Genomic DNA, 72,089 nt, shown 5'->3' with positions numbered 1-72,089 from the left:
GGATGAATGGCACGACAATGGGCCTCCAGTAGCTCGTCATCGATATATTGCAATTGTATTCATTGTCTGTAGCTTATGCCTGGCCATACCATAACTCCACCGCCACCGTGGGGCACTCTGTTCAAAATGTTAACGTCAGCAAACCACTCACCACGCAAGACGCCATACACGTGGCCTGCGGTTGTGAGGCCAGTTGGACATAATGGAATATTTTCTGAAACGACATTGGAGGTGGCTTATGGTAGCGAAATTAACATGACATTTTCTGGCAACAGCTCCGGTGGACATGACTGCAGTCAGCATGCTAATTGCACGCTCCCTCAACTTGAGACCTCTGTGGCATTGTGTTGTGACACAACTGCATGTTTTAGTGGCCTTTTTATAGGGGTTTTCCTAATGTTTGGTGTCTGTTGAGCTCTACTAGGTTTCAAGCCAATGAAGTGTTTGTAGATTTAGCCTGGAGTATCTTATCTAGCTACTATTATTTCACCAGGAGATTTGGAAATTATTTTGGATTGTGAAGGTGATATTCACACCCCAAATGTTTCCATCGCTGCTGAAGTTTGGAACAACCAAAACTCTTCCTAGAGCTGGCCACCCGGACAAACTGAGCAATCAGGGGAGAAGGGCCTTGGTCAGGGAGGTGACCAAGAACCCAATGGTCACTCTGACAGCACTCCAGAGTTCCTCTGTGGAGATGGGAGAATCTTCCAGAAGGACAACCATCTCTGCAGCACTCCACCAATCAGGTCTTTATGGTAGAGTGGCCAGACAGAAGTCACTCTTCAGTAAAAGGCATATGACAGCCCGCTTGGAGTTTGCCAAAAGACACAAAAAGACTGACCATGAGAAACAAGATTCTCTGGTCTGATGAACCAAGATTCAACCCTTTGGTCTGTATGCCAAGCATTCTGTCTGGGAGGAAACTTGGCACCATCTCTATGGTGAAGCATGGTGGTGGCAGCATCATGCTGTGGGGGTGGTTTTCAGCGACTGGGAGACTAGTCAGGATCAAGGGAAAGATGAATGGAGCAAAGTACAGAGAGATCCTTGATGAAAACCTGCTCCAGAGCACACAGGACCTCCTACTGGGGTGAAGGTTCACCTTCCAACAGGACAATGACCCTAAGCACACAGCCAAGACAATGCAGCAGTGGCTTCGGGACAAGTCTCTGAATGTCCTTGAGTGGCCCAGTCAGAGCCCGGACTTGAACCTGATCAAACATCTCTGGAGAGACCTGAAAATTGCTGTGCAGCAATGCTCCCCATCCAACCTGACAGAGCTTGAGAGGATCCTCAGAGAAGAATGGGAGAAACTCCCCAAACACAGGTGTGCCAAGCTTGTAGAGTCATACCCAAGAAGACTCTTGGCTGTAATCACCGCCAAAGGTGCTTCAACAAAGTACTGAGTAAAGGATCTGAATACTTTTGTAAATGTGATATTTCTGTTTATTTTTTATAAATTAGCGATTTCGACAAACCTTTTTGCTTTGTCATTATGGTGTGTAGATAGATAGTGTGGGGGGGGGGGCAATTTAATCAATTTTAGAATAAGGCTGTAACTTAACAAAATGTGGAAAAAGTCAAGGGGTCTAAATACTTTCTGAAGGCACTGTATATATCTATATATATCCCGTTGTTACTCTGCAGGAGGCTATATTGCCTACCGTGTTCTGCAGGCCCACTCACTCATGTGCCGGTGAAATGTAAGATAAAAATTATATGTTCAACTAGTCTTTCCCTTTAATGCAGTCGTTTTTGCTTCCTATTCAATACACAGCTAAGCTATTAGGCCTAGTCATGGTGCTAAACAAAAGTATAACTATTATTACCAGGATAGTTTGTTTTAGCTTAATGGGAATTTTATTTTTACTGAACAATCTGTACTGGAATTCAGCCCTGTTTCCTCTTTTTGTGAGACAGAGTCAATGGAGGTGGTAAAGTGACCTCGGAGAGTGCCTGGACGGCTGCTCCGCTTACAGGGATATTGTAAATGGCTTGGTTGCTAAGCAATTTCTCCCGTGCATCCATATTAATCACCTTTTATCTCCTAAGGATATAGTGTTTAAATATGGGCAAGCTGCCATCTTTTTATATCTGCTTAATTGGACTTCTTTATTTTTATATGGTGACTGGGCAGAGAGACTGGGTATTTAGATTAGGGCCGGGACGATAGCAGTATCGCAATGTTTTATCAATGGCAAAAATAATAACACAAAGCATATCTAACTCTTTGGTCCTTTTAATAACCGTCTGCATGTAAAATATTGTGTGCTGTTGCTTGGAAAATACATGTGAATCGGGATGACACATTTTCGTTCCTAACATTAGTGCTGTTTTCTTAAAGAAGTTTAATCCGCTTCCATTTTTGTTTCTTTGCCAATGATACTAACGAGTATCGTGATACTGTTATTGTCCTGGCCCTAGCTTAGAGGATCTAGCCATTGGGGAGGGGGAATTATGGGGGTCGTTGCTCTGTTTGCAATTTCAAACAGCCTGTTATTTTGTGTACAATAAGGTGCAGAATACACATGCTGCCTGATTGCACTCGGAGTAATGTTATCTGCCCTTTACCGGGAAGGCAGCAGGCAGAGGTCATTTTGGATTAGTCCAGGGACCAAAGTCCTGTTTCTCCCAGAACAGTTTGGTTTTTCCATGCCGCTCTGTGAGGACTGGAGCGTATCATTAAGCATGGAAAAGGAGTTCTCTCCCGTATGAGTACCCTGCGGGGGGCATTTTGCCAGTCTTTTCTCATGACTTCTCTGTTTTATTAACATATTTTTAATGACTTGAAGGATTCGGTGACCCTTAACCGCATAATGAACAGCCTTGCCTACTCTGACGGGAAAGGAGGGGAGGGCTTGGTGGGTGGGTAGGGAGGAGTTTGGCAGTGAAAGACACTGTAGCCAAAGCTATACTGTAGGAACATTTTTCCTTTGTGGACAAAATCTTACCAGGCAGGCATAACAGCCACTTTGTCTCTGGAGGGTATGCAAGCAAAACAAACAGTTACAATTATGATTGAAAAGGGATTATTAAACCCTAAGGAGATACAAAGGCTTGTTTAAAGGATTTGTTTTTGACCAGATTGAAAGCATAAACTCCAACGTACTTGTAGAGCACCGTAACAAATGATTGGTTGAGATGGGTCTAACTCTTTACTTTTGACAAGTCTGCCCTTTCTGTCGTATAGTCTGGTTCTGTAGATTCTTCACCCACCATGTTAATCTATAAAGTGAGACAGAAGAACATCTGTCACTGTGTTTTGACAAGAAACAGATGGGCCTTTTGATTATTGCCTGCGTTGATCTGTCTGGGTTTCCACTCCCAGCAGGTGAGACTGGCAGTCAGTGGGCGGATCATAGACGCAAAGCATCTGTAGATCAAATCAGATAGTTGTTGCTCTTAGTGTGTGTGTTCACCCTAGCTAGATTTTCTTTTAGGCTATAGTGACTGGGGATTTACTTTGTTTGTCAAAGCTTCTTCTGTCAGAAAGCTTGAGCACCCGCTGCATAATATGAATGTATTTGTAAGGCATGGACCGTTTCTCAAGTTGATTCATATTGTAAACCCATCTGTTGCGGCTCTAGTTGTTGGGCTATGGTCTGATAGCCTAAGGGTTTTTTATTCTTCTATTAGATCCAGGCATCTAAGTTTGCAGTCCTCTCTCTGTCTTCCCATTCTTCAGCCCATCCAGACCCATTAAAACCTATCAGAAATTGTCCAGGGTGAAAGAGCAGGCTTTATGGGAAGCACAAATCCTCAGCTTTAATACAGAGGAACTGTATTTTGTACCTAGAGGTAAATTAACAGCAACACATCTAAGATATTAATGGTAAGAGGAAAATATAAAATAAGTAGATGTAAATGGAAATCCGTTTTGTTTCCCAACAATGTCAACACGAAGGATATGGGTGGAGGAAAGAGAAACCCAGAAACTTAAAACCATCCAATTCAAACCCAGCATAGGCGGTAGTCCATCCAATTCAAACCCAGCATAGGCGGTAGTCCATCCAATTCAAACCCAGCATAGGCGGTAGTCCATCCAATTCAAACCCAGCATAGGCGGTAGTCCATCCAATTCAAACCCAGCATAGGCGGTAGTCCATCCAATTCAAACCCAGCATAGGCGGTAGTCCATCCAATTCAAACCCATTATAGGCGGTAGTCCACAATGAATAATTATTATTATTTTAAAAAATATTATGATGACATAAGAGCAGAGCACACAGCGGGCGTATTGTCATAAAGAGTATTGTTGGCTAAATGATCTTCTCTGAGGCAGCCAATACAAAGCTTCAGTGATGTGGGATGGAAAGCCCAGGATGGGGCATTTTAATAGGTCTGTATGACAACGCAGAGATTTGTCTGTGCACTGTACCTCACTAACTGCATTAGGCCTATATACTACAAGTCAATGTTTTCCAAAGGTAAGCCAGCATGCCCATGGGTTATCCACAGCCAGTGTGGGATGAGGATGGAGAAGGTGCTGTTTACTGGTTATGCTCCCTCTGCTATTGCCAGGCTCCATGCCCAAAGCAAAAGCTGTGATTTTTACCTTTGCACCTGTGAGCTGCGCAAGGACAGGGTTGAGTGAACCCAAGGCTCTGTACCAGATAACTATTAATGATGCCCTGACAGCACTGGATGTGTTCATGGGCTTTACCATTGGCCTTCATGGACTGTGTGTTCAGGTTACCTACTTCCCCCAAGCTGTCAATGTGTCTATGTCAAGAACAAAATCCCCCCAAACTAGTAGAGAATTGTATTTTTGGTTTTGCATATAGGCCTAGGTGTAAAGAAATGTTTTTAAAAGAATATGAATAGTTCACGGAGTCCAGGCTGCTCATTCTCTCCTGCTCACAAATGTGTTATGGTTCTCTCAAAAAGCATCAGCCAGCAGTCTCTCCAGGGATGTTCCTATATCCACCCATTGTATTTATTTTCCATACATTTCTGAGCAAGTGCATCCATTGTATAGAAATAACAATCTGCCAAACCCTGCTTAACACTGTTGTAATACCTTTTGTACAGGAGCTGATCTCAATGGAAAGGAGGCTCATTGTTGTCTGCTCTCCACAGTGAGCCTGGGTTGTTTGAATGTCCTGCTCTGCTCTACACAGTGAGCCTGGGTTGTTTGAATGTCCTGCTCTGCTCTACACAGTGAGCCTGGGTTGTTTGAATGTCTTGATCTGCTCTACACAGTGAGCCTGGGTTGTTTGAATGTCCTGCTCTGCTCTACACAGTGAGCCAGGGTTGTTTGAATGTCCTGCTCTGCTCTACACAGTGAGCCTGGGTTGTTTGAATCTCCTGATCTGCTCTACACAGTGAGCCTGGGTTGTTTGAATGTCCTGATCTGCTCTACACAGTGAGCCTGGGTTGTTTGAATGTCCTGCAGTTCAAACTCTTGTATTTTTTTTGTGGAAAATAGACAATCTGGGTCTCATATCGTGCTCTGATTCCAATTATGCTAACTTGAAACAGGATGGCTCTTATTGGCTGATCCGGGAGTAATAAATCCCATAAATGTATGAGGTGCATAGATGAACCGTCAGCTTCTGTAGCTGTCTGTCTGTTTCAGACTGACTAGACTGCTTGCCCTGTCTCCTTGGCTCAATCATTCAGACAGGACCCAGCGTTCATTTAGAGGAGCCCTTTGAGATTCTGTATGTGTGTGTGTGTGTGTGTGTGTGTGTGTGTTATGGCAAGATGAGAGATGGCGACCGGTCAGCCATGCCCCAATACCCATAGCCCTGTTCTATGGTGAATGCCTACATTCAAGTCTTCCTACTGTTTGAGCAGTGAATAGTCTAGGTTTGACTGCAAGCTGTCAGTAAGGCATTGAAGGTCATTGATGGAAATTGCTTTAAAAGCGAGACCAAAATAGTAATTTCATACCCATTTTACTCTCCTCCCCATACAGAACCTGTGGTTTTGCATCTCTTTGTGACCGCATCACTGATGTTGAGTCTTATCCAATGTTACTGTTCTGTAGAACTGTAGACACAGGGTGTATTTCAGGCTGTGAAGAGCCTGGGGGGGGGGGGGGCTGGCTGCTCTTTGAAAGGTTAGAGCTCTGTTATTCAGAGTGATGACTCTGTAAGGAGGCCACACACAGTCTATAGACCTAAATAATGTTAAACAAAGTTCAAGTACCCTTAGCCTAATTGTTTTTCTGTAAATCAACCTTACTGTATGAAGTTTGTTCTGTTCCTCCTGTGTCAGTGTTTGCTTTTTGGCCTGCCAGGGATTTGACAGTGGGTAGGGAAGGACATTAGCATACTAATCCAACTAGAGAGTGAAAAGGGTGCTCACACCGCTCAGCCTAAACCTTTTTTCATTATCTAATTATTAACTGCGGATTCTGAGAACTGCAAAGATGAGCTGAGAGGGTTGGGGGGGTGTATGCGAAGCGAGTGTCTTTTTGTCTGTGTGTTTTTGTGTTTATTGAAAGGAAGGGTCTCAGGGCAGTGTTACTCTGCTCCAGTCAAGGCCCTGGAGGCTGCTCAGAGAGGAGCGGAGAGACTGGAAGGTCAGGCAGAGCACAGCCTCATCTATGTGCTGTAAAGCTACTATCTGCCAGAAGGATGGCCTTTCTCACTTTCAGCCTGAACAAAACGATTCAGTAAATGGAAGGCACACTTTCTAGATGAGATAGCAGGTTGATGTCGTATCAATTGCTCTCTCAAGGGTATCCTACTCTTTTTGAAGGATAGACTGCATGTCCCTGGGGTTGCCATTTGGATGCAGTAAGAATTTAAGAGGATCATGTCATACCTCTGTCCATTTAAACTATAACAGCCATCATCATCTAGCTCCGCCATCACTGCCCTTCTCCCTTCCAAATGACCTCGTTATCTTCCCACACACAATCCCATTCCTCAAGAGCCCAGGGAAAAGACAATAGTTTGTACAATTAGACATTTTATTTTCCAATGCCATTCCCTCAGGCCCCCTACAAATTTTGCCCTCAGTCCATCATTGTTGGAGCGGACATTTTGTCTGCCAAAACATCCTTATCAGGGAAACCTTGGGAGACAAAAGATGGAGTGCAGAGCCAGAGGTCCTTATCTCTGTGGCAGACCCTCAGCGGACCGCATCACGCCTGATAACGCCTCTTATCAGAGCCACTGATGTCACCCCAAAGTGGCAAGGATTTACCGTCCTTGCCACTCTCCTTCTCTCATTATCCATCGCCGTGGAGACCTTGTAGACTAGAGCACAAAGCTCGCAATTGGTTGGGAGAAGAAGAGGAGGAGCTGAGTAGATCTAAGTGAGGTTTAAGTCGAGTCAGGAGCTGGGGTACATATTAGCTGGTGTTCATTTGAGGGAAAACTGGTCAGCAGTAGTTTGTTGGAGGCCTTTTGAATTAAGCATTAGGGGCTGAGGAGGTGTGGTATATGGCCAATATACTACGGCTAAGGGCTGTTTTTATGCGCAACACAGTGCCTGGATACAGACCTTTTTAGCTGTGGTATATTGGCCATATGCCACAAACCCCCGAGGTGCCTTATTGCTATTATAAACTGGTTACCAACGTAATTAGAGCAGTAAAAAGAAATGTTTTGTCATACCCGTGGTATACGGTCTAATATACCACGGCTGTCAGCCAATCAGCATTCAGGGCTCAAACCACTCCGTTTATAATAAGTAAGCACTATGGCTTAGCAGGTGGGGAATTGGATACATGACCATGATGTTTCTGCTTTAAATCCCTATTGGGTCACAGCTGTAATAAGGCTGGAGTAGAGATGTGTTGTTGTTATCTTGCTGACAGGTGCTTGACTGGATGATGAACACAAGATATATTGGGTTTAAACGATGCCTTGAATTGTAAAATGTGCTGCATGTGTTTGTAATGAAACATTTACTTTGTCATGCATTAACTTTGTCAGCTAAAGTTAGGAGAACCTTTATCACTGAGCAAGTAAGAGACAGAGAAAATGTCTGACAGGCAATAGAATGAGCCCTTTAGCTCAGATGCTGTCAACAGAACTGGTGCTCCCTGAACTCACTTTGATCTGTGCACTCTGTCCTTTTAGAGGCAGTCTAATGGAGAATGCAAAAGCACTTTTACTCGAAGGGCTCACAACCACTTTATTTTACTTTTCGATTTTGATGGGATGAAAGAAACGTTGTCAGTTATGCATGACCGTTTCCTTTTCTCGCTTCCTTTTTTCCCCTCTAAGTATATTTTTCTGCTTAAATAAAGCAGTGGTCTCTGAATGATAATGCCTTTCTTGATGCATTTTTATCCAGGAGAAAATTTGGGGAGTAGCCTAATGGAAGGTATTCTGATACTCGTCTCTTAGTTTCCGCCGGTAAAGCAGTGACGGCATTTCCCCCGAGATTCCTTTTGGTCCGCTCTGTGCCTTTTCTCCCCTGCCCTCCTTTGACATGCGTGGTAATGAAGGGTTGTTGTGAAATTGGTATTCTTTTCAAAATGAAGTCCGACCATCGAGAGAGGCTTTTAGCTTTTCAGCTGTGTGTGATCACATGAGAGGCTGTGCTGGGTGGTTTTGAAGTGGGGCTGTCAAAGTATGAGAGGAGAGGCAGACCGGGGAGGAGAGGGGTGAGAGGTGGGGTGGATCTCTTCAAGCACCTGACTAGAATGAAAGCCACGTTGTTCCTCCCTTTTGAGCTGGAGGTAATTCTGTTTCTGCAGCCAGTCACTGCGCTCTGTCTCCTGCATCTGACTCACTTAAGCTGGCCTGTGGCCCTTGAGGCAGAACTGAAAACAATAAGCCAAAGAACTGTAGAAGAAAAGTGGAAGAGAGGGAGGATAAAGAAATGAAGCCTCTGAGACAGCTGTGTGCAAGGCATTCACTTCAATTGAAATTTCAGTGGCGCAGTTTATTTTGGCCGGGAATATAAAGTAGTATTTTGATTTGCTGACACAAAGATGATCGTTCCGTACTATCGGATGTTGCAGGTAGGCCTATGCACCTATAGTATCTATAGGGGCTAGAATATAGTACCCCACTTAGGCCTAGTGTTCAGAATGATAACTACGATCAAAGATACTGGGGGAAACACTTCATACACAAACACACCTTTATGTGTGTGTGCCAAAGCCATTTGGGAGAACTAGCTACTTTTGGATTTTCACTCATGATCAATACCACCATCAATTCATAGAGCAATTCTAGAGTCTCTGAGGACCGGGCTATTGACTGGGTACAGGATGCAGCTGGCAGCAACAGCAGACCGTGTAAATGGACTGTGTTATTGCAACAGACAGGGCAATATGGAGAACAGCGAAGAGCCATCCTAGCGTCTAAAGCGGAGTGGGGAAGTTGGTTTGATGTTAAGTGATTTTACATTCTTAGATATGTAGTGTCCGCAGTTCAAAGGGGTTGCTGAGTTTGACTATGGTAATACGGGCCTGAGGTGGGAACAGTTTTTAAAACATTTTTTTATTTAGGCTTTAAAAAGGAAAGTAGAGAGCATGCATGCATTGGAGGGAGAGCACAGGGAAACTCCTGAGGGGGAGACCTCCATCAGCGTGGTAAGAGTTTGCTTACAGGGCTTTGACTTCAGTTTTGGGTTTTGCATTCAGTTCAACAGCCAGCAGCTTGTAATTTAATACATGATCAAAAGCTAACGGATGTGTTTTTCTCTCCCTGTCCCTCTCAGGTTCCCCCGAGGTCCAAGCGGCTGTAGAACCCCCAGAAAGCTGCAGCCATGTTAGCCTGCCTACAGAGACGGCAGCAGAACCTCTCATCTCAGCACCTGGTCTGCACCCCCAAGATCCTGGATGCTCCCCCACAGCAGCCGCAGCCCAGCACGAGAAAAAGTGAGTCCACATGTCTCTGCTCTCAGCAGCACAGGAGAACAGCCACTAACTCTACATTTCACAACAGAGACCCAACTTTGTCTCACTTGTGGTGCTGTGTTTGTATCTCGGTGTGGTGAGTGACTGGTGGAATTCAAAAGAGAAAGAAATATATTCAATTTTTAGGGGGAAAGCACTTTTCACTTATACACACACAACTGTAGTTAGGGTATAGAATGCCCTTGTTACAAAGTTCCGAGATGTACAATGTTAAACCAGCCTCTCCTGTCGCAACCGTTAGTTCCACCGAGCCTCCATCTGATGAAGTTGATTATCTTTAATTATGCCCCTCATCTCTGTGCTGTCTCAGTAGAGGTGTGGACCTCTGCCTGCAGGGTTATGGAGCAGGAGAGACTAGAGCTGTGGTGAGGGAGGGTGAGTTCACCTTGGCCTATTTATCTACCTCTGGCTGGCTGGCTGGCTGACTGGCTGGCTGGCTGGGTGACTGGCTAGCTGGCTGGATGACTGGCTGGATGACTGGCTGGATGACTGGCCTGCTGAAGAGAACCATACAGGGTTGGTATCTCCCCCTCAGATCTGTGTGGATCCTGCGGGTCTTATCACAGGTAGTCATCTGGCACTCTAATTTAATTCATGAGGGCATTGATCAACGATGGAATGCTGTTACGTGGGCTGGTCCGGGCCGGTCTGTGCTGATAATGATGATGATTGTCCTGCAAAGGGCATACTACCATGCAACCACCCCACAACTTCTCCTAGTGAGCCCAGAACTTTTCTCTGTAAAACTATTTTACAATCTGTACCTTTTATTATATGCTGCCTCCTTTCACACATTGTTGCTCGCTCAGCCATTTGCCCACATAAATACCCGAAACACACGGTGCTTATTATTCAGGTTTTCTCTGTTTCTGCTGCTTTTTGATATGGGTGGGACGATGCGTACATGGTCAAATAAAACCATGTTGTCACGGCCACTGTCGGAGAACTCTATGTAACTTCATACGCTAGAGAGGACCTTCCTTTTGAACTTGGATCACAGAAAAGGCTCGCTCAAGCATGTGCTGTGTTAATCAGAAGATAAGTGATTACAAGCCATGTTATCCATGTCATAAACAGAGATTTAAAAATACGTGTTTATTATCCTCATTGCCAGTGCACGTTTATTATCACATTTAATGAGAGGTTATGTTGTGGCAGTTGTGGGCTGATGAAACCAGCGTGGGGCTTTCTGAGTTTAGTTATCATATTTCCATGATTAAATCCAGAGAATGTTTCATCTCTGTTTTATGTTTATTGCTCTGTCAGATTTCTGTGGAAGTTTATGACATGAATTTATGGGAAACCGCATATCAGCCAAGCCTATCCCCACATAGATAGCATAATAACATGATATTAGCATTTTCTTTTGTGATATACAGTAAGTCAGGTATAGAAAATGCAGAAATTGCCTGAGTGATTAACCCCAAGGCCGATGAGTAATTGTGTGGAGACATTCTGACTAAATGCAAGCTGATGGATTTGTAATGTATTTCTCTAGCTTCACTGGCCATGAAAACAAATCCTGTGTATCCCCAGCTTTCCTTCACATTGAAACCTTTCACTAATGCTCTCTGGGAGACTAGGATCCTCTGTTCCCTACCCCCATGTCCCTCATCTCACCATCTCTCTCCTGGGGTGAAACACCCCTTTGTCTCTCCATTATTAATTGCTAATCAGTAGAGCACTTGTCTGCTAAATGCTGGAACAGAAGGGTCTAGTTTGCCTCAGGCAGAACCACGAGCGCCTTCGTCATCCTGTTTACCTGCAGGACCCATTACACCCTCCCGGAGCTTTGTGTGTGTGTGTGCCGCATCATTCCCTCCAGCACTAGCCTGACATTTCAAACACAACCACATGAAACAAACTGCTCTACTGATTGGCGCATGCTGGTTAGACAAGACCCAGAAGACTTCTCTAGAATGTTTTTGTGTTTTTTCCCATTGGGATTCTCAGTTGAAAGATTTGTGGTTCTCATACAGATTTTTGTTGAATAGCTTTCAGAGGATTCAGAGTTTACAGATAGACTGTTCCAATGGATGTCTGTGGTTCGGCTTTACAGAGGAATCCCTGACTATGCCAACCCATCTTTTAAATATGAGAAAGTGTGTGTGTGGAACTAAGTGCGAGGGTTTATGTGATGAGAGCTAATGAGTACTCTGCACTTGGCCTGAACAGCAGACCGGAGCCGGGAATGCGTTATCCCATGCTGCCGGCCTGTGCTTCCGGAGGGTTCTTTTAGAGCGCTGCGCTGCTTTCTCCGGTGCTGCCGAGCTGAGACAAATGGGGAGTGACACTCTCTCGTAAAGAGGTATCCGCCTGAGTCTCTTCAAGCACAAATAACTAAGTATTCACCCCCAAGGTTCTTCTGTTCCACAAACGAACACCTCTCATGAAGAGATTAGAGAGAGGGGAAGCAAGGGAGGACGTAAATGGGTACAATGTGTTTCTGTTTGTTATGTGTGATGGAGAGGTAGAGGTGTGTGTGTGCGCGCACATCAGTGCTTCAGCTTGGTCTTTATTTATATCTCATTCCGTGTATTTCACTCATTCTAAGTTCAGGAATAGTATCCTCAGAGGGCTGGAACACAGAGGGCTGGAACACAGAGGGCTGGAACACAGAGGGCTGGAACACAGAGGGCTGGAACACAGAGGGCTGGAACACAGAGGGCTGGAACACAGAGGGCTGGAACACAGAGGGCTGGAACACAGAGGGCTGGAACACCGGCTCTGTCCACTCTCTAACTTCTCCCTCCCCCCTTGTGTGTAGCTCGCTTGCTCTCTTCACTCCAGATCTGTGTGAGGAGGCCTCAGTCCAGAGACCCAGCTGACCTCCTCAGACTCCATTAATATTAATGCGTGTTCATATGGATACAGAGATGAAGAGAGCTGCAGGCTCTGCATCTCAATGGCTCTGCTTTATAAGGGCACCGACCTGTGCACAGCTAGAGACACCATGCAAATGCTTTACCACAATATTCAAACTGAGCCCTAGATCTCTACTCATGGATGTTGAATACATGCAGGAGGGTTCTGACTTAATTTTCATTCACAGCAGTTACTGTATGCCTTGGTCACATCCAAGGGGAAGTAAAGGCTCCATGTGGAGCTGTGTTGTGGTGGACGTGAGGCAGGTCCAGATAGTCGATACAAGGCGAGGTGTCTTGCTCTGCCTGAGCAACGGGGGCAGTCAATTACAGAGACTTGCCACTAGCAGCTGAATGGAGGCGTGGTCAATTAATTACATTGGTTCTAACAAGTGGGTCTATTAGGGCCAACTGTGCTCATACAAGAGGTTGTCATGGTGATGCTGTGGCCTAGGTTTTTAATGTTGTTAATTAGCCTAGTTGTCAAGGACAGTCTGGTTGTGTAGGCGGCAGGTTGATACGGTTACTGTATAGTGGTGTTGATATAAATGTTTGGATCGCCATAGTGAAACATGGGTGTGTAATGTGATGTTTAGCAGTGCATGTTTGTGTTTGCTTGTGGTCCTGAGAACAGCACTAATGAATGTCCGTGACTGAATGCCTTGGTGTGGCGTGTCTCCAGTGAGGAGTAGCTAGTCAGCATGTTTATCCACCAAACATTTATCAGAAAACCATTTAACACCAAAGACTTTTCTTACAACCTAGACTTTGGGCTTCTTGCCCTGTTTTTCTCATTTTGTCGATGGTTAATTTAAGAATATTTTTGTGATCGTTGCACAAGGATTAACCACCACCAAGCACAGGCCTATATTAGTGGTTATTGTAATAGCAGGAGGGGTAATGGTAATTCTGTTTGGTTCCTTCTGTTGGGTGTTTTGTGTGAGAACCAGAAGAGCAGCAGAGGGACTCTGTTTTTAGCCCTGGCTCAGGGGCTTGTTTCGCCAGTTAATCAGTGATTAACTCAAACAGTTCTGAAACAATGAGGTCTCCACTCTGATCTGCGGGGTATTGCTTTAAGCGTGACCATGGGGGGATTAGCTAGTTTACCACGACTGAAAGCATCTTGTGGGCTTGTATGGGGGTGGATTCGGTGCAGGGTTCCCGAAAGACTGTGGCATGGTGAAGAATACTCAACGCTGTACATCACCTCACCTATCTGTTTCTCATTTGACAGTTTTTATGGTTGAGACATATTTTAAACTTCAAAAATATTAGGCCTACACATACACACACTCGCTCTTTCTCCCCGTGTGTGTCAGATACTCGTTATCAGGCTGCTGAAAATAGTTCATTAGATTTCAAGAATGTGCCTGTGGTTAATTAGCCACACTGTTAATTGAGATTTTAGGATTGCCCCTCAGCCTCCACCCACCCATCTCACCAAGGACGGCCCCCGCCCCATGTGGAAGAAAGGAAGTCAGGATTAGGCACTTCCTGTGAAAGCGTGCCAGTGTTACCCAGCATGTTGCCGTGACAGTTAAGGCGTCCGCATACATAGGTTCGGTTGGCTCCAAGCAGAACTCGGCTAGGCGACGAGGACGTCTGTTCTCTCATACTCCCTAAAGACCTTCGCTTGAAAAACGAGAAAAAAGCGGCAAGGTTACTGTTTGTCCCTATTGAACACTTCCTCAAAATAGATCAATCAATACATCTGAAATAAATGTACTTTTTTAGGGAGGCGGTCTAGTCGTGAAATTTTACATCTAGCTAAGATGTTTGGTGCAGTACTTCTCAAGTGAACAAAATGTCCGTGAAAACTAGTAGTGCACTGCAGACAGTAGGGCCTAGCTGCTGCTGGCCCTCTCGTCTCTCTCGTTGAATGACAGAAAACACTTGACGAATCCCGCCACGCTAACTGTTTCGACTGGGAAGCATGCGACAGGCAGGGTTTCTGTTCCTAGCCCCAACACCCACCACACAGCTAGTGCATTCAAGGCTAACCATGGTGGAGCATCACGGACATTTGAATCCCAATCATCCCGGTAAAGGTGAGAGGGGAAATTAGCTTAATGGAGTCGCCAGCTAAGGAAGTGATGTTCTATTTAGTGAGGGCTTTAACTTCTGCCTCTGCTCCTCTCTTTCTTTCTCTCTCGCTCATATTCTCTCTCTCTCGGCTGAGAAAGAGTGGGCTGGGAGACTATGTGCAGTTTGCGTGTTCTGGGTGATTAAGTGCTTAAGGTCAGACTGCTAAATACCTCATTCTGTCACTCCATACCGAACGACACAAAGGTGTGTGTCGCTTTTCTATTCTGGGGGGGTGTGAGCTGGCATTTTATTTGCAGACTTAAGAGGCCCAATATTTTGTTATTCACAGCTTTCATTCCCCCAGATTTCCATAAATGTTAATGCTGTAAGGAAAGGTCAGACTGCTGTGCACTCACTTTGTAAACCAGGCCCTCTCAAAGAGCGAGTCATTTAAAGAGACATATACATTTGTTTTGTCTAAATTGTCCTTGTGCTTTAAATTACATTTTTTTCCTTTACTGTTGCCTTGGTTATAGTTGCAGGTTAGTGCCCACCTTTTGGATGGAGAGGGATAGACTGACTTAGGGCTGTCCTCTCTAAACACTGAGTGGATACTGAGGCAGTTCTGCTGCATAGCTAACCACTTCAGTCCAAGTTTGACCTAGCAGCCCTCTGCTCATTGGTTCATTTGAACCACCATAACTATGCCATTCGTGCCACTGCCAATGGTATTGAAATGATAGATGAGGGAATATTTGAGCGTGGTGGGTTTGAAACCAGCAGAGGCCTGTGTGTTGACATGTGAGCCTGTCACTGTGGGTGGCATGTCTTTGTGTTGCTGACAGGGCTGTAATCTGTGGATTTAAGGAGTGAGACGTTCTTTGAAGATGAGTTAGCATTCTGTGTTTGTAGTGTTTATGGAACGCCTAGCCATTCTTGAGGGCTCAGGGCAAAACATTGACACTGTACCAAACAAGGGATGAGACCAATGGCACTCCGTGATTGGTTTTACAATATTTATCTCTCTGGTAATTGGACGAGAGATGATTTGGGGCAGAATAAATTACTCTGTGTGGTACTGTACTTCTGATTTGATGCTGGTGCGTTGATGAAAGATGCTGATGATGCCTTGAAGAGATTTCTATAATTAAGCAAGAAGGCCCGAGGGGGTGTGGTATATGGCCAATATATACCACGGCTAAGGGCTGCTGTTATGCACAACGCAAAGCGGAGTGCCTGGACACAGCCCTTAGCCATGGTATATTGGCCATATACCACAAACCCACGAGGTGCCTTATTGCTATTATAAACTGGTTACCAATGTAATTAGAGCAGTAAAAATATTTTTTTTGTCATACCCGTGGTATACTGATATACCACGGCTGTCAACCAATCAGCATTCAGGGTTCAAACCACCCAGTTTATAATTAGAAATTGAACGAGATCTTAAGAACTTACAAATTCATAACGTGGTACATATTGGAATTCGTAACGTATCATACGAATTGCAGAATTTGTTTTGTTGCAGGATGTAACACATCATAAAAAATGTATGAAGTTGTACACAATTGTGCGGAATTTTTGGGGACCAGATTTGGCTCATGAGCACTACTTTCAAAACTACTGGCTGGAATTATACAAAACCTTGAATGCATCTTTAATGTAGAGCACTTTAGTGTTTTCAGTTGAAACAGAGTTTATAACTGTCGAATGGTCATTCTTTTGCCTTGTTTGACTCATTCCAGGCAGGGTCCTGAGCTGCAAAATAATCTGTATTTAATATTGGACAAGTTCAGGCAGTAACTTCTCATTTCAAAATGTTTTCTCCTTACTGAGATACTTGATAGTCATGCAGGATCACAGGGTTGTCTAGAGGTTGCGTAGACATCGGTTTAACACTCCCAGATGTCCTTGTTTTCTATACCACTGGTGTATAGTGATACATAAATAACTAGTGTTTTGCTGTATTGTAGTTCTCTGTGGAATTCACTCTGGCTGCTGCTGGCACTGCTACGGTGCAGTTCTGTTCCCTTGGCTCCACTGGAAGATGCTTGGATGGATAAAACACTCCACCTCTCCCCCTCCCTCCATTTTAAACACCCAATTTATTTTCTTTATGAGATTTTGTAGATTGAATCATTTTGACAGTTGGAGGCTCGTTGTGGGCCTGAAATGAAATGAACTACCAAATCAATTCCGAACGGGAACAACAATTGAGCGCTCCCCATATTTCACAATATTAACTGTGATGGTGTGTTGCTTGTACGGCTGAAGTGTCTCTTCAAATTGGTTTTGAAGTGTTTTTTGTTTCGATTTTTGTATATACAGTGGGGAGAACAAGTATTTGATACACTGCCGATTTTGCAGGTTTTCCTACTTACAAAGCATGTAGAGGTCTGTCATTTTTATCATAGGTACACTTCAACTGTGAGAGACGGAATCTAAAACAAAAATCCAGAAAATCACATTGTATGATTTTTAAATAATTAATTTGCATTTTATTGCATGACATAAGTATTTGATCACCTACCAACCAGTAAGAATTCCGGCTCTCACAGACCTGTTAGTTTTTCTTTAAGAAGCCCTCCTGTTCTCCACTCATTACCTGTATTAACTGCACCTGTTTGAACTCGTTACCTGTATAAAAGACACCTGTCCACACACTCAATCAAACAGATTCCAACCTCTCCACAATGGCCAAGACCAGAGAGCTGTGTAAGGACATCAGGGATAAAATTGTAGACCTGCACAAGGCTGGGATGGGCTACAGGACAATAGGCAAGCAGCTTGGTGAGAAGGAAACAACTGTTGGCGCAATTATTAGAAAATGGAAGAAGTTCAAGATGACGGTCAATCACCCTCGGTCTGGGGCTCCATGCAAGATTTCACCTCGTGGGGCATCAATGATCATGAGGAAGGTGAGGGATCAGCCCAGAACTACACGGCAGGACCTGGTCAATGACCTGAAGAGAGCTGGGACCACAGTCTCAAAGAAAACCATTAGTAACACACTACGCCGTCATGGATTAAAATCCTGCAGCACACGCAAGGTCCCCCTGCTTAAGCCAGTGCATGTCCAGGCCTGTCTGAAGTTTGCCAATGACCATCTGGATGATCCAGAGGAGGAATGGGAGAAGGTCATGTGGTCTGATGAGACAAAAATAGAGCTTTTTGGTCTAACTCCACTCGCCGTGTTTGGAGGAAGAAGAAGTATGAGTACAACCCCAAGAACACCATCCCAACCGTGAAGCATGGAGGTGGAAACATCATTCTTTGGGGATGCTTTTCTGCAAAGGGGACAGGACGACTGCACCGTATTGAGGGGAGGATGGATGGGGCCATGTATCGCGAGATCTTGGCCAACAACCTCCTTCCCTCAGTAAGAGCATTGAAGATGGGTCATGGCTGGGTCTTCCAGCATGACAACGACACGAAGTACACAGCCATGGCAACTAAGGAGTGGCTCCGTAAGAAGCATCTCAAGGTCCTGGAGTGGCCTAGCCAGTCTCCAGACCTGAACCCAATAGAAAATCTTTGGAGGGAGCTGAAACTCCGTATTGCCCAGCGACAGCCCCGAAACCTGAAGGATCTGGAGAAGATCTGTAGGGAGGAGTGGGCCAAAATCCCTGCTGCAGTGTGTGCAAACCTAGTCAAGAACTACAGGAAACGTATGATCTCTGTAATTGCAAACAAAGGTTTCTGTACCAAATATTAAGTTCTGCTTTTCTGATGTATCAAATACTTATGTCATGCAATAAAATGCAAATTAATTACTTAAAAATCATACAATGTGATTTTCTGGATTTTTGTTTTAGATTCCGTCTCTCATAGTTGAAGTGTACCTATGATAAAAATTACAGACCTCTACATGCTTTGTAAGTAGGAAAACCTGCAAAATCGGCAGTGTATCAAATACTTGTTCTCCCCACTGTATATATATATTTTTTCTGCTCCCTTTGTCGCCACTCGCCTCCTTATGTGTGCTGTGGAAGTGATTGTCACTGACTACAGAGTAATCTAGGTTAATTTCAGCACTTTTGCTTTTCATGTCAGGAATTCCATAAAAGTGTCGTTCTGAGGGGTGGTGGTAATTTCTGCCAGGTGATTTATTGCTTTTAAATGGAGCGCCTTTTCCGCCTCTCCTTTGTTGCTGTGAGCTAAGCAGCCATGAAATTGCATGAATAATCGTGTTTAAATCCAATCTTGGTTTGTCCCCTCAGCTTTCCCGTACACCATTCAATAGCGCACCCTGTGGAGTGTGCCCTGACTTCTCCTCACAGTTTAAGCTCCAGGCTTTTATATTACAGTCAATACAGGTCCGTAAGAGGTTTTAGAGCAGCTGAATTTCTTACTTTACAGGTAGGTAGCCTTGGATGATTTGAAAGCTACACTCGTGGCCAAAAATATTGGCACCCTTCTACTTTTTTCAAATAATGCACCATTTCGTCCAGAAAACTGTTGAAATTAAAGTATTTTGGTGTCCACGTATGCATGTCTTTGGTTTGCAGTTGACCCAAAAAATAAATAATCTGAATTATTTACTAAATGTTAGTTTATTCCACAAAGAAATCCTAAAATGGCCCGGACAATATTATTTAATCTATAATTAATATATTTATATGATTTGAAGCAGCTGATTCTCCTTTACTGATGTCTCTTATGACTGAAAAATAACTTCTGTACATCAGAACTGGATTACTCACCACGAACTGGAAGAAGCTTTTTCCTTTAACGAGTACGACGAGAAAGATATACTGCTCTCCCGGGAACAGGCCCACATCCCCGTCATTTGTGTGAAGAAAAGACGGAGGAAAAGAGGACGCAGATCAGGCTGCCTTTTGAGAATCCGTAGGCAAGCGAGTAAACTCCCACTGCCATCAATTCTACTTGCTAACATGCAATCATTGGAAAATGAAAGTGATGACGTACGATTATCCTACCAACGGGACATATAAGATATTACAGTTCTTAGTTTCACCGAGTTGTGGCTGAACGACGACACAGATAATATAGAGCTGGAGGGATTTTAAATGCACCGGCAGAACAGAGAAGCTATGTCTGGTAAGACAAGGGGTGGGGGTATGTATCTTTTTGTCAATAACAGCTGGTGCGCGATGTCTAATTTTAAAGAAGTCTTGAGGTATTGCTCTACCAAGGGATCTCATCTACATTATTCGTAGCCGTCTATTTACCACCACAGACCGATGCTGGCACTAAGACCGCACTCAACCAACTCTATAAGGCCATAAGCAAACAGGCAAATGCTCACCCAGAAGCGGCGCTCCTAGTGGCCGGGGACTTTAATGCAGGCAAACTTAAATCAGTTTTACCACATTTTTACCAGCATGTCACATGTGCAACCAGAAGAAAAAAAAACTCTAGACCACCTATTCTCCACACAGATGCATTCAAAGCTCTCCCCCGCCCTCTATTTGGCAAATCTGACCATAATTATATCCTCCTGATTCCTGCTTACAAGCAAAAACTAAAGCAGGAAGTACCAGTGACTCGCTCAATGTGGAAGTGGTCAGATGACGCGGATGCTACGCTACAGGACTGTTTTGCTAGCACAGACTGGAATATGTTCCGGGATTCATCCAATGGCATTGAGGAGTATACCGCCTCAGTCATTGGCTTCATCAATAAGTGCATCGACGACGATGTCGTCCCCACAGTGACCGTACATACATGTCCCAACCAGAAGGATTCCAGGCAACATCCGCATCGAGCTAAAAGCTAGAGCTGCCGCTTTCAAGGAGCGGGACACTAATCCGGATGCCTATAAGAAATCCCGCTATGCCCTCAGACGAACCATCAAACAAGCAGAGGGTCAATACAGAATTACGATTGAATCCTACTACACCGGCTCTGACACTCATCGAATGTGGCAGGGCTTGAAAACTATTACAGACTACAAAGGGAAACCCAGATGCGAGCTGCCCAGTGACGAGAGCCTACCAGACGAGCTAAATGCCTTTTATGCTCGCTTCGAGGCAAGCAACACTGACGCATGCATGAGAAAATCAGCTTTTCTGGATAACTGTGATAACGCTCTCGGTAGCCGATGTGAGCAAGACCTTTAAAACAGGTCAACATTCACAAAGCCACGGGGCCAGGTGGATTAAAGGACGTGTACTCAAAGCATGCATCGACCAACTGGCAAGTGTCTTCACTGACATTTTCAACCTCTCCCGAACTGAGTCTGTAATACCTACATGTTTCAAGCAGTCCACCATCGTCCCTGTGCCCAAGGAAGCAAAGGTAACTTGCCTCCATGATTACCGCCCCGTAGCACTCACGTCGGTAGTCATAAAGTGCTTTGAAAGGCTGGTCATGGCATCCTCCCGGATACCCTAGACCCACTCCAATTCGCATACCGCCCCAACAGATCCACAGATGACGCAATCTCAATCGCACTCCACACTGCTCTTTCCTACCTGGACAAAAGGAGAAATCCCGCTATGCCCTCAGACGAACCATCAAACAAGCAGAGGGTCAATACAGAATTAAGATTGAGAGCATGCTGTTCATTGACTACAGCTCAGCGTTCAACACCATAGTGCCCACGAAGCTCTTTACTAAGCCAAGGACCCTGGGACTAAACACCTCTCTCTGCAACTGGATCGTGGACTTCCTGACGGGCTGCCCCAGTTGGTAAGGGTAGGCAACAACACGTCTGCCACGCTGATCCTCAACACTGGGGCCCCTCAGGGGTGTGTACTTAGTCCCCTCATGTACTCCCTGTTCACCCTGACTGTGTGGTCAAACACGACTCCAACACCATTAAGTTTGCTGATGACACAACAGTGGTAGGCCTGATAACCGACAACGATGAGACAGCCTATAGGGAGGTGGTCAGAGAACTGGCAGTGTGGTGCCAGGACAACAACCTATCCCTCAATGTGAGCAAGACAAAGAAGCTGATCGTAGAATACAGGAAAAAGCGGGCCGAACAGGCCCCCATTAACATCGACGGGGCTGTAGTGCAGCGGGTCGAGAGTTTCAAGTTCCTTGGTGTCCACATCACCAACAAACTTCCAAGCTTCCTGCAATCCAGTCAGAGGAAAGCCCATAAAATTGTCAGACTCCAGTCACCCAAGTTATAGATCTGTTTTCTCTTCTACCGCACGGCAAGCGGTACCAGAGCGCCAAGTCTAGGACCAAAAGGCTCCTTAACCTCTCTAGGGGGTGTGGGACGCTACCGTCCCACCTGGCCAACATCCAGTGAAATTGCAGAGCACCAAATTCAAAAACAAAAATACTCATTATAAAAATTCATGAAACATACAAGTGTTATACATCGGTTTAAAGATTAACTTCTTGTTAATCCAATCACGGTGTCAGATTTCAAAAAGACTTTACGGCGAAAGCAAACCATGCGATTATCTGAGAACAGCGCCCAGCAGACAAATCATTACAAACAGTAACCAGCCAAGTAGACGAGTAACAAAAGTCAGAAATAGCGATACAATTGATCACTTTCCTTTGATCTTCATATGGTTGCACTCCGAAGACTCCATGTTACACAATAAATGTTTGTTTTGTTTGATAATGTCCCTCTGTCCAAAAACCTCAGTTTTGTTGGTGCGTTTGTTCAGTAATCCATTGGAACAAAGCGCGGTCACAACAGACAGACGAAAAATCTAAAAAGTACCATAAAAGTTCGTAGAAACATGTCAAACGATGTTTATAATCAATCCTCAGGTTGTTATTGTCATAAATAATCGATCATATTTCAACCGGACAATAGCTTCGTCAGTAGAAAAGGAGAAACAAGAAAAGCGCACTCCCGGTCACGCGCTGGACTCATGTCTGGAAATTTCCACTGGCCTCTCATTGAAAGTGCTTTTTCTCCCTAATTTTACAGAGTATAAGCCTGAAACAATGCCTAAAGACTGGCCACATGTAGTGGAAGCCACAGACATCGTGAACTAGGTCATAAGTCTTTGTATGGTGGATAGGCTTTCGTTGGAAAAACAGGCATTTCAAAATAATAGCACTTCCTGGATGGATTTTCCCCAGGTTTTCGCCTGCCATATCAGTTCTGTTATAGTCACAGACACTTTTTTAACAGTTTTGGAAACTTTAGAGTTTTTTTCTATCCAAATCTACCAATTATATGCATATCCTAGCTTCTGGGCCTGAGTAGCAGGCAGTTTACTTTGGGCACGCTTTTCATCCAAAATTTCAAATTCTGCCCCCTACCGTAGTGAAGTTGAAAGCTTCTACCCCCAAGCCGTAAGACTGCTGAACAATTAATCAAATGGCCACTGGACTATTCCCCCCCCCCCCCCCCCCCCCCTTTTTTTGTGCACTGCTGCTACTCGCTGTTTATTATCTATGCATAGTCACTTCACCCCTACCTACATGTACAAATTACCTAACCTGTACACTGACTCAGTACCGGTACCCACTGTGTACAGCCTCGTTATTGTCACTTTTTATTATGTTTTACTTTAGTTTATTTGGTAAATATTTTTGAGGTACACTGTTGGTTAAGGGCTTGTAAGTAAACATTTCATAGTAAGGTCTACACTTGTTGTATTCGGCGCATGTGACAAAGTTTGATTTGAATTGAATGCATGTAAAAATCGCATTCAACCAGTTTGAATAGAGAAAAGGACTCATTCTCCTGTTTTTGTGTCGCTGTGTGTACCGCAATGAGCATGGAGAAAATGAGGTCAGACACAAGATTGTCCATGCTTGGATACAATCTCAAGGCTACAAGTCCATCTCCAGAGACCTTGATGTTCCCTTTTCCACCATACATAATGTTATCAAGAAGTTTAAGGCCCATGCCAGTGTAGCCAACTTCCCTGGACGTGGCCGCAAGAGAGCACTTGATGGAAGATTGCAGCGAAGGATTGTTGGAATGGTGGAGAAAGCACCTTGATCAACTGCCACACAGATTCAAGCTGACTTTCAGACACAAGGTGCGACTGTTTCAACCCGCACCATCCGTCGCCAGCTCAATGAAAGGGTAAGAGACCCAAGAGGACCCCACTGCTGAGAGCGAGAAATAAGAAAGCCTAACTGAAATTTGCCACAACACACATGAACATGGCAAAATCCTTCTGGATGAATGTCCTGTAGACAGATGAGACCAAATTAGAGTTTAAAAAAAAAATATTTGTAAAGTGCACGATTTCTGTTTACAGAAAACAACAAAATGAAGCCTTCAATGAAAAGAACACCTTCCCTACAGTCAAACATGGAGGTTCAGTGATATTTTGGGTTTACTTTGCTTCCTCTGGCACTAGGTCTCTGTCGAAGGTTTTATCAGCAGGACAATGACCCCAAACACACTTCAAAAAGCACCCAGGAATGGTTCAAGACAAAATGCTGAACTGTTCTGAAGTGGCCAGCAATGAGTCCATATCTGAATTCCATTAAAAACTTGTGGAGAGATCTGAAAACAGCAGTTGGGAGTAGGCACCCTTCAAATCTGTGAGAACTGGAGCAGTTTGCACAAGAGGAGTGGGACAAACTGCCAGTACAGAGGTGCAGGAAGCTCATCGATGGCTATAGGAAGTGCTTGATTGCAGTTATTTTGACTGAAGGCTGTGCTACCAAATATTAAGTCTAGGGTGTCCATTTCTGTTTATTTTCTGATTTTAAATGGATACATTAAGTTCTGAATCAATATTAACAGTGAAATAAAGAATTGTGGAGACCAAATACTTTGGTCAATTTAAACGTATTGTTAGGGAAAATTGTGAGTTACTTGAAAAAAGTGCAAGGGTGCCAATATTTTTGGCCACGACGACTATCTTCATATTCAAGTCTCATTAGACATTGTTGGATGTGAGCTTCATGGTAAAACTTGTTCACCAATTACATTTTTAAAGATGTAATCGTGAGATGAAAAGGAATACAAATATATATTTTTCTCATCAGATTTTATATTGTCTTTCAGGCTTTGAGAAACCACAACATCAGGATTGGGTTTAGATTGGCCTACAGTAGAAACGGGGAACACAGTACAGCTGTAATTTCTTAACATCCAGCCCCATCCACTCCAGCTTTTAACTCGGCACATCTGACGCTAGTTTCATGGCCAAATGTCACCAAATGAATCCCACTTGAGCCGCTGCGACAAAATTGGCTTTTCTTCTGTACCCGGCTGCCTCCTGCTCTTCTCCCTGATTTCCCAGGGTAATCCAATTCTGGGTTGAAATAAGTCAGAATATATTTCATAAAGCACTGATCAAACCGTGCCGGAGGTGTCTCCCTCCCAATAATGAGTTTAAAAGAGATGCAGATGTCAACGGTTCATCTTCCTAAAGGGAGGGAGGTGAAACTGGAGAGTGTGAAAAGGAAATGGAGGAGACGTTACAATAAGTGTGTTTTTATTGGGCTATTCCTCTTGTCTCTGGTCCTTGGACATTGTGTTCTCTGTTCTGACATGCTTTATCTGTTGGAATATTTATCACAAGGAGTGTTTTGGCCTATATGGATTGGTCAATTGATATACTGATTTTCTTTATTTTAGTCCCAGCTGGCAATTATCTTCAAGCCTACTCTTGTACTTTATAACCAGCACATTGTGTAAGCTAGATCTTAAGGAAGTATAGGCTAACCATTTTTTTTCTTTGTTTGTGTTGCAGGTGAGCTGTCCTCCATGAGTGGCCCTCGGTATCCATCCCCTGCAGAGCTGGATGCATTTGCCCAGAAGACGGCCAGCAGCCCCCTGTCCATCAAGATCTTCCCATCCAACATCAGAGTGCCGCAGCACAAACAGCTGAACAGGACTGTCAACGGCCTGGACACCACATGCACCCAGCACTACAGTCCCTACTCAGGAGGCTACCAGGGCCTACTGGGTGTTGTAAAGGCCTCCGTCTCCGTGGTCAAAGGCGTGCTGAAAAACTCTGAGGGCAAGAGGACGAAACATTCCCCCGCCCAAACTGCAGCGGCACCATACAACCCTCTCAGTAACAACAGACACGGGCAGCAGAAGAGCTACCACATGGGCTCCTGCAAGCCTCCTGACGGGCCCAAAATGGCTGTTCCCTCTAATATCATTGTTGCTGCCTCTGTCATCCCCACCCCAGTAGGACAGACTCTGGCCTCTCAGTCGGACCTGGACGTCCAGAGCCTGCTGAGGCAGATGAACAGACACTCCCACAGCCAGGCCCTGCAGCACGGGGGAGAGGCCCAGCCAAGCCCCTCACGCCAGGCTGTGGCTGCTGTGGCCTGCTCAGACTCTGGCTTTACCTGGGGAGTGGTGCCCCAGAGCAGCCTAGCGTACTCCGGGGCTGTGCTGCCTACCCAGAGCGCAGACATGGCCCAGGCTGGCTACCTGGAGAGAGTGGACTATAGCATGTGGCAGCACCAACAACAACAGCAGCACTACCAACAGGGGGCGCTAAGGATGTACAACAATGCTCGAATGGGCAGCGGGGGAGGGGCCGTGGTCAGCCGCTCTCCAGAGACCTGTCTCCCTTTGGCCTGCTCAGCACAGCTCTCCTATAGGCACCATCCCCTCAGTGCAGGCACTAACGGGGCAGGAGCAGGGATTGGGCAGGACCGGGTTAGCTCCTCCCCTCTGAACTGTGCTGCTATGCATGGGGAGTTCTCTGTGGGCCAGTACTTCGCCCCTCCCTGGAACAGTGTTCTGGTCACCCCGGACAGTGACTGTTACAACCCTCAGGAGCTGGTGCCTGGTTCCTCTATGGGCCGGGCCAGAGACATGGGGCTCTCCCAACCCCACCCTCACCCAAACCATCACCCCAACCACCAGCTCCACCCCCACCACCATCCTCACCCCCAGGTCTACGCCACAGACCAAAGCTTGGGCATCTGTTGTGGGCTGCCCAGCACCAGCCTGTGCCACGCTTCTGTGCTGAGCAGCAGCCTGCAGTCTCTGGAGTGCCTGATCAGTGATCTCCACCCGCCCTGCATCAAGGAGAGCATGCTGGGACGGGGCTACGAGGCAGTGGGGATGCCAAGGCTACTAGACCACAACCTACAGCACACCCACGTCCAGCTGCCTGCGTTCAGATAAGACAGGATGTGTCCACACAGGGCACTCAGACTGAAATATTCTGTAAAACAGGAACTCCATGGATGCAGGTGTGTAATTTTGAAGAGACCACCTCAGAATGAGAAACGTACGGTACCTTTTTATTTAGCGTGTGTGTTGTATTGGTACAGGGCTATGTGGTTTGGAATTGACCAAGTTTTGTAAACCTTAAAAGGGTAATGATAATCATGACTGACCTGCAGGGTCATCTTATTTGACGTCTTAATGTTTTCATGGCGGAGGATTTGTCGATCAATCAGAGAATCAGTTCACATCTGCCACATTTGTTCCTCAGAATAATGTGTTTTGAAGCTTGTTTTTTGTCTCCATCTGTCCACTGTTTAATTTTTAAATCATTTAAGAATGTTATCATTTGAAGTAAGGTGAAAAGGTGATGCGCAGGCAATCCTCCTAATGCCCTTTACAAAGTGCAAAAAAAATACAACTGGAAAATGGTATATACTTAGGGCATACAATGGCCCAACTCCAGGCCTCCAGACTGTCAGCTTGTTTTTATTTAACCCTTACCCTTAATTGACCAATAAAAGTCACTGATTATAATGCACTGCTGTAAGACATGGGGAAATGTGTCAGGGAACCGTTTTTATTTTCAAAAGAAACTTAATCTTGAATATTTTTGTATTTTTGTTAGGCACAACCTATGTTGGCTGCTAATGGAGGATAATATCTTTATATAATGATTGACCTTTATGTTTTTGTTGTCTTCTCTACAATTATGACTGTCTGTTACCACGCTGTTGCTAGGCCCCATGTCACAGGCAAGAGATCTGCTAGTCATCATGTTAATGTTTGATGGAATGACAGAGTTATCATGTTTTACCCAAAACAGCACTGAGACATTGGGGATGGGATGTGTCATTTGATTCTCTGATTTGTTCACATTTTGCTCTTAGCTTTGGTTGACATTCATCATTTAGGTCATCAATAACAAAAATACTACCTTAATCAACAGGAGTCCCTCCGATAGTTTTCCAGAGACAGGAGAAATGTGTTTTCAAACTGAAGGCATGACTATCAAATTGAAGTATTCCATGGTAGAGCATTGGTTTACAAATGAGTCGAGTTCACTGGAGAGGTGTCCCTTACTGATCACTGGAGAACAGGCATTTTTTACAGTATAATTCACTGCTTTTCTGTCAATGTTTTCTTTCTGAAAATAAGATGTCGTTTCTTTGTAGTGGTCTATCTGATGCCTGAGAAGTATGGCTATATAAAGAAGCTCTTTATATGTCAGCACTGTCAAATATGACTTTTCTTTTCAACCAGTCAGTCAGGATTCTGTTGGATGACAATGTACATAACTGACTCAATGATTATGAAGTGCAATTACAATATTTAACAGGTATTTAACTCTACAAACATGTTGAAATGACTACATTTACATGAGTACATGCATAACCCGAGACTCCCATACCCAGTCTCCTATTCTTAATTAAGATTGTCAAATAAATATTTTTTTTCTTCTAATCCCAGCACTTTATTTTAGTTTTTAGGTGCACATATTGAAACACTACAGGCAAAAAAAGCATTAAGACTCAACTGCATTCAGAAAATACAAATAAGCAAAAATGTTAATTCCAAGTGGTCCGAAGTTTAAACTTTTTATTTAATTATGCTATTTTATATCTATTGCGAGAGAAAGAACATGGGGGAGAGATTGTAGAAAGACCCAAAACAAACATTCTGTTTCTCTGAGCCTCTTTGGGTCCTCTAAATATACTCTAGGCTTAGTACAGTGACCCAAGGGTCAGAGGCTAATCAGCTTTGTGACCTATCTGCTAACAACCCAATCAACTCCGCTCACATCTCTGAACACGTACCGAACATTGAGATCTAGTACATGTCTTTATCCACACAACACCCTTACCACTTTCATCTGTATTCCAGAATGGACGAGAGTAAGAAAGAAGATCGCTAGGCAGCACTATGCTTTGGAGAAAGGAGGAGTCCACTGCATATAGAGAGGTTGTTGGACAGAAGCTGGCCACTAAGGTTCCATCGATGACAGATACTACTATGACTACGACTACTACCTTACTTACTACCTTACTTACTGCCTTACTTACTACCTTACTGTACCAGTCAAAAGTTTTGACCCACCTACTAATTCAAGGGTTTTTCTTTATTTTACTATTTTCTACATCGTAGAATAATAGTGAAGACATAAACTATGAAATAACACATATGGAATCATGTAGTAACCAAAAAAGTGTTTAACAAATCAAGATATATTTTTTTAGATTCTTGAAAGTAGCCACCCTTTGCCTTGATGACAGCGTTGCACACTTGGAATTTCTCTCAACCAGCTTCACCTGGAATGCTTTTCCAACAGTCTTGAAGGAGTTCCCACATATGCTGAGCACTTGTTGGCTGCTTTTCCTTCGCTCTGCAAACCAACTCATCCCAAACCATCTCAATTGGGTTGAGGTTGGGTGATTGTGGAGGCCAGGTCATCTGATGCAGCACTTCATCACTCTCCTTCTTGGTCAAATAGCCCTTACACAGCCTGGAAGTGTGTTGGGTCATTGACCTGTTGAAAAACAAATGATAGTCCCACTAAGCGCAAACCAGATGGGATGGTGTATTGCTGCAGAATGCTGCACTAGCCATGCTGGTTAAGTGCCTTGAATTCTAAATAAATCAGACGGTGTCACCAGCAAAGCACCATCACACCACCACCTCCATGCTTCACGGTGGGAACCACACATGCAGAGATCATCCGTTCACCTACTCTGCGTCTCACAAAGACACGGAACCAAAAACCAAAAATCTCAAATTTGGACTCATCAGACCAAAGGACAGAGTTCCACCAGTCTAATGTCCATTTCTTATGTTTCTTGCACCAAGCAAGTCTCTTCTTCTTTATTGGTGTCCTTTAGTAGTGGTTTCTTTGCAGCAATTTGACCATGAAGGCCTGATTTCACGCAGTCTCCTCTGAACAGTTGATGTTGAGATGTGTCTGTTACTTGAACTCTGTGAAGAATTTATTTGGGCTGCAGTCTGAGGTGCAGTTAATTGCCCATTTTCTGAGGCTGGTAACTCTAATGAACTTATCCTCTGCTGCAGAGGTAACTCTGGTTCTTCCTTTCCTGTGGCGGTCCTCATGAGAGCCAGTTTCATCATAGAGTTTGATGGTTTTTGCGACTACACTTGGAAGAAACTTTCAAAGTCCTTCATTCTCCAGATTGACTGACAATTTCTTAAAGTAATGATGGACTGTCACTTCCCTTATTTGAGTTGTTCTTTCCATAATATGGACTTGGTCTTTTACCGAATAGGGCCATCTTCTGTATACCACCCCAACCTTGTTACAACACAACTGATTGTCTCAAACGCATTAAGAAGGAAAGAAATTCCACAAATTAACTTTTAACAAGGCACACCTGTTAATTGAAATGCATTCCAGGTGACTACCTCATGAAGCTGGTTGAGAGAATACCAAAAGTACAAAACTGTCAAGGCAAAGGGTGGCTACTTTGGAAGAATCTCAAATATTAAATATATTTTGATTTGTTTAGCACTGTTTTGGTTACTACATGACTCCATATGTGTTATTTCATAGTTTTGTTGTCTTCACTATTATTCTACAATGTAGAAAATAGTACAAATGAACACTAACCCTTGAATGAGTAGGTGTCCTAACTCTTGACTGGCACTGTGTGTGTGTGATATATATCATTTTTGATTTAATCATTGAAACGGCATGTATATTACATGATTATATCATCGCTGCCTAAGGATTTACTGTTGGCTGGTGAAACTGGATGCTCTTTTGTTATTATTGGAAAGGGGGGATTCTATTCTCTTTAGTAGCTTTTATTACAGAATGGCTCCAACGGTGTGGGGTAGCTTGGAGCTAGTGCATCTTTGAAAGAGGTGTGTGTGTGTGTGTGTGTGTGTGTGTGTGTGTGTGTGTGTGTGTGTGTGTGTGTGTGTGTGTGTGTGTGTGTGTGTGTGTGTGTGTGTGTGTGTGTGTGTGTGTGTGTGTGTGTGTGTGTGTGTGTGTGTGTGTATACAGTTGAAGTCGGAAGTTTACATACACATTTACATTTACATTTAAGTCATTTAGCAGACGCTCTTATCCAGAGCGACTTACAAATTGGTGCATTCACCTTATGACATCCAGTGGAACAACCACTTTACAATAGTGCATCTAAATCTTTTAAGGGGGGGGGGGGGTCAGAAGGATTACTTTATCCTATCCTAGGTATTCCTTGAAGAGGTGGGGTTTCAGGTGTCTCCGGAAGGTGGTGATTGACTCCGCTGTCCTGGCGTCGTGAGGGAGTTTGTTCCACCATTGGGGTGCCAGAGCAGCGAACACCTTAGCCAAATACATTTAAACTCAGTTTTTCACAATTCCTGACTTAATCCTTGTAAAAGTTAATTCCCTCTTAGGTCAGTTAGGATCACCACTTTATTTTTAAGAATGTGAAATGTCAGAATAATAGTAGAAGTAATTATTTATTTCAGCTTTTATTTCTTTCACATTCCCAGTGGGTTAGAAGTTTGCATCAATTTGTATTTGGTAGCATTGCCTTTAAATTGTTTAACTTGGGTCAAACTTTTCGGGTAGCCTTCCACAAGCTTTCCACAATAAATTGGGTGAATTTTGGCCCATTCCTCCTGACGGAGCTGGTGTAACTGAGTCAGGTTTGTAGGCCTCCTTGCTCGCACACGTTTTTCAGTTCTGCCCACAAATTTTCTATGGGATTGAGGTCAGGGCTTTGTGATGGCCACTCCAATACCTTGACTTTGTTGTCTTTATGCCATTTTGCCACAACTTTGGCCATATGCTTTGGGTCATTGTCCATTTGGAAGACCCAATTGCGACCAAGCTTTAACTTCCTGACTGATGTCTTGAGATGTTGCTTCCATTTATCCACATAATTTCCATTTATCCACATAATCTCCCTTCCTCATGATGCCATCTATTTTGTGAAGTGCACCAGTCCCTCCTGCAGCAAAGAACCCCCATGCGTCACAGTTGGGATGGTGTTCTTCGGCTTGCAAGCCTCCCCGTTTTGACTTGATTCATACATGTTAGGCGCACAAATGGGGGTCGCAATAAATCAGATTGGAGGCTGCATGTTTGACACCCCTGCTGGAAATAGGGGCTGTTGATTAAGCTGTTTCTTCAAAGCGTTTAGGTGTTGAGTAGGCCTGTTGAAAAGGTGGAGCTGTTAGTGAGGCCCTAGTCTCTTGTGTTTTGTCTGCCTTGCTTGGGGGCTTCCCGTCCTGTTCCTCCCCGTCTGTCCTGGTTCCTGGCTGAACCTGAGGCAGCTGTGCTGATAAACCTGCAGGATTACAGGGCCTGTTCGTCCTGAACAGCACACACTCACACAAGATCAGAGGGACAGGAGCCACTCTATCCTCTAGCACCACCAGAGTCCCTCAGGGACAGCGAGAGAGGGGAGAATGGAGGAAGAAGGGGAAAGGGAAGAAAACGGGGATGAGAGTCAGTGGAATAGGGGGAAAGTATTGGTAAAATGGGATTGGTGAAAAAGGGATCTCATTAGAGCAGTCATCTGAGTATCTTGACTGCATAATGCTATTGGAAATAAAGATGCAGAGTAAATGTGGAGTATGAGTGTTCCAGTATTTTATGCCCCTTTATCTACAGCGCATACATACTTTACTGTGGGTTATACAATGACATTAGGGATTATCTTTTTCCGTCAACTGTCCAGCCAAAATGATCATTTTGGCTAGATGAAAATAATGAAAGAAAATATATTTTATCAGGTAACAAAATTGTAAATGCCTGCGTTGTTTAGATGATGTAATGTATAATAACTATGTACCATGTTTGACTATGAATGTTTTATGTCTCAACTCTATTTTAGTGGTCTGCAATGTGGTTTATTGTCGATTATTGTACCATTGTGTGACATTTGTCTAAGTATCTAACTATTTTATTATAAGTATAATATCTAAGTATTTTATCTAAGTATCTAACTATTTTAAACTACATAGTAGTTTTGTTGCGTGTAAACAAACAGGTGACCTCTGGATAAAAGTTGCAACTGCATCCCATGAGAAGGGCACAATCAATGAATTAACATTTAGTAAATGTCTCCTCCATGAGGTTGACAAGTGAATTGCTTCTTATGACGGGTAGAGGCAGTAGCTGGTTTAAGTATAAAGTGATGAAAGACACTAACGTGACTCAATACACAGAACCCCTTTTAATCTTAAAAATGCAATATGTATATAGAAATCTACAGGTTATTCAGTGAAATCAGAATCACCTTTATTAGCCAAATACATTAGCATGTACAGGAGTTTGACTCTGTGAAATGGTGCTGCCACAATAAACAGAATATACTGACAAGCTATATAGACACAGAATTTACACAATCCACATACAGTATGTAGACAATGAACACCACGCTAAAAACTACAGACTACGCTATAAACACAATAAGCTACATTATAAATTGTACATGTATAGATGTATAAATAAAGCAATTTACGGGATGATATGCTATAGGGGAAATATACACTCACTGGCCTGTTCCCAAAAATGGATCGCTTCTACAGAGTGAGTCACATGGCAGTGGCTTGCTAGTATATAAAGCAAGCAGACAGGCATCGAGGCATTCAGTTACTGTTCGATTGAACGTTACAATGGGCTAAACAAGTGACCTAAGCGACTTACATGCTGATCAGAACGCACGCGGTGCGTGCGCGAGTGCTGCAAAGTAAATGTCATTCAATCATTGCACCCACACTGCTCACGGGTGTCAACGAGCGTCTGTGTAGCCAAGTGTTAAAATAGAACTTGGTTCTATTTGTGACGCTTGATGTGCTGCAAGTCCTGCCTCTCCCATCTCCTCATTGGTTTTAAGGAGCATATACCCACATGCCATCTCCTTGTTTGTTTTTAAGATCATATACCCACATGGGTGATTGACAGGTGAACTGAGGTCTACACTCCAGTCCAGTTGGTTGTGGTAATGCACCTTAAAGTTGGTTGCCAACCGCCATACAGTATAAAGTCCAAATAAGAAGTCTGAAGGAGGAGAGATTACTAGACAACAAACTTTTACCGTTTTATCTGTGGATTAATTGTCAGAGTAGAGGACCTTGTGCATTTCAGGTAAAATAACAACCCAATGCTTATATCCCAGGCCAAATTAGCTAGCAACAGCATGCTAGCTAGCTAAATTGCCATAAATGTTTAATGCTTTTTGACCTGTCCCCAAATTAATATAGTTGGTTCAAAGTGTGTCCTGGTCGCATATGGTGTGGGGGGACAAAATCAACATGCGCACGATAACAGCTCGTTGATGAGTGAGGTCGAAGGAGAATGGCAAGAATTGTGCAAACTAACAGGCGGGCCACAAACAGACAAATAATGGTACAGTACAACAGTGGTGTGCAGAATGGCATCTCGGAAGTCACAACTCATCGATCCTTGTCACGGATGGGCTATTGCAGCAGATGACCACACTGGGAGTAATGTGCAGTTCTATGAAAGTGCAGGGTGCATCGTCCTTGGATGAATAGTAAACAGTGCCTAGTCCATGAATGAGGAGATCATTGTGACCGGTTGGTAAGGGCCACGGCATGGGGGAAGAAGCTGTTCAGGTGGTGGGATGTTTTGGTCGTGATTGACCTGAAAAATCACTTCAATGTTATCAATGCACATAATCATATTCCAGGTATACATACAGGACAAACACAAGCGTGTATCTCACAAATAAATAATTAGATTGCATTGACCATGCTCTTTGAACTGATTTGAGCCAATAAATGTTGTTCTTTTGATTCACCAGCACTATAGAACAACCAACAATTAGGAAATACAGTACTATTTCAGAAACAATACACTTTCTGAAGTAAAATAAAATGTTGCTATTACAGCAAGCTTTCAAAATCACATGAAGTACAACACCCCAATAGTGAATGAAACTGACATGTACATGTATGTGCCAAATACTGTTTGACATTGTCTAGCACTGCATTTGAGGATAGCTACTATTTATTTTTTGCTTACTATGACTGTGAGATGCAGTTGTCGCTCTTAGCTACCTTAAGATTAATACACTAACTGTTAGTCCCTCTGGATAAGAGCATCTGCTAAATGGCTAAAATGTGAAATGCAAAATGTGTCAAAAAAATTGAATGGATTGAAAATATGTATTTCAAAAAGACATGAAGGAAGTGCAACTATACTCAACTAAAGATTCAGTTGTTCAAACAAACATGCAGAAGCCACAAACAAAACATCACACAATAGACAGCACTAAGCATTAAAACCACTAATGCTGGTTATAATCTCTAAAGGCACGGGGTAGTTAACTTCCCCTAGCTACAGGGCAGTGAGGGTACTATCTCACGTTTCAGGGCAGAGTTACAGTAGGGATTTCATGAGTCTTGTATCATCAGCAGAAACACTCTTCCCTCCCACAGAGAGATACAGTACTAGAATAACACTGACCAGCTCTCTGGGTATCACTTCTAAATGTCTCTTACCTGATGGTGGATCATGTGTAACTGCAGCAGACCGCTTAATAGGCTTACGCAACAAGAGTTGTGCTAGACCTGTACCATTCCTGCAATTTTTACATTTCTTGAATTTATAAAAGACTCAACACGGAATATGCCACTTTCCATCCAATAGCAACTCACCTGGGGCCAAACTGTCAACATTCAGTAGGTAGGGACTTAAAAGGAGGGACATGAAATTAATAATACAAATGGTGATACGAATAAAAACAGCGTCTTTGAAATAAAGTCCTCAATTCTCATAAGCTGGAATGTTCCATAACCTGAGAGAAAGGATGAAAAATAGAAGACTGAAAGAAAATAACATGCAGGATGCTGCTGTGGTCCAGTATGGCGGACATCAAACACTATAGTCCAGCTCTGCATTCAGCGTTGTATACATCTCATAGATTGCATCCACTGTGGCCGTGTAGTTGATGAGGAACTGGCGTACACTAGCCATGCAGTCCTCCTCTCTGACCTCTTGACCTTTTGACAGGGCCTTTATAAAGTCTGACTTATAGGGTGCTGCAAGCAACGCCGCCTGGAGGGGACAAGGAGAAATCCAGTTGTTACATAGTTACAACACCTTGGCTGGGCAGTTCATCTACATTCAAATTCAATCCGTCGTTTTCAGTTATTACATGTAGAAATGAAGTTCAATATGAAATCAATACATTCAGAGGTGCTTGAGAACCAGGGTTAAGTAGAACACCAAGTCACAAGTAAAAGGCTAGGAGGTCAAGACTATGCTACCACATGACTCTAGTCACATGGTCTCACCTTAAATATCTTCTGCACTAGCCAGCCGTGGTATTTCTTTAGGGCCTGGTCGTAGGCTTTGGTGATGTTGACACGGATGAGGTTAGGGTTGTTCTCGTCTTTCTCTCCGTCTGCCAAGCTCTGCAGCAGGACCTGGATGAAACGGAGGCCTCTGCGGGAAAGAGGACAATCAGCTTAACTCATTTGATTTCAGTCACAACATTATTTATGACGTGCAGATCTCTATCTAGAAATAAGAACACAATTTCACAGCCTCTAGTCAGCCCAATTCTGATCTTTTGACCAACCACATCAGATATTTTTCAGAACTGATCTGATTGGTCAAAAGACCAATTAGTGAAAGAAAATATCAGAATTGGGCTACCACTGTAAACACAGCCTTAAACACATTCAGGTGAGATGATTCTGAGCTCACCTCTTCAGCCACATCAGGGCCAAGGTAGCTCCCACTTTGGGCCACTCTGTGCCGTATGCCTCCTTCTCTGACTCCACCATCTGCTGTAGTGTTGCATACTTGGCAGGGTCCTTGTCATACACACTTCTGATTTTCTGGAAGGAAAATATTACCAACAAAATGTATAGACGTAGGCATTTGTTGCTGTAGGGTTACTCTTATTTTAAGGCACAATTAGAGGGTGTGGAAAACATACTTACTGTTATATTGCCACTGATGTCTGATTTGATAGGAACAAATACTTTTGACCCCAGGCAGTCTGGAAAGAAGAAAGAGAGGGACAAAACATTGGATTGAAATGCAACCAAGCAGTTATGAGTAAATGCAGACACAGCATCTTGGATGTAGCCGGAGAAACATCCTTGGGGGAGGAAAGAATAGAATAGAAATGACCCTTATTCTCCCACAATGCTTATGTGAATTATATGAAAGTTTCTTGTTGGGCAATCAATAGAGAAAAGGGTCCATTCAAGTCTAAAGTCACAAGGAGGCCAATGCAGCAGGCAGTGTGGGAGGAGAGAGAGAAGAGCTACAGCAGCTGCATACTAATTCACATGGCCCCTCTTGCCCTTTGGTTTCACCACCTCAATACTTCCTTGGTTTTAAAATCAGATTATTACACTTCATGTTAAGACTATTCCTTAACATTTCCAAGATGTAAAAACAACATCGTGCAAGGTTGTTACCACACAGACACTAGCGCATTTAAATCCCAAAATGAGCCTATGATTGAGCCATCCACAAAGAGTTTATTTGCGGATCATTCAAAATGTAATAATCGGTTATTATGGTAGGCCTACTATATTCGTTTGGGTGATGGTCATCTTTATGCAACTCTGTCGTTAACAAAGCGATTATAACGGCGCTGTACTCACTCAACGTCATATGTTGTTTATTCAACAAGGTCAATGGCACTGTCTAGCCAACTTTGTCAAACCTGTGTTGGTTTCTTAGACAAAATACACATTTAAGTTGATTGTTTTTAATTTAGTTCAGTCTATTTCTAAATGTTGTTATAGGGGAAGACAATAATGAAAAGTGAAACAAAAAGAAAATGAAGTGACGACATTTTCTAAGGTATCGGTGACGATGAGACAACTTGAGCACCTCTCCAGTTTCATGAAGACCAATGAATGCGATAGGCTACAGGTCGTCTACCGACCGTTCAGGTGTACTTCTGTACTCACCAAAAAAAGGCGGAAGATATGCCACTGACTCCAGAAAGAACTTTGTATCCACTGATTTGTCGACTGGAAGTTCTCCAAATTGGTTATCCATTAAAAGTGACATCGTTTTCTGAAATGATATGTGACTAACTACAGAATGATAACGACTGCTGTCTGTGAATAATAAACCCGGAACTGTCTTCCGTGTTCACTGTCTTCTACGCCTACGGCAAGGCAACTGTATACTCTGGCAATGCACACTGACTTGGCAGGGGGCGCGCCCTGATCATTTCACGTCATCAACAGGTGTTAGAAAGTGAAAGAAAATATGTTTGAGTGAGACACGCCAGTGCCTTTTGGGGGGCACGTGCTCAGAGTGAAAAAAGGGCACCCCTAAAATGTTTTTACTGCAACCGCGGTCATAGACTCTTGAGCAAGTATTACAAAAAGAGTGGAAAGCAGCACAATCTGATGAGTAAAGTATTTTGCCAAACTATTTTGAAATGGAATAATTGCTGCACGTATTAACAATGACCAAAACAATTCCCGTACAAATTTATTGTAAGAAATACTGTAGACTATCATTACTATATTGAACCCAACTGAACTCCATTTGTTGCCACTATCATGCATCCCAGTGGTTTTCAAACTTTTTGAAACCCCGGGCAAGCTCATGCACGTGTGCACACTCGAACATGCATGCAGAACCGCTGCCATAAACGGTGATGCATTTTCAAAACGCTAGATAGGCTACAGAAATAAACTGCATTTTACACCTGCAATTGAAGCTGAAAGTCATTAATGTTCGGGTATGAACGTTATTTATAATAAGGGTTACATGGAGAAAATATGACCTCTCTGAGCAGAGTATGACCTCTCTGAGCAAAAAAATATTTTACCTCCCTGAACCCTTTAAAGAAAAAAAAAGTGACCCTCCCCAATACCCCAAATAATAATTGAAACAAAGTGGATAGCAGAGAACATTCTACAGTTCACCCTCACTTCTTGCACTGAGCAAGCCTTAACATGCTGACCAGACCGGACACGTCGTGTGCACGAGCGTCGCAAAATACATTTAGAAATCCATGTTATTCAATTATTGCACCCACACTGCTCGCACGCGCCAACGAGCGTCTGCGACGCCAAGGGCTAAAATAGAACTCATTCCTATTTCTGACGCAGATCGCGCTGCAAGTCCGGCCTCTCCCATCTCCTCATTGGTTTATAGAAGCAGGTACCCACGTGCCATCTCCTCATTGGTTATACCCACGTGGGTGATTGAAAGACGAACTGTTTTGCCGGTAGTCGTGGTAATACAATGAAAGTTTAGATGCGATCACCATATAAGATAAACGATGAAAAAGCCTGGAAGGAGGAGAGATGACTAGAAACGATTCGGTTGGCTGTTTTATGTGTGGATTAATTGTCGAAGTAGAGGTCCTTGTGCATTTCAGGTAAAATAACAACTCAATGTTTATATCCCAGGACAAATTAGCTAGCAACAGCAAGCTAGCTAAATAGGACAAATTAACGTAAGCTAGCAAGTGCAAGCTAACTAGCTAAATTGCCATACATGTTTAATGCTTTTCGACCTGTCCCCAAATTAATGTCATTGGTTCAGAGTTTGTTTTGATATTTTAACCTGCGTGTCGTGATCGCATTTGGTGTGGGGGGGGCAAAATACATTTATGCACGATAACGCACGATGGCGCACGCGCACAGCCGGTTTGGGTTCCGTAGATATGCAGTTTTAAAAACGGTTCTTCGTTCTACTAATAGTGGTGGAAAGATCTAATTTATAGTAAAAGCATTGCATGAATCTATCATCATATTTGCAGGTCAGAGAAAAAATAGCATTTTATAAAAATGTTGTGCAATTCTACATCATTTTACATATTACGGGATAATGGACAGAGAGAAAGGCCTATGTGTTAATCACATTTCTCCAATGCCAAATCAGCGTGTCCAGTTTGCAACGGAATTGTCCCTGTTTGCAAATAATTACATCTGAGAAGTCATTAGGAATTGAGCATGGTACTTTCAAAAGTTAGCAACTGGGTAACTTTTTGGGTCAGACATGGACAAACCAACGTGGGTTACATGCAGGTCCCAAATGGGTCCTGAATCATTTTTAATGGGCTGTAAGTGGGCACATCTTGTGTTATTTTTTCAGGAATAAGGTTTGGGACTCAATCAGGAAAACCATTTGGGTCACAAACAGGCAAACCCACGTGGGCTACAACTTGGGTACCAAATGGGCCCTGTATCAATTTTAAATGGGTTGTAAGTGGGCTATCTGGTGTGAATATGGTCACGGATTGTCTCTGGGTGTCCACAAGTTACCACAGCCACAATGTAAAAATTGGCTATATCTAAAAAAAAAAAAAGATTAATTTAAGGTTAGGGTTAGGTTTAAAATCAGATTTTTCAACCTCAACTGGCAGTTTCATTAAACAGTACCCGCAAAACACCATTCTCAACGTCAACAGTGAAGAGGCGAATCCAGGATGCAGGCCTTCTAGGCAGAGTTCCTCTGTCCAGTGTCTGTGTTCTTTTGCCCATCTTAATATTTTATTGGCCAGTCTGAGATATGGCTTTTTCTTTGCAACTCTGTCTAGAAGGCCAGCATCCCGTAGTCACCTCTTCACTGTTGACGTTGAGACTGGTGTTTTGCAGGTACTATTTAATGAAGCTGCCAGTTGAGGACTTGTGAGGCGTCTGTTTCTCAAACTAGACACTCTAATGTACTTGTCCTCTTGCTCAGTTGTACACCGGGGCCTCCCACTCCTCTTTCTATTCTGGTTAGAGCCAGTTTGCGCTGTTCTGTGAAGGGAGTAGTACAGCGTCGTATGAGATCTTCAGTTTCTTGGCAATTTCTCGCATGGAATAGCCTTCATTTCTCAGAACAATAATAGACTGGCGAGATTCAGAAGAAAGGTCTTTGCTTCTGGCCATTTTGAGCCTGTAAATTTGCTTTTCTTTCAAAAACAAGGACATTTGTTGCGGGTGTGTGCATGAGCGAGTACATGTGTGCTAAAGGGCAGAGAATCAGAGCAGGTGGTCAGTCCATTTCAAGTGTTCAACAGTCTGATGGCTTGTTAGTATCAGACCTAATGCTCCGATACCATCTGCCTGACTGGCGTGTGTGGGGTCCTTGATGATGCTGCGTGCCTTCCTCAGACACCGTTTCATGTAGATGTGCTGGATGGGTGGGTGTACTGTCCCAATGATGTACTGGGCCATCTTCATCAACCACTGGAGGGCCTTGCGGTCATGGATGGAGAAATTCCCGTACCAGGCCGTGATGCAACTGGTCAGGGCACTCTCGATGGTTCAGCAGTAGTATTTGGAGAGGACCCGGGGGGTGCGGCATGCCACATTTCTTCAGGCATCTTAGAAAGTAGAGACGCTGTTGCGCCCTCTTGACAAGAGTGTGGTTTTGTTAGTCCCTGACAAGTCCTTGTTGATGTGGACGCCTAAGAACTTAAAACTTTCTCTACCGAAGTCCTGTTTATGTGGATCGGGGCATGTTCCCTCTGCTTCCTGAAGTCAACAATCAACTCCTTTGTTTTGCTAATGTTGATGGAGAGGTTGTTGTCATGACACCACGATACCAGTTCACTTACCTCCTCCCTATAGGCTGACTCATCGTGGTTGGTTATCAGCCCTACAACTGTGGTGTCGTCAGCAAACTTGATGGAGTTGGTTTTGTACAAAGCCACGTCGTGGGTGAACAGGGAGTACAGCAGAGAGTCAGTGTTGAGAAGGTGTTGTTGCCAATCCTCACAGCCTGTGGTCTGCCCATCAGGAAGTCAAGGATCCAGTTGCAGAGGGAGGTGTCCACACCCAGGGCTCTGAGCTTGGTGTCGAGTTTGGAGAGAGCAATAGTGTTGAATGCTGAACTGTACTCAATGAACAGCATTCTCACATACAGTGCCTTCAGAAAGTATTCATACCCCTTGACTTATTACACATTTTGTTGTGTTACAGCCTGAATATTCTTTTAAACGCACAATACCCCATAATGACAAAGTGAAAACATGTTTTTAGAAATTTTTGCAAATCTATTGAAAATTAAATACAGAAACATCTAATTTACATAAGTACTCACACCCCTGAGTCAATACATGTTAGAATCACCTTTGGCAGCAATTACAGCTGTGAGTCTTTCTTTTGCACAACTGGATAGTTATGAAATGCCTTGAGAAAATTGTGAAAAGTCATATTCTCAGTGTCACCCAGAAGCTCCTCGACCCATTTCAGTTTGCCTATCAGACCAGCAGAGGAGTTGATGATGCCATTCTTACCCTCCTTAACATGGTCTATAGACATCTAGAAGGTACCAAATCCCATGTCAGGGTTGTGTTTGTTGACTTTTCTTCTGCCTTCAACACAATCCAGCCCTACATTCTGGCACAGAGACTCATTCGGGACTTTTCCTTAGATGGGGGGCTGGTTTTGTGGCTGTTGGACTTCCTGAGCCAACGCTCACAGCGAGTCAAAATAGGTCCCCATGTGTCGGATATACGCAATACCAATACAGGCTCTCCTCAGGGATGTGTTTTGTCCCCACTTCTGTACATCTTGTACACTAATAGTTGTACTAGTTCCCATACTGACAGACACCTCGTTAAGTTCGCTGATGACACTGCCTTGATCAGCCTGTTGCATGATGACGAGGAACATCATGGCCTAAATTACTTTGTAGAGTGGTGTGAGGAATCACACTTGGTCCTCAATACTAACAAGACCAAAGAGATGTGCATAGACTTCAGGAAGCGTACAACACCTACCTCTGCAACATCTATCAGAGGCCAGAATATAGAAATTGTAGAGGAATATAAATATCTGGGTGTCTTTTTGGACAGTAAGCTTCAGTGGAGTAAATGTACAGACCAGATCTACAAAAAGAGCCAACAGAGACTGTACTTTCTAAAAAAGTTGGGTTCTTTTAATATAGACTGTACTATATTGACTCTGTTTTACAAATCCTTTATTGAGAGTATTTTAACTTTTTGTATTGTTTGTTGGTTTGGCACTGCCACTGTCAGTCAGAGAAACATGCTGAGAAGGATTATTACCACAGCAAGCAAGGTACTTGGAGTCAAACAGACAGGCCTGGATGAGATTTTTAAGGTCAGGGCCCTCCGTAAGGCTCACAAAATCATTTTAGACCCAAGTCACCCCCTGTACCTGGACTTTGAATTACTCCCCTCTGGGCGCAGGTATAGGGCACCCCTCAGCAGGAAAAATAGAACGAGACAATCATTTGTGCCAGGTGTGATATCCCTCTTAAATAGCTCGGGCAAATGTTCCCATTGACCCCGTAAGGCCAGCAGGCTAGTCTTTTCTTCTTTTTTAAATTTTATTTTATTTATTGGTGCGTGACTGTTATTGAAAGTTGTATTGTCAATCCTGTTTTGTATTTAACGCCACTTTAAATGTGTACATGACACTGCAACAAAATTTCCCCATGGGAACAATAAAGTAAGTAAGTAAGTAAGTAAGTAATTATTGCACACAGAGTGAGTCCATGCAACTTTCGTTACTTGTTAAGAACATTTTTACTTGTGAACTTATTTAGGCTTGCCATAACAAAGGGGTTAAATACATATTGACTCAAGACTGGGTACAGTGTGCCTGGTATGCTGGCCTTGATGTGGGCCATGAACAGCCTCCCGAAGCCTTCATGATGACTGAGGTGAGCGCCATGGGGCAATAGTCATTTGGGCATGTCACCTTGTTTTTCTTGGGCACTGGGATGATGTTGTCTCCTTAAAGCAGGTGGGGACTGCAGCCTGGGACAGGGACAGATTGAAGATGTGCAAGAAGACGCCCGCAAGCTGGTTAACACACACTCTGAGGACGCGGCCAGGGATGCTATCTGGGCCGGCGGCTTGGTGAGTGTTCACTCAGAGTTTTCCTAACGTCAGCCTCGGAAAATGAAAGCACCCGGTCGTCCGGAGTAGCAAGACTCTTCCTGTTTGGCTCGGTTGTCTGCCTCGAAGCGAGCATAGAATGGGTTAAACTCGTCTGGGAGGGAGGCTTAGGTGGGCACCGCACAGCTGGATTTGCCTTTGTATTCTGTGATAGTCTGTAGTCCTTGCCAAATGCAATGCAAGTCTGAGTTGTGGAACATAAATTCAAGTTTGAGTCTGTATTGTCTTTTTGCGTCCCTAATGGATTTTTTTTTTTTTTTTGCAGAGTTCCTACCTGCTTGCCTTGTACGCGTCGCGTGCCAGAGTCATCAAGGTTCGTTCTGCTGACATGAATGCTGCAGTACTGGCTCTCAGCATTGTACGGATATCTCCATTAATCCAGGGTTTTTGGTTGGGGTATGTCCGGATTGTTATTGTGGGTACATCATCATCAACACATTTCCTAATGGAGCCTATGACTGACGATGTGTATTCTACATGAACGGTTAATATAATGGCTGCCATTTTGGTTATAGAAAGCTGATGAATTGTCCAGGAATCGCTTGGGAAATGATTCGAGATTCACATGCTGTAATATGTTGGGGATTTTTTTGAGTGGAATCGAACAAACTTGAGTAGAACCGATTTAAGGATTCAATTATTTTTGGAGGAATTTATAGATTTTTTTATTTTATAAAGGTTGTTGTAGTTTCGTAAAATAAAAAAACTTAAACTAACCCAAATGAAACAGAAATTTGAAACTTTTTTTTTGAAACTGAAATAAAATAAATACCATGTACAAATATTTACCTGGCTAAACTCAGCTTGTTAGAACAGACTGACCAGATACATTTAAATGACATGATCTTGAATTTATTCTGAAATCTGAATGGTTAAAAAATATAAATATTTTCAAATGAAAAAAAAGCGATTGAGGTTACTGTATGTCAACTAGAGCCCATTAAAATGGTAAAGGGTCCATTTGGCTACATTTACACAGGCAACCAATTCTGATCTTTTACCCAATTATTGGCAAAAGAGTTGATCTGATTGGTCAGACCAATTAGTGGAAAATATTATCAGAATTGGGCTGCCTGTGTAAATGCAGCCATAGGGACCCATTTTGTAGCACACATGGGTTTGTCCATGTCTGGCCCAAAAGGTTAACCCAACTAGGTACCAGCTAAGATGACCATAAAGACCAACATGTTGCACTAGATCAGCAGCCTAAATACGTAATGTTTTTCTTGTCACAGCTACCTATGAACAGGCTCGGATCAAACTTAAAAAAGGTAGAGATTTCTGATCTGCAGACGGACTCAGACATGGATGAAGAAGAGTCGACCTGACAGTAGTAACAGCGACAGCAGTACTACCCAAGGGGGGTGATTTCCCTATGAATACTGTCCAGGATGTAGAGGCGATGGAGCAAAATGTACTCGACACAGCTTTCCTGAATGGAAAAAACACCTTATAGTGTTTTGTTAATTACACTGTTAATACAAATCCCCAAAGTTGTGCATGTTAGCAATCAAGTTTTCAAGAATTTTTGTCAAATACTATATCTGTTTGGGATTCTTGTGGTCAATTTGCAATGTAAAAATTATTTCTAACTATGTTCCTGCCCCCCGACCATCCGCTCAAGGAAATAAATAAATATATAAAAATAAAAATTGTCCCTCGGCTGAATGTAATTGGGGACCCCTGATGTAGGCGAACACAGCTAGTCAGGGTACCAGTCTGTTTAGCTATCATTCCACTCCTTGTCATGCTAAACATCTTATCGTATCTTTGGCATATGACACAGAGTACAAGTGGAATGTGTGAAGGTAAACAGACTGGTACCTTGGCCACACCACAGCACACAAACTGTAGCATAATAGTCAAGGTATTCATACATTTAACACAAACTGTAACAGTTGAGTTATACATTAAAGTTTATTACTTTAAAAAGGCAGGTATTTAAACCACAAAGGCAATAACTATGACTTGTGTCGGGCTCATAATAACACTCAATGGCACACATAATTGATCATCACTCCCACATCCCTGGACAACACATGACTAATATAAAATAGTCCATATTACATATACAGAACCAATGCTTTTAACACATCTTAACACCCTATTAGTTGCACGTTTGACCACTAGCAGCATAATCAAGACAATACAAGGCATGGGACACACAAAGGCATAGGCTGGGTTTAGCACCCAGCCTACACACACACACACACACACACACACACACACACACACACACACACACACACACACACACACACACACACACACACACACACACAGAGCGCTCACGAGCACAAATGATTGCCGGTGGATATATGGAAACACATACCACCAAGATGAAAACTTCTTGCATGTCTTCAAACAGCATGGAATATATGAGGAAACTTTAACTGTTAAAAAGTACATTTTATGAAAATAAATGTTTTGTTAGATAGGTGTGAGATATTGTATTCAAAAATATAGATTAGGGTTGTATGAATTAAGAATAGATGTTTGTACATTTTCATTCTAACACTAAAACAAAATGTATATTGAGCATGTGTGTGAGGTACATGTATATTAGAGGTATGGCTTCACCTTCTGCTCAAACTACAAAAAGAAAAACTAAACAATGGAAAACTGGCTTGGCAGTTGTCCTCACCTTTATGGCTTTAGTATAAAACATAGAAATGGCATTCATGGAAAATACCTTGACGAAAACCTTGTAATGGACGTATCATGACTCATGAGGCAGTATTCCACTAACCTATGTTCAAAATCCCAATGTGTTTGGCATTGAATAAGAAGTTAAAAGCTAACTGCTTAAAATGCTGTTTGAAACCTTTGGACAGTCACGTGTCACTGGTGCATAGGGAAGAGCATCAAGGACAAGCACCCCAGCAACCAGAGAAATGTTTAAATGTGTAACGTTGTAAAACTGTTTAGTAACTTCAATGTAACTAGCATGTCTCCTATGAGGTAAGCTCAGAGAGGCAGGTCGTCACACTCTAGCAGTATTAGTATATTTAACAGACAAACCCATGGACAAATCCCTGGGTTGACCCATGTTTCAGAAGGTACATTTTCTGTAAACGTTCTTCACTAGAAATCTGCTATGACCAATTAAGCATTTTAAATAAAAATGGAGGCATACAAATAATAACATAACACTGAACTTGAAATTGGCCATAATAACATTTTCAAATATCCATATCCAAGAGGGATGTTAGTCTTTGGGTTAAAAATCAGTTGCTGTTTTCTTTGGTTGTCACAGTGACGAGTTGTTTGGCAGCCTTGGCAATGTCATAGGCGCACTGGATGACCTGCTGCGTGACCAGCTGCATGTCGGAGGGGCAAGGGTCGTGGGGCGTGGCCTTCTGGCACTCCCCCTGGAGCCGGCTGGCACTGCAGGTGAGCAGCCGCAGGGACCCTCTCACTGTGTCAGAGTACGGCTTCTGAGGAGGAGGCAGGGAGGGGTCACATACTGTTGGCAAAACAGGCAATAAACGGCCCTCAACACTAGAGTAATGGGCGGATTTACTGCCGTTGTGTGTGTGTGTTAAATTATCTCCACCCTGAAGAAAAGAGTGCAACATCTAAGAGAACAACAGCTGCAAGACATTTATTTCCCATACATGTTTACCAAACAAACAACCCTCACTGGCTCTTGCATACAAAGGAGGAGTCTCTGTTGAGGTCATCCCAGCTTACCTTAGGAAACAGAGTGGCCATCTCCCTCACAGCCACATGTATCCTTTCTGAGCATGGTACAAAGCTGAGGGGGGAGGAGAAAGAAAACGTCAAGTAAGGGAGTGATCCTTTTTACAACATAGATGTTAGTAGAAAACTCGGGCCCAGTTTTTTTTCAATAACATTGTTAAACAAATATGTAGAATACTTAGGAATGTTTACAGAAGCTTGCTAAGCCCTTGACCCCCTTACTATATGAAACAGCTCTCAAAATAGCAAAGTCAGCCAGTGATATCCTGGTGGAGGTTTATTTGTGGACAAGTGAGAGAATGAGAAGCCCTGGCTAATGGCAGACAAAATAGAGAATATACTGAATACTAAGTGTTTTCATTAATAGCAACCATGTGCTCCATTTGAGTAAATTGAACACGTCCTGTATTATTCCATTGACAACATAATGTAGTGGATGCTGTTAAACCATGACAATATCAACAATGAATGACAAAACACATGGCTTAAAAATCAGATCATGAAATACATCATAACTTTCCACCGTTTCAAATCAATAACAATGCCTCCGTTATAACCCAGTAGCTAAGTGACAGAGGACGTATACAAATTGGCAGGTGTTCTTTGGTCACCAGCTGGAGTGAGGTTTGGTACACAAGCACAAAAGCTAAGTAAATACCACACAGCTTTAGTCAAAAGGGGGGCCAATAGTGAGGGTTTGTGTTAAAGACAACAAAATCAAGTGGACTGTATAAACACTGAATGAATACCAGTGTGAAAATGTCTCTGTATTTATTTATTTTTTAAACATAGAAAATAAATCCAAGATTGAGAGCACAAATATTAACCAAACACAGACAAATATAGATAAGGATAGCCTGTGTGTTGACATGAAAAGCCCTGTAGGGCTATATTTGGCATTCCATAGAGGAATCTTTGTTTTCTGCCAGCTGCGTTTGACACAAGCCCTGCCCCTCAGCACACAGACAGAGGAAACAGTGACAGTGCCTGGGAGACAGGGACAGAGGCCAGAGTACCAGGAGCCAGGGGGGGTCTCTTCAGCAATCTCAGAGCAGGGCAGCAGGGTAGAGAGACAGCCCTGTCAGAGCAGGGCATCAGGCTGTAGAGACAGGCACGTTCGCGGCCACCCCCCTCACAGCAGGGCAGCAGGCCAGAGAAGCAACCTAGACTGCCTGGCCTGGAGCTAGCCCACACCGTGAGGAAGGGAGTCAGACAGACAGGAAAACACAGGGAGGGGAGGACAGAGTGGGAATACAGGATAGTGAAAACAGAACTCAGGAGGAGAACAGAAAGATAGAAAAACAAGATACATCCTCTAAAAAACAATGACTGTAGTAGGTTGAAGGACAGGTGCTGGAAGGTTGGATGAAGGATCAATATATAGACAGCATCATTTCCTATATTTTGAACTGTAAGGGCAAGTTCCACATGAACACACAACCTTTTAGTCAACTAACATTTTCTCTAACTGCTGATTGGTGTTTTCTGTGTTCTTATGACCCCTGACCTTACCTCTCATGTTTGTTCTCCTGTGCGGCCCTCAGCAGCTCCTGGATGTTCTTGGTGATCTGCTCTGTCTTACAGATGACGTTCTCGGTGAAGGGTAGGGTGGAGTCAGCCTCAGTCTCATCCTCCCCTTGATCTGATATACTGCCGTCCCCCAGCCAACTGCTGTTCCTGCCCAGACTGCATGGGGAGAGGAGAGGTTACAGGGTTAGGATCTCCCTCACTTGTGGATCGCTTTGTATAGGATTGACTGCCACATGATTAAGTTCCTACATTTCACATACAGTATATTTCTCAAATATACAATATTTTTCTACTATAGAGATTTTAATCAAAAGTCCTACCCAGACTCCTCCAGTCCAGAGTGGTTTGGTGTGTTGTCATAGTCACTCTCCATCATGCTCTGTCCCTCTAGGCTGCAACCCTACAATGGGAGGAATGATACAGTAAGCTTCCAGACAACCGTTGAATCTGGAGAGAGCATCTGAACAGCAGTACGGAGGTCTGAACGTGCTTGATGAAGCATACGTGTCAGAATCATGCTCTCTGAACCTAAAAAGCCATTTCATATTAAACAGACCTCAATTGGTTTCAAAGCAGAAAGTAAAAAGAGGTAGGAAGTTTGAAACCAGGGACCAGCTCCGTGTGGCATTAAGCAGTAGGTACAGCAGTGGGTGCTGTTAGTGCAAGCTTAAGATCAAGACATTCTGCTGTACGGGTAAAGGCTTCAGTACAGATGGTTCTCTACCAGTATGGCTGGTAAATAATACTGTTCACACTACCATGAACTATATATCAATTTGTATTCCTTGTCTGTTTCAACACCACTGTAGCCTTCTGACAGGATGCATGTTTCGGAAACATCATACCGTACATGTAGTGCTTTGGGGCCTTTGAAAACACACTGATGGCAAACACCCATGTTTAGTGCTGGCATATAAAAAAAATACGTTTTTCAGGTACTCTACACAGCAGTGCTGGCTGGGGGAACAAGGGTCAATGAAGAACAGTAGCAGCAACACGGTGGTGTATGCAGCCAGACAGCCAGGCGATGCTGAGAGGAGATGCAGTGAGGTACAGGAGCAGTTAAAGGACAGAGGTAAGGAGGAGGTAAAGGAGGACAGGAACAATAGTGGACAAGCAGAGGGGATAGTCCACCCCTTCCCCTGGGGCTGCTGCCCCCACCCTCTCTTGAGGGGAGATGCAGTACTTAACCCTTCGAGCTCTTTCATCCCGCGACCAGGACAGGGAGGAGGGGAAGGTAGGGAGGGAGGATGAGGCGGTCCCCAAAGGACCCCTCCCAATCTAGAAAGGGGTCAAATCAAGTTTACACATAAAGGGAGTTGACTATATTCTAGAGGAGGACGGGGGAGGAGATAAATTCACAAACAAAAACTGAATTACCGCAGACCAAAACTGCTGACAGCACCGGTCCACTGTGACTGTCATAGAACAGTCCAGGAGGGAGTGGTGACAGTGGTCTCTGTACTTACGTTTGTAGGGAGGGGCTGTATGGTGAGGCCGTCATCACGGCGAGGAGGGTCATCCCTGTGGGGGTAATGCCTCATGCCCGAGCCTGTCTCGTACATGGACATGGGGCGGCCTCTGTGGACAGGGGGGTGGCCAGAGGGGTCCGGAGGGTGCTGCGAGCCCCTGGAGGCCTGCCATTGCAGGGATGAGTTCTCAGTCTGCAGGGAGTTCAGCTGGAGGGGACAACAGTTCAGAACATCAGCTTTATTTCTGTGTAATAACTTAAATAAGGGCCTATGGGTGAAACCTAGGGTGACCATAACATGGAGGATGTGATAGTATCAGTGCAGGTTTAGATAGAGACAAATCTCTCCATCCAGACTGTAAAAAACGGAACCCATCTCTGTAGAAAAAGGGAACCCATCTCTGTAGAAAAACGGATCCCATGGCCAGAAAGCACAGCTGCACTTCCACTAGTGCTGCCCCCGACTAGAAAAAAATCTTGGTCGACCTAGATTTGTCTGTTCTTTCAACCAATCGATTGGATGAACCTTTTCCTTATAAAGACACACCCACCACGTGTTTTAATAAAATCAACTATATGTAGGCTACTGAGCTTTTCTAATGCTTTAACCACACTGTGATTAAATAATTAAGACACAAATGACTAAAGAGAGCCAGACCATCCTCCAGCTGCTGCTGGCCTTCGCAGATTCTGCCATTAAGCGCCTGAAGTTGCCAGTAGATAATAGGCTACACCAGAGGTTGTCCATTTGGAGTGCCAATTTATCTTCCTTCCTTTATCTTTCTACCAATCTGCATGCCAGTAATGATTTTCATATGCACATTTTCGTGGAACAGTTTATTTTAATTTATAATAAAGTCTTCGTATCTCAAAATCATTATGTGGTTAATCAAAATTCTAAAAGTCACGGTACCCCCCTGTATATAGTCTCGCTATTGTTATTTTACTGGCCCGGGTATGCTGGAAGGATATTGACCTCATCCAGTCAGTCGAGGATGCCTGGTCAATCTTTAAAAGTAAGTTCCTCACCATCTTGGATAAGAATGCCCCATTCAAAAAAATGCAGAACTAAGAACAGATACAGCCCTTGGTTCACTCCAGACCTGACTGCCCTTGACCAGCAAAAAAATATCCTGTGGCGGACTGCAATAGCATCGAATAGTCCCCGCGATATGCAACTGTTCAGGGAAGTCAGGAACCAATACACGCAGTCAGTCAGGAAAGCAAAGGCTAGCTTTTTCAAGCAGAAATTTGCATCCTGTAGCTCTAACTCCAAAAGGTTTTGGGCCACTAAAGTCCATGGAGAACAAGAGCACCTCCTCCCAGCTGCCCACTGCACTGAGGCTAGATAACACAGTCACCACCGATAAATCCATGACAATCAAAAATTTCAATAAGCATTTCTCAACGGCTGGCCATGCCTTCCTCCTGGCTACTCCAACCCCATCCATCCTGGGTATAGGTCTGGGTATATAAAAAAGTATTGAGATAAACTTTTGTTATTGACCAAATACTTATTTTCCACCATAATTTGCAAATAAATTCATAAAAAATCCTACAATGTGATTTTCTGGATTTTTTTTTCTAATTTTGTCTGTCATAGTTGAAGTGTACCTATGATGAAAATTACAGGCCTCTCTCATCTTTTTAAGTGGGAGAACTTGCACAATTGGTGGCTGACTAAATACTTTTTTGCCCCACTGTATCAAGGATGTCGCTCTTGCTGAAGGCGATTCCCAGATCCACCTCTACGCAGACGACACCATTCTGTATACTTCTGGACCTTCCTTGGACACTGTGCTAACTAACCTCCAAATGAGCTTCAATGCCATACAACACTCCTTCCATGGCCTCCAACTGCTCTTAAACGCTAGTAAAACCAAATGCATGCTTATCAACCGTTCGCTGCCCGCACCCGCCCGCCCGACTAGCATCACCACCCTGGACGGTTCCGACCTAGAATATGTGGACAACTATAAATACCTAGGTGTCTGGTTAGACTGTAAACTCTCCTTCCAGACTCGTTTTAAACATCTCCAATCTAAAATCAAATCTAGAATCGGCTTTCTATTTTGCAACAAAGCCTCCTTCACTCACGCCGCCAAACTTACCCTAGTAAAACTGACTATCCTACGGATCCTCGACTTTGGCGATGTCATCTACAAAATAGCTTCCAATACTCTACTCAGCAAACTGGATACAGTCTATAACAGTGCCATCCGTTTTGTTACCAAATCGCCTTATACCACCCACCACTGCGATCTGTATGCCCTAGTCGGCTGGCCCTCGCTACATATTCGTCGCCAGGCCCACTGGCTCCAGGTCATCTATAAATCTATGCTAGGTAAAGCTCCGCCTTATCTCAGTTCACTGGTCACGATAACAACACCCACCCGTAGCACACGTTCCAGCAGGTATATCTCACTGATCATCCCCAAAGCCAACACCTCATTTGGCCGCCTTTCCTTCCAGTTCTCTGCTGCCAGTGACTGGAACGAATTGCAAAAATCGCTGAAGTTGGAGACTTATTTCCCTCACAAACTTTAAACATCAGCTATCTGAGCAGCTAACCGATCGCTGCAGCTGTACATAGTCCATCTGTAAATAGCCCACCCAATCTACCTACCTCATCCCCATACTGTTTTTATTTTATTTACTTTCTGCTCTTTTGCACACCAGTATCTCTACTTGCACATCATCATCTGCTCATTTATCACTCCAGTGTTAATCCGCTAAATTGTAATTATTCGCTCCTATGGCCTATTTATTGCCTACCTCCTCATGCCTTTTGCACACACTGTATGTAGACTTTCTTTTTTTCCCTCTACTGTGTCATTGACTTGTTTATTGTGTTATTGGCTTGTTTATTGTTTACTCCATGTGTAACTCTGTGTTGTTGTCTGTTCACACTGCTATGCTTTATCTTGGCCAGGTCGCAGTTGTAAATGAGAACTTGTTCTCAACTAGCCTACCTGGTTAAATAAAGGTGAAATACAAATTTAAAAAATTAAAAACTGCTGCTCTTTAATTACTTGTTACTTTTATTTCTTATTCTTATCCTTATTTTTTTAAACTGCATTGTTGGTTAGGGGCTCGTAAGTAAGCATTTCACTGTAAGGTCTACCTACACCTGTTGTATTCAGCGCATGTGACTAATACAATTTGATTTTGAACTTGTATTGCCATTGCCAACTATGTAAAAATACCTTCCATGAAGCAAACAAATAAAAACAGTGTATCAACTATTAACTTAGGTCTGGCCTGAAGCTAGCACGAGCAACATTGTCCTTAGAGTTTCCCACACCAGTGAGTGCCGGTCAGACATAGCTGAAGGCTATTTGCGCAAGGGATAACAAGTAATCAGTTAGGCCTATTTTATGACGTTTCCACGGGATCAGAGCATGACATGTTTTTCCCCTTTCACGCCGAGTGGTTATCGAAAGAGAGTTGGAAACGTTGTTCAAATAGGCTACGTTGAGTAACTATTGTCATTCTCAATGGATGTACAAAATAGACTTAATTTACTTGCTGTTTGAGGGGGGGGGAAAATTCCTTAGAGAAGCTCCACAGTGGTGGTGAGTTAAGACAATCAGATCCGCAAATGGGCACATTTATAGGCCTACATTTGCGCGCAGGTTAGGCAGCCTATGCTACTCCTATGCATAATCAGGTGCGCGTCCTTACATGCTGACCAGAGCGGAATCGTCGCAAAATACATTTAGAAATCCATGTTTTTCAATTATTGCGCGCGCCAACGAGCGTCTGCAACGCCAAGGGCTAAAATAGAAGTCATTCCTATTTCTGACACAGCTCGCGCTGAAAGTCCTGCCTCTCCCATCTCCTTATTGGTTTATAGAAGCAGGTAACCTTGCCGGTTGTCGTGGTAATACAATGAAAGTTTAGATGCGATCACTATATAAGTTAAACTATGAAAAAGCCTGGAAGGAGGAGAGATGACTAGAAACGATTCGGTTGGCCGTTTTATGTGTGGATTAATTGTCGGAGTAGAGGTTCTTGTGCATTTCAGGTAAAATAACAACTCAATGTTTATATCCCAGGACAAATTAGCTAGCAACAGCAAGCTAGCTAAATAGGACAAATTAACGTTAGCTAGCAAGTGCAAGCTAACTAGCTAAATTGCCATACATGTTTAATGCTTTTCGACCTGTCCCCAAATTAATGTCATTGGTTCAGAGTTTGTTTTGATATTTTAACCTGCGTGTCGTGATCGCGTTTGGTGTGGGGGGGCAAAATACATTTATGCATGATGGCGCACGCCCGCAGCCGGTTTGGGTTCCGTGTTACTCAACATTGACAAGAGCGCTACAAACAAAAGACAATTAATAACTTGACAACACGTAAATGGAATGAAATTAACCAAAACTTGTTCCACACAAGTGTAGCCTAGCTTGAGCGGTCCGCAAACAACGTGTCCACTCCGACAATGAGAACGGTAAAAGACTGTTATAATAATAATATTGAATGCATTAAAAAAAAATACTGTAACCAAACAAACATTGTAGATGAGAAATTATGGGAATTAAATGGTAAATGTACTACTGGTGAGCCATCCCCGCGGCCTCCACAATGGATTAGTCCACTGAGACAGGCGTGAATCTGACAGGTGTCTCTTGTGCCATAATATATATACAGTGCCAGTCAAAAGTCAGGGGGCTCCCGAGTGGCGCACCGTCTAAGGCACTGCATCTCAGTGCTAGAGGCGTCACTACAGATTCCAGGCTGTATCACAACCGGCCGTGATTGGGAGGCACATAGGGCGGCACACAATTGGCCCAGCGTCGTCCGGGTTAAGGTTTGGCCGTCATTGTAAATAAGAATGTTCCTAACTGACTTGCCTAGTTAAATAAAGCTTCAATAAAAATATTAAAAGTTGACACACCCTACTCATTCAAGGGTTTTCCTTTATTTTTACTATTTTCTACATTGTAGAATAATAGTGAAGACATCACAACTATTAAATAACTCATATGGAATCATGTAGTAACCAAAAAGGTTTTAAACAAATCAAAATATATTTTACATTCTTCAAAGTTGCCACCCTTTGCCTTGATGACGGCTTTACACAAGCTTGGCATTCTTGTTGGCTGCTTTTCCTTCACTCTGCGGTCCAACTCATCCCAAATCATCTCAATTGGGTTGAGGTCGGGTGATTGTGGAGGCCAGGTCATCTGATGCAGCAATCCACCACTCTCCTTTTCAACAGGACAATGACCCAACACACACCACCAGGCTGTGTAAGGGCTATTCTGGTTAGAGCCAGTTTGCGCTGTTCTGTGAAGGAAGCAGTACACAGCGTTGTACGAGATCTTCAGTTTCTTGGCAATTTCTCGCATGGAATAGCCTTCATTTCTCAGAACAAGAATAGACTGACAAGTTTCAGAAGAAAGTTCTTTGCTTCTGGCCATTTTGAGCCTGTAATCAAACCCACAAATGCTGATGCTCCAGATACTCAACTAGTCTAAAGGCGGCCAGTTTTATTGCTCCTTTAAATCAGCACAACAGTTTTCAGCTGTGCTAACATAATTGCAAAAGGGTTTTCTAATGATCAATTAGCCTTTTAAAATGATAAACTTGGATTAGCTAACACAACGTGCCATTGTGGTTGCTGATAATGGGCCTTTGTAGATATTCCATTAAAAAACAGACATTCCCAGCTACAATAGTAATTTACAACATTAACAATGTCTACACTGTATTTCTGATCAATTTGATGTTATTTTTACTTCTTATGGCTGGGGGCAGTATTGAGTAGCTTGGATGAATAAGGTGCCCAGAGGTGCCCAGATTAAACTGCCTGCTCCTCAGTCCCAGTTGCTAATATATGCATATTATTAGTATATTTGGATAGAAAACACTCTGAAAGCTTTTTTGAAATCTGACATAGCAGTTGCATTAAGGAGAAGTGGATCTAAAATTCCATGTATAACACTTATGTCTTTGATCAACGTTTATTATGAGTATTTCTGGAAATTGATGTGGCTCTCTGCAAAATCACTGGATGTTTTTGGAACTACTGAACATAACGCGCCAATGTATACTGAGATTTTTTGATATAAATATGAACTTTACCGAACAAAACATACATGTATTGTGTAACATGAAGTCCTATGAGTGTCATCTGATGAAGATCATCAAAGGTTAGTGATTAATTTTCTCTATTTCTGCTTTTTGTGACTCCTGTCTTTGGCTGGAAAAATGGCTGTGTTTTCTGTGATTTGGCAGTGACCTAACATAATCGTTTGTGGTGCTTTCGCTGTAAAGCCTTTTTGAAATCGGACACTGTGGTGGGATTAACAACAAGATTACCTTTAAAATGGTATTAGATACTTGTATGTTTGAGGAATATTAATTCTGAGATTTCTGTTGTTTGAATTTGGCGCCCTGCACTTTCACTGGCTGTTGTCATATCGATCCGCAGCCATAAGAAGTTTTAATGGACCAAAAAATTTGCTTTTCTTTCAAAAACAAGGACATTTCTAAGTGACCCCAAACTTTTGAACGGTAGTGTGTGTATATATACAGTTGAAGTCGGAAGTTTACATACACTTAGGTTGTAGTCATTAAAACTTGTTTTTCAACCTCTCCACAACTTTCTTGTTAATAAACTATAGTTTTGGCAAGTCGGTTAGGACATTACTTTGTGCATGACACAAGTAATTTCTCCAACAATTGTTTACAGACAGATTATTTCACTTATAATTCACTGTATCACAATTCCAGTGGGTCAGAAATTTACATACACTAAGTTGACTGTGCCTTTAAACAGCTTGGAAAATTCCAGAAAATGATGTAATGGCTTTAGAAGCTTCTGATAGGCTAATTGACATCATTTGAGTCAATTGGAGGTGTACATGTGGATGTATTTCTCAAGGCCTGCCTTCAAACTCAGTGCCTCTTTGCTTGACATCATGGGAAAATCAAAAGAAATCAGCCAAGACCTCAGAAAAAAAATGGTAGACCTCCACAAGTTTGGTTCATCCTTGGGAGCAATTTCCAAATGCCTGAAGGTACCACGTTCATCTGTACAAACAATAGTACGCAAGTATAAACACCATGGGACCACGCAGCCGTCATACCGCTCAGGAAGGAGACGCGTTCTGTCTCCTAGAGATGAACGTACTTCGGTTCAAAAAGTACAAATCAATCCCTGAACAGCAGCATAGGACCTTGTGAAGATGCTGGAGGAAACAGGTGCAAAAGTATCTTTATCCACAGTAAAACGAGTCCTATATCGACATAACCTGAAAGGCTGCTCAGCAAGGAAGAAGCCACTGCTCCAAAACTGCCATAAAAAAGCCAGACTACGGTTTTCAACTGCACATGGGGACAAAGATTGTACTTTTTGGAGAAATGTCCTCTGGTCTGATGAAACAAAAATAGAACTGTTTGGCCATAATGACCATCGTTATGTTTGGAGGAAAAAGGGGGAGGCTTGCAAGCCGAAGAACACCATCCCAACTGTGACGCATGGGGGTGCTTTGCTGCAGGAGGGACTGGTGCACTTCACAAAATAGATGGCATCATGAGGAAGGGAAATTATGTGGATAAATGGAAATTATGTGGATAAATGGAAGCAACATCTCAAGACATCAGTCAGGAAGTTAAAGCTTGGTCGCAATTGGGTCTTCCAAATGGACAATGACCCCAAGCATACTTCCAAAGTTGTGGCAAAATAGCTTAAGGACAAAAGTCAAGGTATTGGAGTGGCCATTGCAAAGCCCTGACCTCAATCCTATAGAAAATGTGTGGGCAGAACTGAAAAATCGTGTGTGAGCAAGGAGGCCTACAAACCTGACTCAGTTACACCAGCTCTGTCAGGAGGAATGGGCCAAAATTCACCCAACTTATTGTGGGAAGCTACCCGAAACATTTGACCCAAGTTAAACAACTGAAAGGCAATGCTACCAAATACTAATTGAGTGTATGTAAACTTCTGACCCACTGGGAATGTGATGAAAGAAATAAAAGCTGAAATAAATAATTCTCTCTACTATTATTCTGACATTTCACATTCTTAAAATAAAGTGGTGATCCTAACTGACCTAAGACAGGGAATTTGTACTTGGATTAAATGTCAGGAATTGTGAAAAACAGAGTTTCAATGTATTTGGCTAAGGTGTATGTAAACTTCCGACTTCAACTGTATACATGCGCGATTGCTCAACGAACAGCCTATCAACCAACCAATCGACCAGTCTACTAAATGGAGTCGGTACTAACCTCCACTGTGTTTTCACTTTTCTGTTAGTAGCCCTGATCTGGTCATGAAGGACACCCCCAGACTATTGTTCTCAACTTCTCATGAGAAAACAACAAACCAGCTGCTTCCTTGAATGAGCTAAATGTTCACGTCATGTATGGATTACAATCTGAATTTGTCCCCACCCAAGCAAATCCAGTTAGAGCGAGGAAGAGCATAGAGAGAGAGCGAGGAAGAACTGCTCCCTTGTTGTGTTGGTCCTGCTCATGTTTCTCATGTTGTCAGTGAAAAAAAGGGCAACCTGTTTTACAGCATTTTGGAACTGGATTTGCTTGGGTGGGGACAAATTCAGATTGTAATCCATACATGACGTGAACATTTAGCTCATTCAAGGAAGCAGCTGGTTTGTTGTTTTCTCATGAGAAGTTGAGAACAATAGTCTGGGGGTGTCCTTCATGACCAGATCAGGGCTACTAACAGAAAAGTGAAAACACAGTGGAAGTTAGTACTGACTCCATTTAGTAGACTGGTCGATTGGTTGGTTGATAGGCTGTTCGTCGACCAAGATTGTTTTTAGTCGAGCAATAGCATATTATATATATATATAAGTACCAGCCAAAAGTTTGGACACCTACTCATTCCAGGGTTTTTCTTTATTTTGACTATTTTCTATATTGTAGAATAATAGTGAAGCCACTAGACTTACTGTGGGAACAGTTAGTTGTTATAATGCTCAAGTCATAAACATACCTTGCTCTGCATCATCCGGATCTCCTCACTCAGGTGACAGTTGACCTTGAGCAGCTGCTGTATCTTGGCCTCGGAGGCTGTGAGGGCGCTCTTCACCTCCATGAACTCCTGTACTGTGATGGGTCCATCAGACAGGTCAGACGACTCTGAGCTCTGAAGCATGGGAAAGCAGGATGGAACGGAGAGTTGAATGGCTATGCCGATCCAATGTTAAAGGTAATGAAAAACTATATTAAGAAACTACAAATACGGTGTTACCTTGGTCCTGTCATCTTTCCCATTCTTCCCAGAGGCGGGTTCCCGCTCTGGATCTTCATCTGACGCCACACTGTCATAATCTGGTTGGTCTTCATTATCCTGGTTATCACTCCCATGACGGCTGCCGATTCCCTTCAGGATGAGCTCTATGTCCTCTGAGGAGAGAGAGCAATAGTCAGGTGAGTGGACGACGCAACAACCATGCCCTAGTGGGTACAGTAATGAGCTTTGTTCTAATCAGGTGCTGGATCAAATCATAAATACCCCCATTTGAATAAATGTAGCTTCAGATTACTGTACTATACCTCTGGGACTTTCACAGGAGTTCCCCCGTTGCCGACGTTTGGCATCAGTTAAAATATCAATGACGAGTGTTGCAAATTCATGTGCATTGAACCTTGCTAGCTTCTGTCTGCCCTGCAAAACAAACGACCACAAGACACAACATTATGAAGCAGCAGTGCTGAAAGTGTAGGGTCTTCAATCAAATGCATAACATTTAACTAAAGGCTTGGGAAAGAGACCAACCAAATTTGATATAACGTTGAAAGACATTTTTAGGTGACTTGCCTGGTTCCTGGTGGATGAGTATTCAGGGTTGACAGGGAGGAAAGGCACCAAAGTTGTATCTGTTACCAGAGTGCTGTGGTTCTGAGTCACGAGCCACACTGATACAGCAAAGACAGAACAGAAAAAAAAAAAAAAAAAATGTTTTGTTAAAATCACACTAATAATCTATTAAAACACCTAATGATACCTTTATCAAACGTCAGATCAACCTGCATCAGTTTCTCTTCTGTCCACTTCATCATAAACGTCCATGGCAAGCTCTTCAAACTGATGGTTAGTGAGCTGAAATCACAAGCCACAGTAAAATCCCATCACTGGTATGTCTGAAAGGACCATAATAAAACCATGTTTGGAAAAAATATATACGGTCACTCACAGACTGGAGTTTTTTCTTTGCAGCTTTTGCAAATTCTGACAAATCCAGACTGCTGTAGACATAAAAATAAAATACAAATATATACAGTGCCTGCAGAAAGTATTCAGACCCCTTGACTTTAACTACATTCTGTTAGGTTACAGCCTTATCCTAAAATTTGTGTTTTTCCCCACATCAATCTACACACAATATCCCATAATGACAAAGCGAAAACAGGTTTTTAGAAATTGCTAATTTATATATATATAAAAAAAATAAGAAATCACAATTACATACACCCCTAGTCAAAGGTTTGGACACACCTACTCATTCAACGTTTTTTTCTTTCTTTTTACTAAAATAAAATAGCTTTCATATTTTACATTCTTCAAAGTAGCCACACTTTGCCTTGATGACAGCTTTGCATACTCTTGGCATTCTCTCAACCAACTTCATGAGGTAGTCACCTGGAATGCTTGAAGGAGTTACCACATATGCTGAGCACTTTTCCATCACTCTAATTCTTGGTCAAATAGCCCTTACACAGCCTGGAGGTGTGTTTTGGGTCATTGCCCTGTTGAAAAACAAATGATAGTCCCACTAAGCGCAAACCTGATGGGATGGCGTATCACTGCAGAATGCTGTGGTAGCCATGCTGGTTAAGTGTGCCATGAATTCTAAATAAATCACAGACAGGGTCACCAGCAAAGCACCCCCACACCACCTCCTCCATGCTTCACGGTGGGAACCACACATGCGGAGATCATTTGTTCACCTACTCTGCGTCTCACAAAGACACGGCGGTTGGAACCAAAAATCTCAAATTTGGACTCATCAGACCAAAGGACAGATTTCCACCGGTCTAATGTCCATTGCTCGTGTTTCTTGGCCCAAGCAAGTCTCTTCTTATTGGTGTCCTTTAGTAGTGGTTTCTTGCAGCAATTTGACCATGAAGGCCTGATTCATGCAGTCTCCTCTGAACAGTTGATGTTGAGATGAGTCTGTTACTTAAACTCTTGAAATAAAGATTTTATTTGGGCTGCAATCTGAGGTGCAGTTAATTGCCAATTTCTGAGGCTGGTAACTCTAATAAACTTATCCTCTGCAGCAGAGGTAACTCTGGGTCTTCCTTTCCTGTGGCGGTCCTCGTGAGAACCAGTTTCATCATAGCGCTTGATTGTTTTTGTGACTGCACTTGAAGGAACTTTCAAAGTTATTCAAATTTTCCGGATTGACTTGACCTTCATGTCTTAAAGTAATGATGGACTCTAGTTTCTCTGCTTATATGAACTGTTCTTGCCATAATATGGACTTTTTTTTTTTTTACCAAATAGGTCTATCTGCTGTATACCACCCCTACCTTGTCACAACACAACTGATTAGCTCAAATACATTGAGGAAAGACATTCCACAAATTAACAAGGTACATATGTTCATTGAAATGAATTCCAGGTAGTACCTCATGAAGCTGGTTGAGAGAACGACAAGTGTGCAAAGCTGTTAAGGAAAAGGGTGATTACTTTGAAGAATCTCAAATATATTTTGATTTGTTTAACACCTTTTGGTTACTACATGTGTTATTTCATAGTTATGTTTTCACTATTATTCTACAAATGTAGAAAATAGTCAAAAGAAAAGAAAAACCCTGGAATGAGTAGGTGTGTCCAAACTTTTGACTGGTACTTTTGACACACACACACACACACTAGGGAGTCAGGCCCAGCCAATCAGAATGTGTTTTTCCCCACCAAAGGGCTTTTATTACAGAAAAAGATACTCCTCAGCACCCCTCCCCTCTCAGACAATCCCGCAGGTGAAGAAGGTCCTGGGCTGGCGTGGTTACATGCATTCTGCGGTTGTGAGGCCAGTTGGATGTCAGTTTATATAGTACATTCAAGACAAATAACTATAGACAACAGTTGACATACTTACAAATTTCTTTTCCATCAAGATATGGTAGGAAAGAGATAAACAAGGATGGTTTGATAAATGCATTACGTTTTAACGTCAGTTACTAAACCATAGGATAGATACACACAGCTGGCTTATCAGGACTTTGAGAAGAGGTTTTTGTAAAATGCCACTGAAACACCAACATGTCTGAACAGCATTCCATTCCCATCCCCCATAAGCATGCCATCATGTTGGGCTCAGTTCTTACCCGTCAGCCATTTGTGGGATTATGAAGTGTTGTCCATTCCTATGATCTAGTAGACAAACACAGTCAGATTAAAACAAAGGACATTTTAATTGTAATAATTTAGCAGAGCCCCCCCCCCCCCCCCGTGCACATTTTTTTTTTTTTGGGCCTAGCACTACACAGCGTATTCAAATAACCAACTCATCAACAGGCTTTGATTATTTGAATCAGCTGTGTAGTGTTAGGGCAAAAACCAAAACGTGCACCCAGGGGGGGCCCCAGGACCGAGTTTGGGAAACCCTGATTTAGCAGACACTCTTATCCAGAGTGACTTACTGGAGGAATTACAGTTAAGTGCCTTGCTCATGGGGAAAACATCAGATTTTTTTCACCTAGTTGGCTCAGGGATTCAAACCAGCGCCCTTTCAGTTACTGGCCCAATGCTCTTAACCGCTAGGCTACCTGCAGCCCATATCAGGGTTCAATTATTCACTATGTCCCTGTCAATGCGTCTTCTCCACTCTTACCTGGCCTTCTCCCACAGAGGTAAAATGCCAGGCGGTCTGTGAGTTCATACTGGATCTCTACCAGTCTGTCTGCCAGCTCCTGGTGGCCCGCTTGTCTGATTGGAACATGAATAAAAGGTCATGAGTCTTTTCCACATCAATATAAGTGACGGTGAGGTCTCTTTATGTTTACTGTAAATGCCAACCATAGCACTGTATTTTTAGACCTCTTTACAATAAAACCCAAAGGTGGTAAAGTTGCAGTTTATTCAGTATCTGTAATCATTTACATCATTCTTCTAATAAATGTAAGTACTAGGCAGTCTCATAAACCGTTTTCTGGGAAAGAGTTGTCACACCATCAGCGGTAATGGATTGCTCTAGTGCAGTACAAAATAGTATGAAGACTGCTTTACCTTGCGTAGTCAACAGGGGTCTTACCCCCTGTGTCTAGGGCACCAGGATCCGCCCCATACACAGCCAGCAGCTCTGCCTGTGACACCTGGCATGCCTTAGCTGCTACATGCAGTGGACTGTTTCCTTTTTCCTGAAGGACAAACAGGACACACCAGCCCAATACAATGAGACACTGGACAGGCCACACCACCCCCAATACAATGAGACACTGGACAGGCCACACCACCCCCAATACAATGAGACACTGGACAGGCCACACCACCCCCAATACAATGAGACACTGGACAGGCCACACCACCCCCAATACAATGAGACACTGGACAGGCCACACCACCTCAATACAATGAGACACTGGACAGGCCACACCACCCCCAATACAATGAGACACTGGACAGGCCACGCCACCTCAATCCAATGAGACACTGGACAGGCCACACCACCCCAATCAAATGAGACACTGGACAGGCCACACCACCCCCAATACAATGAGACACTGGACAGGCCACACCACCCCCAATACAATGAGACACTGGACAGGCCACACCACCCCCAATACAATGAGACACTGGACAGGCCACACCACCCCCAATACAATGAGACACTGGACAGGCCACACCACCCCCAATACAATGAGACACTGGACAGGCCACACCACCCCCAATACAATGAGACACTGGACAGGCCACACCACCTCAATACAATGAGACACTGGACAGGCCACACCACCCCCAACACAATGAGACACTGGACAGGTCACACCACTCCAACACAATGAGATACTGGACAGGCCACACCACCCCCAATACAATGAGACACTGGACAGGCCACACCACCCCCAATACAATGAGACACTGGACAGGCCACACCACCCCCAATACAATGAGACACTGGACAGGCCACACCACCCCCAATACAATGAGACACTGGACAGGCCACACCACCCCCAATACAATGAGACACTGGACAGGCCACACCACCTCAATACAATGAGACACTGGACAGGCCACACCACCTCAATACAATGAGACACTGGACACTGTGTGGGCACTGGTGCAATAGCGTGCAGGCTTTTATGTATTGATACATTTCAGACAACTGAGTGGATTCCATGATGGCGCCGACAGAGATGGTCGCCTCGCTTCGTGTTCTTAGGAAACTGCAGTATTTTTATTTTTTTAATGTATTATTTCTTACATTGTTACCCCAGGAAATCTTAAGTCTTATTACATACAGTCGGGAAGAACTATTGGATATAAGAGCAACGTCAACTTACCAACATTACGACCAGGAATACGACTTTCCCAAAGCGGATCCTCTGTTTGGTCCACCACCCAGGACAATGGATCGGGTCCCAGTAGGCGACCCAAAACAACAGCGGCGCAGAAGGGGCAGACGGAGTGGTCGTCTGGTCAGACTCCGTAGACAGGCACATCACTCACCGCTCCCGAGTATACTACTCGCCAATGTCCAGTCTCTTGACAACAAGGTAGATGAAATTCGAGCAAGGGTTGCCTTCCAGAGAGACATCAGAGATCGTAACATTCTCTGTTTCACGGAAACATGGCTCACTCGGGATACGTTATCAGTCGGTAAAGCCACCTGATTTCTTCAGGCATTGCGCCTTCAGAAACAAACATCTCTCTGGTAAGAAGAAGGGCGGGGGTGTATGCCTTATGATTAACGAGTCGTGGTGTGATCATAACAACATACAGGAACTCAAGTCCTTTTGTTCACCTGAACTAGAATTCCTTAACAACCAAATGCCGACCGCATTATCTACCAAGAGAATTTTCTTTGATTATAATCACAGCCGTGTATATCCCCCCTAAGCAGACACCTCGACGGCCCTGAAGAACTTCATTGGACTCTATGTAAACTGGAAACCACATATCCTGAGGCTGCATTTATTGTAGCTGGGGATTTTATCAAAGCTAATCTGAAAACAAGGCTCCCTAAATTTTATCAGCATATCGAATGCGCAACCGGGGCTGGCAGCATTCTCGATCATTGCTACTCTAACTTCCGCGACGCATACAAAGCCCTCCCTCGCCGTCCTTTCGGCAAATATGACTCCATTTTGTTGCTCCCAGCCTATAGACAAACTAAAACAGGAAACGCCCGTGCTCAGGTCTGTTCAACGCTGGTCCGACCAATCTGATTCCACGCTTCAAGATTGCTTTGATCACGTGGACTGGGATATGTTCCGGATAGCCTCAGACAACAACATTGACGTATACGCTGATTCGGTGAGCGAGTTAGTATTAACAAGTGCATTGGTGATGTTGTACCCATGGTGACTATTAAAACCTTCCCCAACCAGAAACCGTGGATTGACGGCAGCATTCGCGCAAAACTGAAAGCGTGAACCACTGCTTTTAATCATGGCAAGGCGACCGGAAACATGACCGAATACAAACAGTGTAGCTATTCCCTCCGCAAGGCAATCAAACTAGCTAAGTGTTAGTATAGAGACAAAGTAGAGTCGCAATTCAACGGCTCAGACACGAGACGTATGTGGCAGGGTAAACAGTCAATCACGGATTACAAAAAGAAAACCAGCCCCGTTGCGGACACTGACGTCTTGCTCCCAGACAAGCTGAACAACTTCTTTATTCGCTTTGAGGACAATACAGTGCCACCTCCTTCACCACAGCCAAAGTGAGTAAAACATTTGAACGTGTTAACTCTCACAAGGCTGCCGGCATCCCTAGCTGCGTCCTCAGAGCATGCGCAGACCAGCTGGCTGGTGTGTTTACGGACATATTCAATCAATCCCTATCCCAGTCTGCTGTTCCCACATGCTTCAAGAGGGCCACCATTGTACCTGCTCCCAAGAAAGCTAAGGTAACGGAGCTAAACGACTATCGCCCCATAGCACTCACTTCCGTCATCATGAAGTGCTTTGAGAGACTAGTCAAGGATCATATCACCTCCACCCTACCTGACACTAGACCCACTCCAATTTGCTTACCGCCCCAATAGGTCCACAGACGATGCAATCGCAATCACACTGCCCTAACCCAACTGGACAAGAGGAATACCTCTGTAAGAATGCTGTTCATCGATTACAGCTCAGCATTTAACACCATAGTACCCTCCAAACTCGTCATTAAGCTCGAGAACCTGGGTCCCGACCCCGCCCTGTGCAATTGGGTCCTAGACTTTGACGGGCCGCCCGCAGGTGGTGAGGGTAGGAAACAACATCTCCACCCCGCTGAACCTCAACATTGGGGACCCACAAGGGTGCGTTCTCAGCCCTCTCCTGTACTCCTTGTTCACCCATGACTGCATGGCCATGCACGCCTCCAACTCAATCATCAAGTTTGCAGACGACACAACAGTGATTACCAACAACGACGAGACGGCCTACAGGGCCCTCAGAGTGTGGTGTCAGGAAAATAACCTGACACTCAACGTCAACAAAACAAAGGAGATGATTGTAGACTTCAGGAAACAGCAGAGAGAGCACCACCCTATCCACATCGAAGGGACAGTAGTGGAGAAGGTGGAAAGTTTTAAGTTCCTCGGCGTACACATCACGGACTAACTGAAATGGTTCACCCACACAGACAGTGTGGTGAAGAAGGCGCAACAACGCCTCTTCAACCTCAGGAGGCTGAAGAAATTTGGCTTGTCACCGAAAACACTCAAACTTTTACAGATGCACAATCGAGAGCATCCTGTCGGGCTGTATCGCCGCCTGGTACGGCAACTGCTCCGCCCACAACCGTAAGGCTCTCCAAAGGGTAGTGAGGTCTGCACAATGCATCACCGGGGGCAAACTACCTGCCCTCCAGGACACCTACACCACCCGATGTCACAGGAAGGCCAAAAAGATCATCAAGAACAACAACCACCCGAGCCACTGCCTGTTCACCCCGCTATCATCCAGAAGGCGAGGTCAGTACAGGTGCATCAAAGCTGGGACAGCTTCGATCTCAAGGCCATCAGACTGTTAAACAGCCATCACTAACATTGAGTGGCTGCTGCCAACATACTAACTCAAATCTCTAGCCACTTTAATAATTAAAAATTGGATGTAATAAATGTATCACTAGTCACTTTAAACAATGCCACTTTATATAATGTTTACATACCCTACATTACTCATCTCATATGTATATACTGTACTCTATACCATCTACTGCATCTTGCCTATGCTGCACGGCCTTCGCTCATCCATATTTGTATGCATATGTGTTTGTATGCACATATTCTTATTCATTCCTTTACACTTGTGTGTATAAGGTAGTGTTGTGAAATTGTTAGATTACTTGTTAGATATTACTGCACGGTCGGAACTAGAAGCACAAGCATTTCGCTACTCTCGCATTAACATCTGCTAACCATGTGTATGTGACCAATAAAATTTGATTTGATTTACAGACAATTTTATATTTTTTACATACCGGGTGGAAAAAGTTGGCCTGGGCTCCCAAAGACAACAGCCTCAGGCACGTCTCCAGGTTCCCAGTCCGAACACTGGAGTGGAGTTGCTAGAGTGTAGGCCAAAGGAGGTTTGGTTAGCTAACAGATAATAAAAAACAGTTGATAAATTGGTAAATTAATGAGCTCAATGGCAATGAAGCCTGCAATTCAGGGCGTGGTCTGGCTGCAATCTCTCACCTTACTGAGGTCCTTTGTGGTGACACTGTCATCCTCTCGACAGGGCATTCGATGGACATACGCCAGCATCTGATATTTGGCCTTGATGAATTCAGTTTTATGGGGACTGAAGGGAACAGAAAATCACACTTACAAACCTCAGACTGTCCAGGCAAACCTGACCCCAATGGCACTTTAATACAACAGAGTCCAACAATGTGAGAGTGATAGATCATGGTGAGATGAGATGCCCAGATTTGTCATCACATTGGTTTAAAATTATATTGTTTAACCTTCAACTAAAAGTTTGAAATGTGCCCCACTCACTGGACTCTGTCCTGGGGGTTGGCCTTGCGTTTCCCACTCGTGATAGACGAGGGGTCCAGAAGGCTGTGCTCCCAGATGGAGTTGGCCCCATTGCTGTACAATTTCTGAACCATCTACAAAGGAAGCAAACAACACAACCAATTGGTAAGGGAAAACAATAACTGAAGAAGTTGACTGTTCTTGAGCGTCAGTATAGCTGCTTGTGTGAGGTGCTCACCTGCAGCTGGGAGGGTGGCCATGGTGTATGGGTCAGGTGTCGGACTTGGGAACTGTGTCGGCCCAGACCCCGGTGGACGCTGCAGCACTCATCACAGATCAACACACCCCTGTTCACTGAGGCCCAGCACGGGCCTGGGACACACACACGCAACCTTTAGACTCAATATTACCACAAAGGCTCCGAGTCCACACAAACCATTTAGACTAAAAGTCACATCATTCTACATGCATTCTTTTTCATGATTTCAGGCAGCTCCCTAACCACAAATGTCATAATTTTACTTTCACACAGCTACAAACGAGATATACCCCAACTAGTTTGCAAGCTAAAGTTATAAAACAAAGACTATTGTAAAGTCTAGTTGGCCATAAACTAACTAACTAGCAACAATAACAAAGTTGAGGGCTACCAGCTGCTAACTAGCAACAGACAGCTAAGGTTAGCTGACTTCCCCATTCTTCTTGGACATTGTCATACTAGCAGCTAGTTTAGCTTGCAAGCAAAGCTATGCGTTGCTGGAACTACAAGCAATCAAACAGAATATGAATCCCTTTGAAAGTGAAAATCAAGCAAGCAAATATTAAAATAGCTTGGGTTACCATTACATACAACTACTAACATAAACTAGCTATCATGCTAACTAAATTCCTAAGGCTAGCCAGCAATCGTTTAGCTTACCCTGGGAGCTACAATCAGCGCAGACCTCTCTGCTCCGCAGCCGCTTTGACATCCCTTTTTACTTTAGGTAGCAAACTAGTTGTTTGTATACAGAAAGTCCTTTAAACACTCCGTTTTAGACAGGCACTCATGAGACAGGTGATACTACTGTACAACGACGAGGTCAGAAAATTTTATGAGGAAAATGCTAACTGTCTAACGTTAGCTTATTTAGCTTCTTGTTCTTTGAGGTTTATTGGCAGACTACACTCATAAGGTGTATTGCCGCCACCTACTGTACGGGATAGTAAAAAATACCCCAAAAAACTAAATATATTTTGGATGAGTAAATTCATACTAATTACCAAAAATAAAACCACTAACCAAATTCATGCTACTGTACTACCCTGAATTTCAAACAAAAACAAAAAACTGTACTCCTTCAGTCAATTTAAATGTCTATTCAGATCCCTACACAGGCTCAGGAACCTGGGAGGGGGGAACCTCTTCATTCAGTACTCCCTGTAACATTTTGTCTGTAAAGTCCTGGGGATCCAGACATTTATTTGCCGCCTTCACAATGATGTCTAGCTTCTTTGATTTGTTATTAGTTTGACTAGTGCAATTTGGCACTTGCGCTATAAACGCAACAAAGTCCACCTTCTTCACTATTAGTGTGTCGGGAACCTTCTCCTGCATGGCATTCACTGTAGACTGTGGGACAACCACTACCATCTCCTTTCTACTGACTCCTTCAGCTATTTTCACTGCCTACACATAGGAGACCTGCTGAATTGCCCTTAACCTAGCTACTGTGACCTCCATCCGTACAGGGCACTCCGGGATCTCGGGAACGTGATTCCCATCCCAATTACAACATCATGCCTCATCTGACTCTTCAACTACAACATATTTATTGCTTTGACAAACACTTGCCACGTGTCCAAACTTTTTACAATTGCAAGACTGCAACGGCTTCTGTACATACGGTCTCACCGCATATCTCACATACCAAAGTTTTATATAAGTTAGGAGAACCACTTCATCAAACGACAGCAACATCGATAGGCTTAGCTCCTTCTTTCCATTTATCATTCGATTCAAGTGACATGCATCTACCACTCCTGGCATGTTACTAACGTTAGCTACCTCATTCAGGGCACGTGGTGACCCGTCATTCAGGGCATTGAGCCCTGAATGAGAGTATATATATATGTTTTGTTGTTGTTGCCTGTTTTGCAGGTTATTTTGACATTAATCAGTTTGAAAACATTGTAAAAAATTATTAAATATAATTGAGTTAATAAAGCTGCATACAAACATGGTCTCTTTTTTGCTTTCTTGAGTAAGGCAACTCCAAAATGCGGGTGTTTCAGCTTAGCTCAGTGCTTTCTGTGGCAGCCACTGGAACATACGCCACATAGGGGTTGGTAATGTTCTCTAGTTGTGCTATGATTGGCTCAGTTTTCTGTCACTCATGGGGACACTACATCACCGCAAAATCTATGGGGAGAGCTTGAAAATTCTAGCCCCTTAGGTGTTGCCATAGAGTTACATTAGAAGTGCCCATCCAATAAGGCTCAAGGTCATTGGCCACAGATAAAATTAAGTCAAATCACATTATATCTACCATAGCTTTGATTGGACTGATCATGTCGACATCTTAGCTAGCAAGCTAGACAAGCAGTCATCATCATGAATCACGTCGACAATCTACTGGCAAATCCTTTTAAAACCATGTCATATGTCATATGGTGCTCTTCGGCCATTGGACATATACATTACACAACAAGTTAGAAAATGCAAATTCAACAATGGGTGGTTTGGTAGGAATCAGTGGCTAACTGCAAGCGTTGCAAAGCAATAACTAACCTGCTATAAAGTGGAGTGGGTGTGTGGTCCAGGTCTGGGTTTAAGGGTATCTTTTCCAACCTTTAAAGGATAAACATTCAACACCATGGGCCAGAAAAGGTTGAATACATTGGCCATGCTATCAATCTGCCATGTTCAAAACAACATGGCAATATTGTAAGAACTTTCATTGCTTATATGCCCCCTTTATTTATCCTGCAGTTCTGACTTGGTGTACAGGGAGAATACTATAAGAACGGCCCATGTTCTGAATTCTGTCACTGTACATTTTAAAAGTGCTGACAAATAGTTGTTACCTTGACTACTTCGTCCTATCTTGCTCATTAATGTCTTAATCGAAATTATGGATTGCATCTTATCTGCTAGTCGAAATTACAGATTGCCTCTTATCCGCGCGTCTTCCCCTTATGCCATAGTTTGTACATCTCAATTGTCAGTAGAAACCACATTTGTTTAGGCAAGTCAACCATATCAGTTATGTTTTTTTTAAAGGCAGTAAATGAGGCTGAATTAACTGTTTTGCTGCCAGACAAGGCTCCGCTGATAGACAGGTGGAGCAGTGGTAAGGATTCACTCCATGGTGCGGAAAGAAAGCTCTGCTGCTCGGACAGCGTTATGTAGGCCCTAACAGTTTGTGGGAACCGTTTGTCACCGTTAAAGTGCAATTAATGTATTGTTTAGTGTTGTGTTGTGTAGTGGCTTTGCTGGCATGCATCCCAAAATATTTTTGAGTTTGCCTCACCAAGATGTACATGCTAAAATCGCCGCTGTACATCACTATCATCAAGATACCCTCCCCAAAGAGCACTCCCTCCCAGTTATGTCTGACATCAGCGACGGAAAGCGAGAAGCATCTGGAGTTGTGCCATTGAAAACGCATACTCAA

General features: G+C 43.4%; 3 protein-coding genes across 6 annotated transcripts in view; 1 reads left to right on the top strand and 2 right to left on the bottom strand.

Annotated features, from left to right (window-relative positions):
• The window catches only part of LOC139536549 (protein FAM222A-like), a 34,688-nt gene extending 6,451 nt beyond the window's left edge, over positions 1-28,237 (top strand). For both annotated transcript variants that reach the window (XM_071337160.1, XM_071337167.1), the window contains exons 2-3: positions 9,637-9,796; positions 25,332-28,237. In XM_071337160.1, the coding sequence (XP_071193261.1) occupies positions 9,685-9,796; positions 25,332-26,731 (1,512 nt within the window). In that variant the 5' untranslated portion in view covers positions 9,637-9,684 and the 3' untranslated portion in view covers positions 26,732-28,237. The remainder of the gene's footprint in view (positions 1-9,636; positions 9,797-25,331) is intronic.
• A 6,661-nt stretch (positions 28,238-34,898) lies between these two features.
• On the bottom strand, positions 34,899-37,911 carry LOC139536544 (glycolipid transfer protein-like). Its single transcript, XM_071337145.1, has 5 exons — positions 37,685-37,911; positions 36,698-36,756; positions 36,459-36,592; positions 36,044-36,194; positions 34,899-35,804 (listed from the first exon to the last, which is right to left on the bottom strand). Exons 1-5 carry the CDS (start codon positions 37,785-37,787, stop codon positions 35,622-35,624), a joined length of 630 nt encoding a protein of 209 aa, XP_071193246.1. The 5' UTR covers positions 37,788-37,911; the 3' UTR covers positions 34,899-35,621.
• Positions 37,912-45,500: 7,589 nt separating this feature from the next.
• Positions 45,501-69,603, bottom strand: LOC139536533 (ARF GTPase-activating protein GIT2-like). 3 transcript variants are annotated; one of them, XM_071337115.1, is made up of 20 exons: positions 69,353-69,601; positions 68,672-68,805; positions 68,455-68,567; positions 68,149-68,254; positions 67,932-68,018; positions 63,522-63,652; positions 63,127-63,221; positions 62,621-62,666; positions 60,481-60,532; positions 60,314-60,386; positions 60,105-60,202; positions 59,840-59,951; positions 59,535-59,689; positions 59,277-59,429; positions 50,304-50,513; positions 50,026-50,115; positions 49,155-49,234; positions 48,817-48,990; positions 47,296-47,359; positions 45,501-47,039 (listed from the first exon to the last, which is right to left on the bottom strand). In XM_071337115.1, exons 1-20 carry the CDS (start codon positions 69,402-69,404, stop codon positions 46,830-46,832), a joined length of 2,235 nt encoding a protein of 744 aa, XP_071193216.1. In that variant the 5' UTR covers positions 69,405-69,601; the 3' UTR covers positions 45,501-46,829. The 3 variants fall into 3 exon arrangements, with proteins under 3 accessions (XP_071193216.1, XP_071193235.1, XP_071193224.1); XM_071337134.1 differs by lacking the exon at positions 50,026-50,115 and having other exon boundaries at positions 69,353-69,600; XM_071337123.1 differs by lacking the exons at positions 45,501-47,039; positions 47,296-47,359 and adding an exon at positions 48,059-48,487 and having other exon boundaries at positions 69,353-69,603.
• Between the last annotated feature and the right edge of the window lie 2,486 nt (positions 69,604-72,089).

The sequence above is a fragment of the Salvelinus alpinus genome, chromosome 1 (assembly GCF_045679555.1).
Source record: "Salvelinus alpinus chromosome 1, SLU_Salpinus.1, whole genome shotgun sequence".
In the NCBI taxonomy this organism is placed as follows: Eukaryota; Metazoa; Chordata; class Actinopteri; order Salmoniformes; family Salmonidae; genus Salvelinus; species Salvelinus alpinus.
Note: the sequence above shows the minus strand (reverse complement) of the source record. Positions and strands in the feature narration are given on the sequence as shown.

Bases quoted from the DNA above. Each gene is read 5' to 3' on its own strand.
- LOC139536544 (XM_071337145.1), bottom strand. From the start codon at position 37,787: ATGTCACTTTTAATGGATAACCAATTTGGAGAACTTCCAGTCGACAAA. The intron at 36,593-36,697 runs GTAAGTATGTTT...TTTTCCTTCCAG, and splicing joins ACATCAGTGGCAATATAACA to AAAATCAGAAGTGTGTATGA. The intron at 36,195-36,458 runs GTGAGCTCAGAA...TCTTTCCCGCAG, and splicing joins GCCCTGATGTGGCTGAAGAG to AGGCCTCCGTTTCATCCAGG.
- LOC139536533 (XM_071337115.1), bottom strand. From the start codon at position 69,404: ATGTCAAAGCGGCTGCGGAGCAGAGAGGTCTGCGCTGATTGTAGCTCC. The intron at 68,806-69,352 runs GTAAGCTAAACG...TGTGTGTCCCAG, and splicing joins CGCTGATTGTAGCTCCCAGG to GCCCGTGCTGGGCCTCAGTG. The intron at 49,235-50,025 runs GTTAAGTACTGC...CTCCCATTGTAG, and splicing joins GGGATGAAAGAGCTCGAAGG to GGTTGCAGCCTAGAGGGACA.